General features: G+C 35.4%; 3 protein-coding genes across 7 annotated transcripts; 1 reads left to right on the top strand and 2 right to left on the bottom strand.

The window, feature by feature from the left end:
* The first annotated feature begins 18,560 nt into the window (after nt 1–18,560).
* On the top strand, nt 18,561–47,896 carry LOC133777811 (protein ENHANCED DISEASE RESISTANCE 2-like). 5 transcript variants are annotated; one of them, XR_009868842.1, is made up of 23 exons: nt 18,564–18,978; nt 19,850–19,921; nt 20,154–20,213; nt 20,908–20,973; nt 21,224–21,282; nt 21,921–22,123; nt 22,759–22,793; nt 22,956–23,056; nt 23,122–23,217; nt 23,360–23,424; nt 30,313–30,384; nt 35,436–35,606; nt 36,249–36,466; nt 36,590–36,656; nt 38,016–38,185; nt 38,967–39,068; nt 39,233–39,280; nt 45,195–45,338; nt 45,450–45,545; nt 45,743–45,844; nt 46,400–46,539; nt 46,687–46,768; nt 47,522–47,896. XR_009868842.1 is itself a non-coding variant. In XM_062217557.1 (22 exons), exons 1-21 carry the CDS (start codon nt 18,757–18,759, stop codon nt 46,490–46,492), a joined length of 2,262 nt encoding a protein of 753 aa, XP_062073541.1. In that variant the 5' UTR covers nt 18,564–18,756; the 3' UTR covers nt 46,493–46,539; nt 47,522–47,896. The 5 variants fall into 5 exon arrangements, 4 of the variants coding, with proteins under 4 accessions (XP_062073543.1, XP_062073541.1, XP_062073540.1 ...); XM_062217557.1 differs by lacking the exon at nt 46,687–46,768; XM_062217556.1 differs by lacking the exon at nt 47,522–47,896 and having other exon boundaries at nt 46,687–46,956.
* Nucleotides 47,897–51,811: 3,915 nt separating this feature from the next.
* LOC133777812 (binding partner of ACD11 1-like) lies at nt 51,812–55,228 on the bottom strand. The gene is made up of 5 exons (XM_062217560.1): nt 54,937–55,228; nt 53,715–53,818; nt 53,554–53,629; nt 52,652–52,732; nt 51,812–52,566 (listed from the first exon to the last, which is right to left on the bottom strand). Exons 1-5 carry the CDS (start codon nt 54,940–54,942, stop codon nt 51,991–51,993), a joined length of 843 nt encoding a protein of 280 aa, XP_062073544.1. The 5' UTR covers nt 54,943–55,228; the 3' UTR covers nt 51,812–51,990.
* Nucleotides 55,229–61,382: 6,154 nt separating this feature from the next.
* LOC133779635 (uncharacterized) lies at nt 61,383–61,931 on the bottom strand. Its single transcript, XM_062219573.1, has one exon. It carries the CDS (start codon nt 61,929–61,931, stop codon nt 61,383–61,385), a length of 549 nt encoding a protein of 182 aa, XP_062075557.1.
* Nucleotides 61,932–72,089: the final 10,158 nt, after the last annotated feature.

Below are 72,089 nucleotides of genomic sequence, written 5' to 3'. Positions count from 1 at the left end.
GAAATTATCTTGTCATAAAACATCACATTCCTAGACATGTTCTCGTATAGTCGATATGCCTAGGATCAAAACCTATGCACCAAAAACCATCCAAAAACAACCTACAGTGTGCGACTAAGAAGGAGGTTTACCTAACAGAGAAACAGAAAGATCAAAACATGCAACAGGCAGAGGACTTACAGTGTATTTTCTGTGTGAAAGTCACAAAAAGCGTAGGAATCAGAGTCCTAGTGGAATCCTTAAAGCTGGACTGAGGAAGAAACTCTTGTGGCAAGAATGTAGGGATCTCTGGGATGATAACCGGAAGAAGAAAGCTTCTAAGACTAAAAAGGAGAGAAAATGAGGAAAATTTTCAAATGAAGGGTGGCTAATGCGGAAGATGGCCAACCTTATATATACGTAAGAGATATAAAGGAACGAGGATCGTTTGATTAGATTAATGCGAGATACGAGGGTCATAACTCGAGAGGCGAAACGACGGCCGAAGGCAGGCTAAGCCATTTAATGCAATTCTTGGAAACTGAATAGTCGCCAACCAAGGCGCTCCACGTTTCTGATACCCACGCAGTGGGCAGAACATGAAGAGTTGAAAGGGAAACTTAAAAGCCCCCGCTATGAAGGTCATAGATAACATCATGGGTCACGATCAGGGGCTTGGGGGGAAATGTACGCCCTAAATACCTGCGCACTTTGGCGAGCTAGAGAAGGGCCTAATTCGATCTGCCACATGTCAATCGTCCACCCGGAGATGTTTGTTACAGGTCTCCCTCTATCCAGCCCGAGCTGATTAAAGAGGTAACTGCTACTCGGAAGCATTGTGTCAGCAGTTTGAGTGTCACGAGCTGGCGCCACATTAAGCTCGTGATGCGGCAGAGATTTGACACCCGAATTCTTGTAAAGTCAACCACGCAATATAAATGTGCATATATCAGACATCACATGTCTTTTATTCCTGATTTCTCGGATGCGCAGTATAAACGTGTGTATTCAGACATCCCGTATTTGATTTGGGCCATGCGGCCCATTACCCATCCTTACTTGTTGATTAGACCTCACTTCACTGCAAGGTTTAGGAATTAATCATCAGCGTCACAGAGATGACGTGAAGGGTAAAAAGATCACGGGATGACCCCATTGCCAACCCAGATATCTTCTTCCTATAAATACCGAGACCTTGGGTAGTGCAAGGGGTTGAGATATTTTTGTAAAGAAACACTCTGTATGAAATAGTCAAGAGATATCAATAATATTAACTGGTGGACTAGAAGGATTTTAACCTTCGAACCACCTAAAAAGAAAGGAGTGACCATGTTCACATGCTATTACTTTCTCAAGTCTATAATGTAATTATTCTAATATTACGGTTCACCAATTTGCACTAATCCATCCTACTTATTCGTATAATTACATGTTGGCAAAGAACCGCGTCAACAAGGCTTAAGGATTAAAGCTTGAGATTTTAGGGTTATGTTCAACAACCTAAAGGGTTCAATTCTGGGATTGAGGTAAGGATTTTCAGGTTAATTTCTGATTTTTTACTCTATTTTTGAGATATTTTGTAAGCTTGAGATTATGATCTTAGAGGTGGATATTGGTTGGTGTTTTAAGTGGTATTAAGCCTGGGTTTTGTTGTTTGAATGGTGATAATGTTGTGGTGATGATTGGTTGTGATTTTGAGATAATTTGGTTGAGTTTTGGTTAAGGTTCAGATTGAGAAATATGCAGAGGAGCTGGGTTTGCGAGGTCAAGTCGCGACCGAGTTCATGCAAGTTGCGACTTGAAAGTGTTCTAGAGCCTCCCCTGGGCTCTATCAAGCAGGCACACTGCGACCCACAGGGTCAAGTCGTGGGCCGCCCCTGGCACCCAGGCAGAGGACCCCTCTGACTTAGGGGCGCGCCGCGACCCTTGGGGGCAGGTCGTGGCCCGCCTGTCCTTTTTGTGCCAGGTTGGGTTTTAATGGGTTTTAGGCATGGGTTTCCATTTCTCAAGGCTTGGGATCAAATCTACTAACCGTTTTAGTAGGATTCGAGGTCCCAGGAGCTGGGTTTTGAGCCATGAACCTTTTATTACTCATTTTATTGATGGGATTTCATATTTGGTTATGATTAAGTGACCACTAAGAGACCTAAGGATAGGATCAATCTCAATGGTCGTTCTTCATTTATTTTACGGTCAAGTCAAAGGTAAGAAAACTGCACCCAGTATGTGATGCATGCGATACATGTGATTATGGCATGGCATGAATGTGAAATATGGAATTTGACAGAGCTTGAGTCTCTGTAATTGTGCATGATTATAATTATGCTTGTGACTATTGATTAAGCATGTTGAATGCCTTATGTCTGCATATTTGACATATGATATATGTCTGTTTACATTACCTCATTGAGGAAGCACTGACTTTATTAGTCAGGGAACGACATTGGTGTCAGTATTGATTGTGAAGCTGTGAATTATCAGTCAAGATCGACAATAGTATTGAGCACTGGTCATATAATATTGGCTTATGAGTCAAGAACAGTATTAGCGCGTTTAACGCAAGCCGAAATGATTAGATCTAATCAACATGAGCATTAAATGCTTGACCGACCCCAAGGTCGAAGAAAACTAAAGTGCTTATCTAGTCTAAAGGCTAATTACGTAGAGCCAGGGCCAAAAGGCTCAAGTGACTGAAAAGTCACATGGCTTAGGGAGCGGATCCCCAAAGATAGACTTATTAGTCATCTAATCAGAGAGTGACTTATTAGTCATCTATTCAGAGAATGACTTATTAGTCATCTATTCAGAGAGTGGCTTATTAGTCATCTACCCAGAGAGAGTTATTAGTCATCTATACAGAGATAGGCTTATTAGTCATCTATACAGAGATAGACTTATTAGTCATCTACCTCAGAGAGTAGGACTCCAGAATCATTTATCTGTACCTACCTACATGCATGAATAGGGTTATTACTGCTAGGCATGCTTGTTATGATTTGGTGACACGTTATTAACTGCTTATAAGCATGTTTAGGTTTTCTTGCTGAGCCTCAGCTCACGGGTGCTATGTGGTGCAGGTAAAGGCAAAAAGAAAGTTGCACCATCCTTGAGTTGGAAAGCTTAGGTGACGATGTGTACATATGCGGCTGCTCGACCACCACAGCCGAGGGTCTAAAGAGGAACTAGGGTTAAACCCTATTTTGCCACTTAGGTCGGCTGGTTGTAAATCTTTTGCTGTAATTAACCTTTAAAATATATTTTGGGATCCCAATGTATACAGTAAACATTTTAGTGAAACGTTATATCTTTGACCAAAATTTGTAACCCTAAACCGTTAATCACATTTAGTTACATGATTATGGCCAAATGACTCATTTAGTGAGTTTAGCACTGTTTAAAATGCACAGCGTAACGATCCCTGGGTAGCAGGGCGTTACATTTATCCACATCAGTAATTCGAATCTAGATTACTTGCATTTCGTATGCTTAGCAAACCGTACTAGTAACCATTCATTACAGATTCCATAGTTTAATATGTTACTGACTATTTTATTCATTATATATGATCTTAATTCTCTCGTACCAATACAATATCATATTTTCATGAATGAATAAGGAATTTTATTTATATTATCATATAATTAATTCAAATAATAATTATAACATTCAAATATAATAAAAATTGTACTTTTATTTAAAGCTAATAAAATGTCTTTACATGCTTTTAGGGCATTAATCCTAATAATCTCTCACTTGCCCTCAAAGCAAGTGAGGCATCTCCCTTAATCTTATATTGTGCACGTGACCCATGAAAGACTTTGCAGGAAGTGTCTTGGTAAACGGGTCAGCCAGGTTCTGTTCTGACGCTATCTTCATAACAGTTACAGCACCTCGGTGTACAATCTCTCTTACCATATGGTATTTACTTTCTATATGATTTCCTCTCTTGTGGCTTCTCGGTTCTTTGGAATTAGCTATTGCTCCACTGTTGTCAATGAAAAGATTAGTGGCTTATCCATATCTGGAACTAATTCCAGATTAGTGTAGAACTTCCTCAACCAAACCGCCTCCTTAGTTGCTTCATAAGCCGTTATGTATTCAGCTTCCATGGTTGAATAAGCTATGTTGGATTATTTAATGCTTCTCCAGACAACAGCTCCTCCACCAAGAGTGAACACTGACCCAGATGTCGACTTTCGACTGTCTTTGTCTAATTGGAAATCAGAATCAATGTATCCAGTGGGATTCAGCTCACCCCCCGAATATACAAGCATATAATCTCTCGTTCTCCTAAGATACTTGAGAATGTGCTTTATTGCAATCCAGTGTTCCAAACTAGGATTTGATTGATAACGACTTACAATATCAACTGCATAACATATGTCGGGCCTAGTACACAACATAGCATACATAAGACTCCCAACCGTTGAAGCATAGGGATACTTTCTCGTATTTCATTTGGAACTTTTTGGCTAACCACTTCTTAATGTTTGACAATGTCTCTACATTGTTCCCAATGAGCAAAATGTCATCAACGTAAAGAACTAAGAAAAACACTACTTTTCCTTTGATGTATTTATAAACACATGCTTCGTCGACATTCTGTTCTAAGCCATAAGTTTTAATTATTTAATCAAAAGTGATATTCCAAGATCTAGATGCTTGCTTTAATCCATAAATGGATTTCAACAACTTGCACACCTTTTGATCTTCCCCATTCTTTATGAACCCTTCTGGTTGTACCATATAGATACTTTCATCAAGATAGCCATTCAGAATAGCTGTCTTGACGTCCATTTGCCATATCTCATAATCATTGGTGGCCGCTATGGATAAGAGGATGCGAATGGATTTGAGCATGGCTATAGGAGAAAATGTTTCTTCATAATCAACACCTTCTCTCTAAGTGTAACCTTTGGATACTAGCTTCGCTTTCAAAGTCTCTACCTTCCCATCTACACCTTTTTTCTTTTTGTATATCCACTTACACCCTATGGGCCTGACATCTTCAAGTGGATCCACAAGCTCCCAGACAGAATTGGAATACATCGATTATATTTCTTGGTTCATGACTTCTTGCCATTTCTCCTTTTCAGGATCATCAATTGCTTATTTAAAGGTTAATGGATAGTCCTTTTCTGTATCAGAAACAAGGACATGTGCCTCCTGTTCGTAGCGAACAGGTTGTCTCACAATTCTCCCACTACGACATTGCACCATGGTTTCTCTTTCAAGAATCATGGTTTCCTCGGTTTTTCGTTTATCATTAATGATGAAGATGATTGTCATGGGATCTTATCAGCTGTGAGTTCCTCCAATACTACCTTGCTCTAAGGTTTATAGTTATTCATATAGCCATGTTCAAGGAAGGTCGCATTTGTGGAGACAAATACCTTTTGATCCTTGGGACTATAGAAATAACCGTCTCTTGTCTCTGAAGCGTAGCCAACAAAAATGCACACTTCAGACCTTGAATCAAGTTTCCTTGATTTAGGTCTAAGAACATGAGCAGGACAGCCCCAAATGCGAAAATGGTGCAAACTAGGTTTGTTTCCATTCCACAATTTCAGTGGCGTTTTTCTAATGATCTTAGATGGGACCACATTCAAAATGTAAGTCGTCGTTTGAAGTGCATATCCCCAAAATGAGAGAGGAAGTGAAGAGTAGCTTAACATAGACCTGACCATGTCCAAAAAGGTCTCGTTTCTTCTTTTAGAAATACCATTTTGTTGTGGCGTTCCTAGTGTTGTGAGTTGGGATAGAATACCATGCTCCAGCAAGAAATCTTTGAATTCTAAATCCAAATATTCTCCACCTCGATCAGATTGAAGTGTCTTGAAAGTCTTACCTAATTGATTCTCACCTCAGCTTTGAATTCTTGAAACTTACCAAAGGTTTCAGATTTCCTAAGCATTAAGTATGACCATATCTTGAGTAATCGTCAATAAAAGTGATGAAGTACTCATACCCACCTCTTGCTTGTACATTTATTGGATCACAAACATCGTTGTATACAAGCTCCAAAGGTTCTTTGGTTCTATTGCCTTTCGTTGAGAAATGACGTTTGGTCATTTTCTTTTCTAGATAAGATTCACAAACCAGAGGAGTTCCAACTCTTAATTATCTCAAATGTCCATATTTTGTTAACCGATTTATCCTATCTAGACATATATGACCAAGTCTAAGATGCCAAAGATATGTGTTATCTTCATTCAAAACTTTTTGTCTTTTGTTACCTTGCAGTTTCCTACTTTAAATAATTTTGAATTATTAAGCGTTTGTTCATTTTAATGAAAGCGTTAAAGTCTGAATATTCAATTGCATGTATAAAGATAAATTTAGAATAATCAAATTATAAATAAAATATTCTAAAGTCATTACATGCAATAAAATTCAAAATAACTAAAAGGAAAAATAAACTAAACATTGTTCAAACAACAATAAAGTTTTCTTTTGATAAAATTAAAGAATTTTAAAATAAATGGACTTTCTTCAACGCTTTCTTGAACTAGATGTTTTTCCTCTCTTTCACTTCATGAACTTCATTAGCAACCTTCAATAAACTATTAGATTCATCCATCTACACAAAAGAATAAACAACGTTAGTGGACCCTGAGTTAAAAACTTAGAATGACAAATCCTTTCCACTTAGTTATAAGAACAAATAAATCACATTTACCTTTCTTATTCTTCGTAAATTCAGCGATTATTTCGCACTTGGCCAATAAGATTTCATTCTTATAAAACCACTTATCATATATGTATCCATACATAGCATGGATGGCCTCCCATATATCATATGTAGATTTAAGGCTTTGTAGAGTATTTTTGGTCTCTATATTTACTGATTTGAGCAAATAATACCTAGCCATATGATTTATTCTTAACCACTTGGCATACTCAAACTGATCATTCACTGAAGCATTTATTGGTGGTATTTTAACAGCTTCCATCAAATTCTCTCCTATCAATAATATATCAATATCATGTCTCCAAAATACTATATTTTCATCATTAAGTTCAACTACTACACTGCAGTCATTTTCAGACATCTTAAGTGAAAATAAATAAAATATAATAATATTATTATTTGAAAAATATCAATTATTTGGAAAGTAAACATGATGCATGAATACAACAATTAAAGCACATAAATAAACATTTACTATTCCACGATAAAACTACCTAACAAATAAAGTGTCACCTTAGGGTCGATCAAGTTAAATTCAGATAGCTTATAAGACACTCTTATCTTTATAATTTAAAACTTAAAACTACTCTTTATTTTCTCTTTCAAATATAAAGTATCACTGGTTTGGTCAAGATGCAATTATCCACCACAGAAGCTTAATTGCATCTTCGTAAGTGTAACCCATTATTTCAGAATTCATGACTTAACTTATAGAGTATCGCCTTAACGAGTGGGCAGTGGAGCTTAGCGAGTACGACATGACGTACAGGCCACAAACTTCCCTAAAATATCATGTATTAGTTGATTTTATTGTAGACTTTACACCTAACATGCGAGTGCAGGCAGAAAAAGATTTATTATGCTTAACCGAGGGACAACCAACCGACATCTGGAAATTACACTTATATGGTTCAAGCAACACGAGAGGAAGTGGACTTAGATTTGTGCTAACCTCACCCCAAGGCGACATGGTAGAGTAAGCAGTCAGATGTGGGTTCAAGGCCACCAATAACGAAGCAGAATATGAAGCAATGATATTTGGGCTCAGACTAGCCAAAGAAATGGGAGTCAAGCGGATCAATGTCTTTAGTGATTCACAACTAGTAGTCAATCAAATGCAAGGCAGCTATTAGGCTCGGGATTATAAGATGAAAACCTACCTCAACAAGACCAAAGAGTTACTATCAGACTTTGACGAGTTCATAATCAACCAAGTTCGAAGGGGGGAGAACAGTCATGCAGACGCACTAACCAACTTGGGATCTTCCATCCAGACAACCAACCCCAAGACAATACTAATAGTCTATATAAAGTGGTCAGCCGTCTAGAAGAGTGAAGAAAAGCAAGTCAACGACATCTCCACTGAGTGGACATGGATGACTCCTATACTTGAGTACCTAGAACAAGACAGCCTACCTAAGGACAAGAACGAGTCACGTAGAGTCATAGCTCAATCTACTCACTTTACTATCATTCAAGGTAAACTTTATAAAAGATCCTTCTCTGGTCCATACTTGAGGTGTATTAACCCTGCAGAGGCAAAATACGTATTGATTGAACTACATGAGGGAGAATGCGACAACCACTCAAGAGGACGGAGTTTAGCACACCAAACCTTGCACAAGGGTACTATTGGCCTACCATGAGAGCCAACTTTGCCAACTATGCAAGACGGTGTGACAAATGCCAACGTTATGCTCGAGTGTCTCACCAACCGCTTGAACGCCTCATATCAATCACTTCCACATCGTTTCATGAAATGAGGGATGGACATAGTAGGAAAGCTTCCAACCACCCCTGGTCAGAAGGTGTACATGCTTGCTGTAACGCCCCACGTCACTATGGCTGCTTTCTGGAATGACGACTAGTCCTACAAAATCAACACGAGTCTTTCCAGCGTGCTTTGTCCTCACTCGCACACTTCCTGGGAAAACTTCCTAGGAGGTCACCCATCTTGAGATTACTCCAGGTCAAGCACGCTTAACTTTGGAGTACTCAAGTGATGGGCTACCAAAAAGAAGATGCATCTTGTTGATATAGGTAATACCCATCAATCCATTTAAGCCCTCTTCAACTGTGTAGTCCCATACCTACACAGTCTTAGAATCATCACACTTGACCTTCCCCAGGCGATGTGGGATTGCACAGTTTTTTACCCGATCTTTCCCTCTGCGAATCACGGGATTCTGGTTGTCACACTTGTAGTGATCAACTACTTCAGCAAGTGGACTGAAGCATAGTCATTCCAACAAGTTTGAGATCAAGAAGTGAAGAGTTTCATATGGAAGAATGTAATCTGTAGATTTGGAGTCCCTAAAGAATTCATAACAAACATGACTCCTCCCATGAAATTTGGAGAACAACTACTCCGAACGAGTCAAATGATGTGGAGAGGAATAGTGGCAACAGTACCTAAGAGGATTCTATAAAACAAAATAAAAAGGAGTCTTTAGGAGAGGATATCGAATACTAAAGGTTGATAATGATCACTAGCTATCTAACAGTCGAACCAGTCAATCCTATCCTTGCCCTCGAGCCTCATCATCGTCTCTTATTCTTCCATCCCTCCATCCTTTCATCATCTGCCATTTATTCACTGTTACTTGCATTTTCTGTTCTATTTATTTTGATTATCTTTTGCTATGATCCAACTGACTTGAGTGTCGGAGTCTCTTTGGCTGACACCCCACCGGTGCTCCAAATTGAACTCTTGCCTCTTTCTTTGTTTTTTACAGGGTGGCCATTTAATCAATTGTAGAAAATCACATCTACATTCATGAAATCGAATAATAAATAGTTTTAAGAATACAAGGTGACTAATTAAAGAGTATTTGATATTTTGGTACCTATATTACACTATTTGTTATAATATACTACTTAGAATTTTATTTTTAGTGAAATTTTTATGATATAAATATGGTACCTATATTGTAATTTCTTTTTTAAAAGTGGGGAATTGAACCTGTGCCTTCTCCTTATACACTCACACACCAACCATCTAAGATAGCCCCAAGCGATATTTATAAAAAAAAATAAAAAATCAACTTGTATAAATCCTGCACACAACACTAACTCATGCTAAGCATCTCATTAGGTATGTGTTGTATATTTATCAAATTTAGTAATGTTGGGCAATTTGTAGTTTGAAGTTTCACACATTTATTTATTTATGCTACCATCATAAAGTAGTTTGAAGTTTCAATAATTTGTTAAGTTGTTACAAACTTAAAGTAGATTTTTTTTTATAAAAAACTTTGTTATTGTAAGTTTTAACTTATTTAAGATTTTGTTTATTTATGTTGTAACTTATTTTAATAAAGTAAATTAGGCTCATTGTTATGTAATTTATAAATAACTAATTCTGATTAATTTGGAGTTTTCACTAATTTTTTTTATTTAACATATAAAATAAATAAAAAAATTAATTATTGCTTTTTGAAAAATAATTGAAACGGCATAATAAGTTCACACATTTTGGAATGACAAAATAATAAATAATATCCCTAAAATGTAAACATAATTGATAGATAGAATATTAAAATTTTGAGAATGTAATTACTAAAATAAAAATTTTAGGAACCAAACTTAAAATATTATATAATGAAGGGACCAATAAAGTAAATAATAAATAATATTTTTGTCCCCCGAACTATGATCACTATATGATTGTGTCATCTGAATGATTCACGATGTTAACAATTCTCCTTGAATTATGCACGTTACTGAAATTTGAGACTTCTCTCAGATTTCATCCTAGGTAGCTAACAAATTGATGATATAACATTTTATCTGTTAATGTGGCACTGTCATGTGTAGAATAATTAGTAATTTTGCCCCCCAAACTTTGACCACTACCAAATTATGCAATTTTTATTAAAACTATTTTTTTAAGAAAACCTAATTTTTTTCTTAAAAATAATTATTATATCTTTAAAAATTAAAAATAGATATTTTAAAAGATTAAGAAAATAAATAATACAAAAAAATTCAAATTAATTAAATAAATTTTCAAATAATCAAAAATTAATAACAAATAATTTTTTTTACTTTTTCTTTTCTTCTACAATATAAAAAAATATATATCTTAAAATAAAAATTAAAAATTATTCTTAAAAGAAATTTTGTTCCCCTTTGTCATCATCCTCTTGATTTTTTTTATTTAAGTCATTCGTCATTTGTCATCTTCTTTAATTAAATGTTTTTTCTTCTTCTTTATTTTTGTATTTATTTTAAATTTTTATTCTATTTAGATTTATTTTATGTTGTAAAAAAGTAAAAGTAAAATAGAGTTATTTGTTATTAATTAAATTTTAATATTTTAAGGATTTAATTATTATTTTTTTTAAATTAATTTTTTTTAATAAAATATGTATTATTTGGTAGCGGTCAAAATTGAGAGTAAAATTGGTAATTATTCTACACATAGCATTGCCACATCAACCAATAATATGCCACATCATCAATCCATTAGCGAGACAAAATCTAATAATCCTCTCATATTTCATTTCAATAACATGCATAATTAGGGAAATTTTTTTAACTTAGGAAAGGGAAATTTGACTTTTAATGCATTAAGTCACACTGTATTTAAAAAATACACTATCACTATATGACTCTCATTTTGGTCCTACTAATTACCTTACTACCCAAAATACCCCTGACATTTTTTCCCACGGACTCTCCGTATTCTCTTAGTCTCTCCCAAAATACCTTAGTCCCGAAGGAAAAAAACACTCAAACCCAATTGAATCCGTCAGAACCCAAGCATTGTCTTCCACGACCACGAACAAGGGCTTAGATATTGTCGAAGTTTTTGATCGGAGAAGGCGAAGGAGAAAACGTCGAGCAAATATACCAAACTTTGAGGAAACAACCCCAAAAAAAGCGAAGGTGATGGATTTCGTTTTTAATCTGCAATATGTGTATGTGTCTGGTTTTTTTGTTGATTTTTGTTCATAGGATAGATCGGGGCTGGGGAATGAAGAAATCTGGGTTTTTTTTTCGAGATTTCTTATGCACGTCTATAGAAATCGATAGGACTCGATAGTGTATGTTAGGGTCTAGATTTGACTGTGCCTCGATAGGCCTCGATGGGACTCGATGATATTTTAGGCATATAGGAAATTTTAGCATATACCTCGATAAGACTCGATGCTATTGGCCAAATGGCTGTTTAGTCTTTGCCTCGATAGGACTCGATGATATGAGTACATGACTGATTGGAGCACCTGCCTCGATAGGACTTGATAATAACCGAATGATATCATGCTTTGAGATTATTTAGCACCTACCTCGATAGGCCTCGATGGGACTCGATAGGCCTCGATAGTAACTGCCTCAATGGGACTCGATAGGCCTCAATAGTTACCAGATTGTTTTACATTTTTTAACTTTTTTTTTGTTTTTTTTCTTTTCAGATGCCTGAACTTATTGTGCCGTTGGAGAAGCACTTTCCTGGCCGTGTCACTTATAGGGGTAGTGCCTACTTGGATACCCTTATAGAGCAGTTTCAGAGGCATGGTCTTATTGAAAGGGCACAGGCATGCTCGTTGGGACTGTTTTTTAAGGCAAAGTCGTTTAGTTTTTCTGGGGTTCTGCTGCATCAGCTAATGTTGCGTAAGGTAGAAAGCAAGAAGCCTGAAGAGGGTCAGTTCTACATAGGCAACACTCTGTGTAGATTTGGTATTGCAGAGTTTTCCCTAGATACCGGGCTAAATTTTGGGAAATCACCGTCCCCAGATGAGTTGAAAGAGCATCTTTCAAGTGATCGGATCATGCAGGAATATTTTAATGGTGATTCGAAGGTTAGTTTTGGTTAGTTGGAAGATGCTTTGAAGGCCTCGACAAACCCAGAAGATGCATTTAAGCTGGGTTTGTGCTATTTGATAGAGGGGGTACTGAATGCCCTAGAGAAGACAACGACGATATGGGGTGATTCTTTGAGGATGGTTGAGGATCTTGATTACTTTTTTCAAGTATCCATAGGGGAAGTTGTCATTTAAGAAGGTTAGCAAAGGAGTTCAGAAGGACATGAAGAAGTAATTGAAACACTACGAGGAGAAGAAGAAAGAGGGGTCAAGCAAAAAACAGAAGGAGGCAAAGTATAGTTTCTATGGCTATGCACCCGCGCTTCTTTACTGGGCTTTTGAGGCCATGCCATCTCTCGGGAGTAAGTTCTGTGAGAACAATGGGAACCAGATACCGAGGATGCTTAGCTGGGCTACGAAGACTGATATCACTATTTCGACAACTCAGTTGGTTCCTATATTCACCAACCGTCGAGTAAGTTCCATTGTATCTTGTTAAATGTCACAAATTAATTTATTAGCAATTTTTTTTATTAAAGTTTTCTTGACACATATTATTCAACCATGCAGTTAGTGGTATTTTCCATGTTGAAGCCACATCCTGGTGAGGTAGTCTATTACAATAACCTCCCAGAAGTTGATACCAGGTTATTCCCTGAGTTGGAATCAACTGTGGGGGAGGCTGGGACTACAGCGGAGGAAGTAGTAGTACCTGATAAGGAGGTAGAGAAGCTGGCAAAAGTTGCAAAGGAAGCCTCCATTTTTTACGAGGATGTCCCGAGGGTTGAGGAGGGCACTTCACAGGCCTGTGCAGCTTCCTCTAATCAGGTTGCCCAGCATGATTATGAGCAATTGATGGAGAGGCTCAAGAGGGTTAAGGAGAGCCATGCAACCTTACTTCAGAATCAGACTACGATCATGGCTCAGTTGGCGTAGCTACTTTCAGTAGTCTCAGGTCGATCCACCGACGTAAAATCAGATACAGAGTCTGATATCTTGCCTGTAGACTATGAGCCCGGTGATCAACCCTCCACTCCACAGGCCCAGACATCTGTAGTTGCCAGTGATGCTAACAGTCCCAGTGTACGAGTACTACAGCCTGAAGAGGCAGCTGGCCTTGAAGTTGTCAGGAAGAAACGCAGGCCCAAGCGTTTTGATGACTTTACTGACCCAACGAAGAGGATGAGACAAGATAAACAGGGGCTAGTTGCAGAACCTTTGAGGAAGTGCGACCCACAGCAGGAGAAGAGCTTCCATAAGTGGATCATCGAGAAGATCGACAACAAGAGAGATCGGAACATCCATACTAGGATGCACGGTGTGGCATGGTTCTTGTAGTTGCATATAGTCTAGACTTGGCTTTGAGATTCGGTATGTTAATTACATTTATGTTTTCAATTCAATCTTAAAATATATTGATGGTACTAACGAATTTTCATGTTTTTTCAGCATATTGATGCCGCTTTGCACATGCTACGCCGCCGACGCCACTTTTATCATGCTACATTTCGGCAGGATGCTGCGATCATGAACACCGCATTCCCCCAAGTGTGCCTATGTCGTTGGAATCATTTCAAAGAGACCAGCACTAAGTATACATGGGACGACGATGGGCTGAAAATGTTGAAGGGCGATGATAATCAATTCCTCGCATCATGGCAAAATATGAGTGAAGTATATTTTGCCTTGCACGTCGAGAAAGCCGCACATTGGATCGCCATTGAAGTCTCCACTCCAACATGGTGCATCAACATTTATGATTCCAGCCATAGCGTGCTTAGTCCGACTCTGTTGGAGGAAGTGATCAAGCCTTGGTGCTTATTGTTGCCTTCGTTGTTATGGTGTTCTGGCATGTTTGACGACCATGAAGACCTCCAAGTATCACCTGAGCAGAACACAAAGCCTTTTTCATATTGTCGTATTCCTCTGGAGGAGTGTCCTCAAACTAAGACAAGGTATTTCCTTATTTAATTAGTGTATTTTGAAAACTGAATATCAGAGTTATTTTTATCTTGTATTGACACAAAATCGATTATATGCAGTGAGGATTGTGGTATGTTTGCCATCAAACATATCGAGCATTTGGTTGCCAGGCTACCACTCGATACCGTTATCGATGAGAACATCCAGCATTTCAGGACTAAGTGGTGTGTGGACCTATTCTATCAGAATTTGTCCCCGTGATGCTCCTTACATTTTCTTGATACACATCTTGTATAGTATAGCATATAGTTAGTTTTGTATATTATTTTTTATGAAACAATATTTTTTGAAAAAGTTATTAAATAAAAAACTACTAAATTCACATAATGTGTCTGCCTCGACAAAACGCAATGGGTCAAACCAAGTCTGCCTCAATAGCTAAATAATAATAAATGCATATATTTAGATCAAAACCAACAAAGTATTAGAAGAAGTACCCCATATAATAAATGCAGCAAAATCAATTGAATAATTACATAACAAATTTTTTTAAATCCTAGCATTACATGACTTCCTATTGTGCCCACTACCACCACATCTGCTACACTTACGTGGCTTGACGATCTTTTCCCCGCGTGAAGCATAGCGGTTTGTCTTTCACCTACCCACTTTCTGCTTCCTGGGCCTTCCTACAGGGGTTTTCTCAACGGGGACGCCGACAACCGTATCTCTGATGTGATCAGGGATTACCCATTCATCCTCGTTCCCAACAGGGTAAATAGTATCTTTATAAGTGTCCCTCAATGCCTCGATTCTATAGTAAAGGGAACACAATGAGTAAATGTTTATGCTTCTTTTTCTGGCTGTAGCAAAAGCATGTACACAGGGTATCCCAATGGTTTGGAACATGCCACACGAGCATGATTTTGTGGCCAAGTTCACCTCGCCATCACCATTACCATTGACCACAAGAAATTTGTGATGACCAAGGACTTGGACATCCATGAAAATTTCTTTATCACCTATTTGCTTCAAATCCTTTTCCATCTCAGGTGATAACACAGTTGTTGCTTTTGCAGCTTTTTCACGTCTATCTGCAAACCAAGACTGAAGAGTGAATCTTATGAATTCAAGAAAAGTGGCGACTGGAAAGCTCATTGCCTCCTTGGTTTTATTGTTAAAGCTTTCTATGTAGTTACTTGTCATGATATTGTATCAGTTACCAGGAAAATAAGCGCTATTCCACCTTTCAAAGCCAATTCCCTCTAGATATTGAGCAATGGGCGGATCAATTACCTTAATCTTGTCAAAGAACTTGTGAAATTCCGTTCTTCGAAATGCGTACGCTGCACACCCCATGATGTCTTTCACGTGGTCAATTTTGAATTTTGCCACCACATTCATACAGATGTGATGGTAACATGCACCGTGATAGGCATCTGGGAACACAAGCTCCAAAGCATGATTAATGCTTTTATGCCTGTCCGATACAAAAGCAAGGTTCTCAACGTCTCCTGTGACTTCCTTCAATTTTCTCATGAAATAAGTCCAAGAGTTATGGTTTTCACTGTCCACCAATGCAAACACAATTGGAAACAACTGGTTGTTTGCATCCAACGCAACAGCACAGAGCATGTGGCCTCCATACTTATTCTTTAAGAATGTGCCATCCACACAAATTATAGGACGACAGTACTGGAAGCCACGCCTAGAAACACCGAGGAAAATGAAGCAATACAAGAAATGACCATCTTTTGCTACAAAATCAGTAATTGTACCTGGGTTCTTATGCTCCAACTGACACAGGTATCCAGGTAACTTGGAGTATGATTCCTCAGGTGTCCCTCTGACATACATAAGAGCCTTTTCTCTGCATCTCCACGCCTTTCATAGCTCATTTCGACCCCAAAATGGTGCTTCATGTCCTCCCTTATGTTGTTTGCCATGTACCGAGTACCATCGGTAGCAAATTTCCTCTTGATTAGGTGCCCAACAACCCACGATGATGCTTGACGGTGGTCCTTATCTCAAATTTCTTGTGGGCAAGTGTGTACTTCGTTGTATACAGTAATCTCGAACATTTCAGATCGCATTTTTTTCTTACCCCTCAATCTCCAACCACAATCAGGATCCTTGCAGGTAATGTACCAAACATCAGTCCCATATTTCTTCACCATAAACTCAAAATTATTCTTCATCACAAATATGGATGCTTTGGTTTTCAATTCAAGTTTGTTCTGAAAGAACTTCCCAAGGTGCAATTCTCCTGAAGCTTTGCTGGTTGAGGAATGATGTTGATGTGAGGCCTCTATATTCTCTTTGGTGAACATGGGAGCACTCCATGTTCTACGATCTTCACCTAAGTCCAATGGAAAACTCCATCTAAAACTATCATCGGTTCTACTTGGACTTGGACGACTACTGCTTGTCCCAGGTGTTTGCCGATCTTCTATTCTGCGCTCCTCATCTACCATAACATCTGAACTCTGTGTTGGCAAATTTTCCCTAACATCTGGCCCACCAAGATCTGTTGCATCAGCAACAGGATCGTCGTTGACATAAGGATCGCAACCATAGGGATCGTACTCCGCCATGTCATGCAAATATGGCGGATCTCTAACCAGGATATCATCATGGACTATGACGTCTGGATTTGTCTTGGGAACACATGTTCCAATGTCACCTTGAGTTCCTTTGAAACCATGACATGGAGGAGAAATGTTCTCTTCAAATCGAACTTCTTTATTAACTCTGGCAGAAGCTGATGCATTTCTTATAACTCCCTTCTTAATCAATGTCACACATAGAGGAATCAACTTCTCTACAGATTTCGATGCTAACCCAATGAATGCACGCACATGCCTATCATTTTTTATAACGGTAGGTTTGACGGATTGTGATAGGCATGTGTACGGGACCTCAATTTTCAAGTCATGCACACATTTATCCACTTCAAGCTCATCGTACAGAATTTCAAGCAGTTGCTCATAAGTCACACCCTTCTCCATGGGCAGAACTTGATTTTCAGCATCCCTGAAAATCCAATCCCTATTTTCGAGTTCCCAAACACCATTGAATGCAAAAAATATGGAACTAGTCGAATCTGCAACAAAAAAAAAAGGTCAAAAAGTTAAACTACAACATAAAACAGTAAAATATCAATTCATATCAAGGTCAAACTATCAAACTATCGAGGTCAACCCATCGAGTCCAATTGAGTCCCATCGAGGCATACACTACATAAATTAAGTTTTTTTGCCTCTATCGAGGTCCATCGAGGACCATTGAGTCTCATTGAGGTACCCATTGTTCCTCAAGTCTGAGGTTTTTATCGAGGTCGATCGAGGGCCATCGAGTCTCATCGAGGTAGCCATTTCCCCCCTTATGTGATGGTTTTATCGAGGTCCATCGAGGACCATCGAGGTAGCCATTTCCCCTTTATGTGATGGTTTTATTGAGGTCCATTGAGGATCATCGAGGCATATCAAGGTATACAAATAATATAAATATGTGAGGGTTTATCGAGGACCATCGAGTCCTATCGAGGCATATCGAGGTAGACAAATGATATAAACACATGAGGGGTTTATCGAGGACCATCGAGTCTTATCGAGGCAGACAAAAAACCCAGAAAAAAACCAAGAAAGGAACGAAAATCCATTCCGACAGTGAAAAATTACAATAAAATATGTAGGCATACACATATCTGTTTGAAATAGCAAAAGCAATGTTGATAAACAAGTTTTCTCACTACATATAACAAATATATACTTATCCATACGATTTTTTATCCAAAATCCAAAATGAAGTCCTTGCCTTCAAAAAATTTACAACTTGCCCTGAAATAAGCTCGAAAATTTGTATAGATTAAGCTGCCTTATTTTTTTGTGTGTACAAGAGCTTGAGAGATAGAGAGAGAAAATGTGGCAGATAGAGAAGGAGAAGACAATAAGAGAAAAAGTTAAAATAAAGGCATTTTTTGAAATCCAAATTATACTAGAATACAAAAATAAGATTTTTTTCTATTGGTACAGGCTTAATACATTAAAAGTCAAATTTCGCATAGGAAATCATTGAAAGGCATGATATGGTGTTCTACGTGAGCAAAAAAATCTATTTATTCAATGATGTGTAATTTTTTTTTTTAAAAAACTTGAAATCAACGGAAAAAAAAAAAAAAAAAAAATAGAAAGTAGAATAAAAATAATGGTGAGGAAGCTCTGAACAGTGCTGTCTTGTCTCCTCATCACCTGTCTCAGCTTCTCTATCTCTCCTCCCCTTTTGTTGGCTGACATCCAAAGGAGAGAGAAAGAAAGACAAGAGTGTGATATAGGTGGAAGGAGGTCTAAAACGACCATGGATCCGGCGACGTTGATCAAGGACAAGAGCGTCGGATCCGAGAACGGGTCGGAGCAAAGTTTCGGAAGTGGTGGTAGCGAAGAGAATAGTTATTTTGGGTGTGTTTTTCACCTGGGCGTGAATTCGATTGGACACGAGTATTGCCATGCCCGATACTTGCTCGTCAGAGGCAAGTACGTTGAGATGTACAAGCGGGACCCCCATGAAAACCCCGGCATTGTAAGCTTTGTTTTACGTTTTTTTTTTCTAGTGTCAGTACTTTTTGAACCTTTTGATTGAAAAAGCGACGTGACGATCAAAGTGATTGTTTTTCGTTTCAATCCGTCTTTTTTGGGTTTTCCTTGTTTTCTTGAACATTATTTTGTTTTGCTTTGTTTTTGGGTTTGTGTAATATTATATGGAGGAGCTCTGTATTGGGTTTGTTAGAAAATGATAAGGAAAAAAGATATTGTTGGATTGTTAAAGCTTGATTCTTGAAGTTTTGGCTGTTCATGGATTGCTTTTCTGGTTGGTTTTGTCGAAAAGTAAAGAAGAAACGTATCTGTTGTTAGAAAATAGATGAGGCATGATGAGAGTGGAAAGGTAGCTGCCATTTGAGGGGAAAACGCAGCTGGGTTCTCTAGTTGTAGAAGATGTCTATAGGACTCTGACATATTTTATTACGGATTAATATCTGTTTACGTGAAATCATGAATCAGAAGATAGAAAAGAGGACGGATTAGATACTGAAGACCTTGCGTGGTGAAATCGAGAGGAAAGGGTACTATTTTAAGAATTTGAATGTATGAGGTAATGATATGAATTTGAACAAATGATGAACACAGCTCCTGCTAATTCCTTTTGATTACTTCATGGCACAGAAGATTGAACAGATGCTATGGAATAGGGATTCAACATGATCATAACATTCAGTTTTGTGCTTGTTTTGGATTAAAATTTGGAAGCACTTTGTGTTTGATGCTCTATTATATGGATAGATTAAGTATATATTGTGCATTACTTTTAAAATTCACCATTTAATGATTTTCTGTTTAATTTCTTATCATATATAATATCAGATTAATGCTTGTAATTCATTCTTTTTGGCTAGAAACCTATCAGGAAGGGTGTTGTTGGTCCCACTCTTATGGTGGAGGAGGTAGGGCGTCAAAAAGTCCGAGGGGTAAGGCACCTCACCTCTGAGAAGTCATTACTTATCTGTATTCTTGGTAGTGTCTAAGATTGTTTCTTTCTTTCATTTTTTTCATTCTTATACTTTTTTCAGGTTTATATTTGATATATTATCTATATCCACTGATTGTTGTCTTCTTTAAGTAGCTTCTAAGAGAGAATATAACTAATGCTGCCTATAAGATTTGTGGAAGCTGAAGTATTGTTAACGTTTTATTTTGTAGGATAAGGATGTATATGTCTTGCGTTTTTATAATCGCTTAGATGAGGAGAAGAAAGGCGAGGTATGCTGTAGCTCATATTCTCCAGTCTGTAAACTATTGGTAGCAAAGAATGTTAATATTGTATGACAGTTTATGCTGCATATTCCTTTTATAAGTTGACTCTGACCTGATTTAGGATTTTGAGCTGTTTCAAACAATTCTTGTTCCCAAGCATTACAGAACAAAAAGCTTGGTCACCTTAAATTAACCTATTTGGAGAATCCTTAGTTGGTTTTATTTATTTTACGTCTACAAGGAGCTCTTGTGATTCATGACTTCCTGTTTGTGGCAGTTATTGGTGGTTGAAGTTTCATGTTTTCTGGAAGCAATTTTAGTTATAAAAAGAGAAGAGGAGTGTTGTTCTATAGATTTTAGCTCATTACTCATAAAATTACATGAAGACTATTACCAGGGACAAAATCTCTGAAGTATAGACCTTGTTCAAAAGTATCTTTTCTTATGAGCAGGTGTTTCCTTGGAGATAATTTCAATTTAAATAAATTAGGCTGAAATAGTTACTTAAAAGTCAACTGATCCTATTTGTGTTAGTAAAAGTGTAGTTAATTCATGAGACAGCTTTTGGTACATTTCCTAGTCTATGTGAGTTAGAAGATTTTCTATTCTTAGCTTCCATTTTTTTTAATAACCTATGTTTTAATTCAATCATCATTTTTCTTGTTTGATGAAATGTTTCACGTGTATTTGCTTTTTGAAGATTGCATGTTCTACGGCCGGAGACGCTCGAAAGTGGATGGAAGCATTTGATCAGGCCAAGCAACAGGTGCATATCATTTTAGTAAAATGCTGCCGCTTACATAATTAAGTTCATTAATACAAACTGAGGAATTTTTCCCTTGCAAAGAATTTGTTGTTTTTCTCTATAACTCAGATATTTCAATGGTTTATATAACATTTAGACTAAAATTAGAATTTGTTTCATAACTCGCAAACATGTTAGAGTTGATAAGTTCTATTGCAGTATTGTTCTAGTTTTCATCATCTTTATTGTCCTGGGACTCTACTTTTGGCAGGCTGAGTATGAGCTATCTGAAGGAGGCAGTTCCAGAAACAAACTGAACACCGAAAATGAGTAAGCTTTGGATTATCTATTGCTGATGCATTTGCTACTTCACACACTGATTTAGTTTTAATTGATTGTATGTTGATATGAGATTTTGAATCCAGCTGCATTCTTCGAAGGAAAGCTTTGATGTCATTAGTTGGTTTTTCATTAACTAGCGAAATCACTTTGAAGTTTGAAGTTTAGTGGGACTGTGGGAGGTTCCTAAATCACGCAAGCTAGGATTGAGTGAAATATGCTATTATAGTTGTTGCTGATACTTGTTTTTGTTTTTCCTTGAAGAACTTTTATTTTGTACTTTGGTTAAAGACATGATTAAGTTCTCCTTTAGAAATTGGTTTGTTGTTTCTGCTGGTTCAATCCAATGGAACATAATTTTAGCATTCTAGTTGAGGGAAAAAACTTATATTTGATTTTGATGCTGACCTTTGGTTCAGGTTTAATTGTTGATTTTTGCTTAGATATTGTTCATGCTTTGGACCAGGTTGTCCTTGTTATCTCATGTGTTTCATTTTATCAACCTTCTCTTTTTCTACTAGTGGAGCTGTTTCTTTTTCTTTCATGTTATTGATTCAATCTTTTTCATAAAGAATAATATTTTCTTAATATGTTTAATGTAAATCTTTTGAAAAATTGTGTTGTGGAAGGATCAATCTGGAAGGACATCGACCTAGAGTTAGGCGGTATGCACATGGATTGAAAAAGCTGATAAGAATCGGGCAAGGTCCAGAGGCACTTTTGCGACAGTCCTCACGCTTGGCTGCTAGTGCTGGGCCAGATGGGTACTTTGAGAGGGATGTCAGTGATGTGATTGAGGTGCATCAATGGAAATGTGTTCGAACAGTTAATGGTATCATTTTCTTAACCTTATAAAATATACATGATCAACCCAACCTAGATAAAGGATTTATGGATTTTTGTTCTCTTGATCGGTGGCTGTCTTTTAGACTACCTGCAGTCTGTTGCTGTGCTGACCTTACTGCTCATTGTTAATAATGATAGAATTTAAGTTGTTAAAAGTTTTGCCTATCTTGTAACCTCCGTTTTGTGGTTAAAATTATTTTAATGGAATTGTAAAGATAGCAAGGGAGCTGATTAAATGGTCAAAAATAAAAGTTTACTATTTTTGTGGTGTAATTAATGTCCTGAAATTTACTGAGATTCAACTTTCTCTTGCTGAAAGTAGCACGTGGAAAAGGTACTAGGACATGTGTTACTTGATGTTTTTTTTGTGGTAATTTTATTTGGTGTTATTGGAGTGTCGTTTTGATATACATATTATCTTTTTTATGAGAACCTCAAAAATCTAGAAGGTTCATTACAATGGCATGATCTAGGGTATTTTGAAAGAGATGGGTTAATCTCAGTACTTTTGATCATCAAGTTGCTTTATCTTTTTGAATCTGAAACAATGAAGATGCTTTCGACAATTCAATATTATTTTGAGTTTCTTGGCCTTGATAATATCTTTCTTGTTACTTCCAGGTGTTAGAATATTTGAAGATGTTGCTGTCTCCCAGGTATCATCTCTCATGTTATTGTTTACTTTCAATGCATTATATTCAATGGAGGTGTCCCTAGATAATAATTTTCTTGAACCTAGATCCATGCTCTTCTTATATATAAATTTGTAGATTAAAAGAAGTCAACATTGTGTGTTACTAACGTTGCTCTGTTTGTAGAATGAGAAAAGTGTTCTTGTGAAGTCTGCTGCTGTTTTAGATGCTAGTGCAGACACTGCTTTTGAAGTGATTTTAAGCCTTGACCGACACCAGAGATATGAGTAAGTTGATTTGATTACTGATACTTGAGAAAATAAACTTTCATCTAATAATTTTATATTTACAGGTGGGATATGCTGACAGGTGATTTGGAGTTGATCGATTCTTTTGATGGACATATTGATGTTGTGCATGCAACATATGATCCAAAATATCTGACTCGGTAATGTTGATAATTGTGATCATGGTTTCTGTATGCTTATTAATTGGCCAATCAATGGTTATTTTCCAGTGGATACATTGACCTTTGTTCCTTTTGTTTTGTTTTCACAACATAAAATTAATTTTTATGTGATATTCTGCAGGTGGCATTCCAAAAGAGATTTTGTTTTCTCTAGGCAATGGTTTCGTGGACAAGATGGAACATATAGTAAGGGAATTTGACTACTGTGAATATTTTTGCTAGAAGTGTTTCTTGTTTTTTTTTTGTGATATTTGCGGCAAAAATACCCCATGTTTACCGAATGTCACATTTAAATACCCAAACTTTTTTTTGATGGAAAAAGTACCCAAAGTTGCTAAAATGTAGCATTTAAATACCCAAAGTTGCTAAAACGTTGCACCTTAACTACCCAAATAGTTAAAAAATAAATTATACAAATGTATTCGAAGTTGTAAAAAATCAATAAAATTATATAAAAATATTAAAAATAATTTAAATTAATTTTAAAATTAAAGAATAGTTTTATTTAATGAAAATAATAAATAAATATTTTTTTATTATATTAATGTTTTTTTAATAAATTTGTTTCTCTTTTAATAGTTTTTTATTTATTGGTTTTTCTTTTAACTATTTTCAATCAAAAATATTTTTTTTCATTAAATAAACTATTTTTTTAATTTTAGATTTAATTTAGGTTATTTTTGTACATTTTTAATAATTTGTATAACTTAAAATACATTTGTAGTAATATTTTTTTTAACTTTTTAGTAGTAAAGGTGCAACATTTTAGTAACTTTGGGTATTTTGGCCACCAACAAAAAAGTTTGAGTATTTAAATGCTACATTTTAGCAACTTTGAGTGTTTTTTACGTCAAAAAAAAGTTTAGGTATTTAAATGTTATATTGTGTAAACTTTTGAGTATTTTTGCTGCAAATATATATATATATTTTTTTAATTTAGCATTTAATTTGCCCCTCTATTGATGCCAAGCAATAGCAGGCCACCTTTTAAAAGTTCAAGAAGTTTCTCAATCTGGGTATCATATTCAATTTGGAGAGTATCCCAAAGAATATTGGGTTTGGTGGGTCCTCTAGTTTCAAACTTGAGCCTATGAAATATTAAGATAATACATCCATTTAGAGGTAAAAGGAGATTATTGATGTGTGAAGGAAAATGATAAGCCTCCAATTACCTACGTGTACACTAGGAGAGGGAAGGGTGAGGCCAACACAGAAAGTGGCTAGGAAGTTAGTTATATGGGCTGGGATTGTCTGTAAGAGGGGTGCACGGGTTAGAGTGCGGTCTAGAGTAAGTAAATAAGTTGTAAGAAGTTTACTGAAGGAATTATGACTGGAGACTGTAATCAGATTGTGGGAGAGAACCTGGCTCTTGAACTCCAGGAAAATTAATACAATCAGTTTTGTTCCTCTATTCTTTCCTTTGTTTGGCTACTGTTTTATTGGTTTGATAGGGAAGTTCCTATCAAATTGGTATCAGAGCCAATACGATCCATGGCACCAAAGAAAGATAACCCATTGGACACCATTGATGAGCGTCTGGAGAACCTGCAATTGGGCTTCCGATCTGAGTTGATGGGTGTCCGATCGGGCTTCTAGCACTTACCGCAGGAGATGGATTCTTTGAAATTGGAATTTGCAACAATGCAAAAGAAGATGGACTTTTTGGTGGGTCATATGACCCAATTCGTTCAAGCTTCTGGGCAGCCACGTGCAGAACCAACGGCCGCCAGCAATGATCGGCATCGCACGGCAGTCGATGCAGAGGTGTCGTCGACTTCAGGGCAGCCTCCGACGGAGCTCAGACCAACTCCATAGCAGCAATCGCAAACAGGAGATCCTTGGGCCCCCAACGACCATGCCTATGGTCGGGATTATCGGCCACCAAGAATGGAACTGTCGTTGTTTGTAGGTGACAATCTGGAGGGGTGGATTTTTCGAGTAGAGAGGTACTTTTTGCTAAACAGATTGTTCGAGGCACACATGCTTGAAGCTGCTATTATTGGGCTAGAAGGAGATGCACTGTATTGGTTCCAATGGGAAAACCAGAGAAGACCCATTACCTCGTGGATGGCCCTGAAAACTCTGTTGCTGTTGCGGTTTCGAACAGTCCCGGTAGGGTCGACGACGGAGGAATGGTTGTTCGTGACCCAAGAAACCACCGTGAAGGACTATCGAGTAAAGTGGGAGGCCTTAGCGTCAAGAGTATCCGGTGTACCGGAGCACATACTGGAGGGTAGTTTCGTGAAAGGGTTGAAGGAGGATATCAAAGGGGCTTTGCATATTTTACAGCCAATTGGCTTGGCCCAAATCATGCAGACAACCCAAAGGGTAGAGGAGAGTCATCAGTTGCTCAATGTGGGCCTTAAGCCACAAACCCCAAGCCCGAAAGTGTCACCTAGCCCAATCTCTATTCCTCGACCAACTTTCTCGCCGTACTTTGCGAAAGGTTTGACGCTGCCTTCTTCGATGGCTACAATGGCAACAACACAATCGAGTTCAATTACCACAAAACCATCCTTCCCAACGAAACCACCATTCACAAGACGTCTTACTGAGGCCGAGTATCAAGACAAGAAAGCTAGAGGGGTTTGTTTCAAGTGCGATAAGAAGTTTCACAGAGGGCATGAATGTGAGCAAAAGTTTCTTCAGGTTTTGCTTATGATGGATGACGAGGAGGCACTTTCAAATATCGAGTCCCCACCATTAACCCCGGACTCATCGATGGAGGATACTACGGAGGAGACACTAGCAACGTTATCCTTGAATTCCTTGGTGGGTATTTCCTCAGCCCATACGATGAAACTAGCTGGAAAAATAGGCCAACAACAGGTGACAGTGCTTATAGATAGTGGGGCTACACACAACTTCATTTCTACTGAAGTAGTCAAGGCAGCCCAAGTATCGATTACAGCCACAACTTGCTACGGGATTTTATTGGGAACGGGCAGTTGGATGCGAACAGAGGGCATATGTTCTCAGGTCAATTTGGATTTGGGTACTTTACAAGTATTTACGGATTTCTTACCCTTGGATTTAGGAGCTGATGTGATTTTAGGCATTCAATGGCTGGAAACACTGGGGAACAAACAAGAAAATTGGCGTTCTATGACAATGAGGTTTCAAGTGGCAGGTGCTTGGGTGTCTCTACAAGGTGATCCTAGCCTTTGTAAGTCGCAGATATCCCTTAAGATGATGATTCGGGCAGTGCAGTAGGAAGGACAGGGGTATTGGGTCCAAATGAGTCCACTATCAGTGGGGTTAGACATTCAAAATGAGCAGGTGCCAATGGGAATTTCAAAATTGTTGCACAAGCATGAGTCGGTTTTTGATATGCCTCCGGGGTTGCCTCCACCGCGTATCCGCGAGCATACTATCACCCTTAGGGAAGGGGCAGGGCCTATATCCGTCGACCATACCGCTACGCTCAAGTCCAAAAAGATGAGATTGAGCGACTAGTGGCAGAGATGTTGAAGTCTGGTATTGTTCAACCTAGCACAAGTCCGTGTTCTAGTCCGGTCTTGTTGGTCAAGAAGAAAGATGGGAGTTGGCAATTTTGTGTAGATTATCGAGCATTAAATCGTGAGACGGTGGCTGACAAATTTCCCATACCGGTGATTGACGAGTTACTAGATGAGCTACATGGAGCAACTATTTTTTCAAAGCTAGATCTCAAGTCCAGATACCATCAGATTCGAGTTTCATTGAAGGACATTGAGAAGATGACTTTTAGAACTCATGAATGGCATTACGAATTCATGGTGATGCCTTTCGGTCTTACAAATGCACCAGCCACATTCCAAGCCCTCATCAATGAGGTATTTCAAGAATTTTTGCGCAAATTTGTATTGGTCTTTTTCGATGACATATTGGTTTATAGCTCATCTCTGGAGGCTCACATGGAACATTTGGAGTTAGCATTACAGCGATTACAGCAACACAAATTGTATGCCAATGCTAAGAAGTGTTTATTTGCCAAGCCTCGGATGGAATACCTTGGTCATGTTATTTCAGCGGAGGGAGTGGCAGCGGACCCGGATAAACTCATAGCCATGAAGAACTGGCCTGTATCATAGTCTCTACGGGAGTTGAGAGGTTTCCTTGGCCTCACGGGGTATTATTGCAAGTTTGTCAAGGGTTATGGGTCGATAGCAAGGCCACTAACGAATCAATTATGCAAGGATGCTTTTGGCTGGAACCAAGAAGCGCAAGAGGCATTTGAGCGCCTGAAGTTAGCCATGTGCTCGATACCAGTCCTTGCCTTACCTGATTTCTCAGCCCCATTTATTGTTGAAGCAGACACCTCGGGTTACGGGCTGGGTGCGGTCCTCATGCAGCAACAACGACCCATAGCATATTACAGTCAGGTCCCTTCATCTAGAGCTCGGACCAAATCAGTTTATGAAAGGGAATTGATGGCTATTGTGTTAGCCATTCAAAAGTGGCGGCCCTATCTTTTAGGCAGAAAGTTTATCGTCCGCACTGACCAACGAAGCCTCAATATTTGCTGGAACCGAGATTGGTAGCTTCAGAACATCAGAAATGGCTCACTGAGTTGTTGGGGTATGATTTCGATATTCACTATCGGTCAGGTTGGAAAACAAGGCGGCTAATGCCTTGTCTCAGATGTTTCAGGGGGTTGAGTTAGTGGCCATTTCGGCTTCTGCAGTCATTTCTATTCCGGACCTGCAAGCTCATGTGGAGGCTGATCCATTGCTCTCAAAGATTATTCACGAGGTTCAGTTGGGCCAAGCTAGCGCGGGTTACACATACAGCTAGGGCTGTTTAAAGTTCAAAGGGTGGTTAGTTCTACCTTCTTCTTCCCCTTGCATCCCACTTCTTTTACAAACATACCATTGCAGCAATGTTGGGGGCCATTCAAGAGTCTTCAAAACTTTGCAAAGGTTAGCAGCTGACCTCCATTGGCATGGTATGAGGAAGGACGTCCAGAAATTTGTGGCTGAATGTGCAATCTGTCAGCAAAATAAGTATTTGGCTCAATCTCCGGCGGGTTTATTACAACCTCTACCGATTCCAAACCAAGTGTGGGAAGATGTATCCATGGATTTCATTGAGGGAATTTCCCAATCAAATGGGTTTGATTATGTTTTTGTGGTAGTAGTTCGACTTACAATGTATGGCCCTTTCATTGCTTTGCGTCACCCGTTCTCAGCTACAACGGTGGCAGCGGCATTTGTGCGTGAAATTGTTCGACTCCATGGTGTGCCGAGATCAATTGTGTCGGATAGAGACAAAATCTTCTTGAGTTTATTTTGGAAGGAGTTATTTTGTTTGCAAGAAACAACCCTCACGCAAAGTTCAGCATATCACCCTAATCGGATGTCCAAACCGAAGTGGTGAACCGCTGCCTTGAAACATATTTACGATGCTTTGTGAGTACTAAACCATCACAGTGGGCAAAATGGCTTCCTTGGACTGAGTATTGGTATAATACATCATTTCACTCAGTAGCTGGCATGACCCCGTTCAAGGCTGTCTATGGGCATGAACCTCCTCCATTACTGCAGTTTGAGCCAGCAAGTACTAAGGTATCCACAGTTGAACAAATGCTGCAATCACGAGATGAAATTTTGGAACTTTTGAAGATGAATTTGCATAGAGCTCAGCAGAAAATGAAAGTGCAAGCGGATAAGAAGCGAAGAGAGGTGCAATTTTCAGTAGGGGATTTGGTGTATATCAAGCTTCGACCTTACCATCAAAGGTCCATAGCTAAATGCAAAAACAAAAAAGCTAAGCCCTCGGTTTTTTGGTCCATTTCCGGTGTTAGCTCGCATTGGTACAGCAGCTTACAAGCTCCAATTACCGCCAGATTCGCGCATACACTGTATTTCATGTGTCCATGCTCCTTGCTGCTCTTGGTCTGCAACAAGTGGCGACTGCTCTTCCAAAGGACCTTTCAGCAGAGTTAGAATGGGCCTAGAACCTGACCAAGTCCTAGATGTATGTCCCGGGACACACAAACAGCAGCCACAAGCGCTGATTAAATGGGTAGGACTGCCTCAATTTGAAGCAACATGGGAAGATTTTAATGTAATCAAGCAGCAGTACCCTACTTTTCACCTTGAGGACAAGGTGAGACTTTAGGCAGGGGTATTGATAAGCCTCCAATTACCTACGTGTACACTGGGAGAGGGAAGGGTGAGGCCAACACAGAAAGTGGCTAGGAAGTTAGTTATATGGGCTGGAATTGTCTGTAAGAGGGGTGCACGGGTTAGAGTGTGGTCTAGAGTAAGTAAATAAGTTGTAAGAAGTTTACTGAAGGAATTATGATTGGAGACTGTAATCAGATTGTGGGAGAGAACCTGGTTCTCAAACTCCAGGAAAATTAATACAATCAGTTTTGTTCCTCTATTCTTTCCTCTGTTTGGCTACTGCTTTATTGGTTTGACAGAGAAGTTCCTATCAGAAAAATAAAAAGGGGATAGGGAAAGTCTAGAAAGCCTAATTAATTGGCTTAACATCTTCATCATTTACTCCACTACTGATTTAATCTTTGCTTTTGTGCAAATTTAAAGCAAAATAATACGTTATATATATATATATATTTATATACACACACACATATATATTGTGCAATCTTGCATAAGAGCAAGACTTGATAGGAATTCAGAATAATTTGAGAAATTAAATATAGAAAATCATTGTTATGATATTTGAAATGTAAGGCTTACTTTGGCAACACTTGCTTTCTGCACTATGATATTGCATTCTTCTAGGAAGAAATATGAAATAGAAAAAAGAAGAAACATTAATGTAATTGGAAGTCTGTACTATAGGTTTGTAAAGGAACCAAGGTAACATGAATCAAAATTTAAATTACTTTTATAAGCATAATAGCTTTCAAAAGTCTGTCTTGTTCAGTTCAGTGGCGTATTTGATGACACATTTTATTAATGCCTTGAAAGATAAATATCACTTGAAAAATGCATTAACATATGGTAATTCTTGACATCTGTGAATGGAAAGAATCTCTTTTTTCTGCATTTCATCATCACAAAGAATGCTGTTTGGAAGTCTTCAATTTTGGCTGATATATGTTTCTATACTTTCATGCAGCAATCTTACAAGTACCTGCTGTAAATAAGAAGAAGCCTCCAAAATCTGGATATCGTCGCACAAAAATTAATCGTAAGATATTTTGTTTTGCTCTATCAAAACCTTGGCAGTTGTGGAAAATATATTCTGATATATTATTTCTTTGAGAGCACTGCCATTTAAATAGGCACTTTACAAACTATAGACTAACTTGGTATTAAATACCAAATATTCTAGGGTAATTATAATGGTGCTAAATCAACCTAAAATCCTCCAAAAAATGAAAAAATATAGTGTACAGATTGGTTTCCCATTCTTGAGAGATACCGAATTAATTAAAATAATAACAGAAAATAAAAAACAATATTTTCTACACCCTCCCTCAAGCTGGTGCATAGAGATTCCACATGCCCAGCTTGAAAACAATCTCATTAAAAATGTCTTTCGATAAGCCTTTAGTCAGAATATCATCCTGCTGATGTTTGCTGGGAACATAACACATAACTCCTTCTCTTCAATTTTTTCTTTAATGAAGTGTCTATCCACTTCCACATGCTTCGTCCTATCATGATGAACTGGGTTATGTGCAATGCTGATTGCTGATTTGCTGTCACTATATAACTTTAAAGGCTTCGTTCTTTGAAGTTTCAGCTCTTCAAATATACGTTTAATCCAGATTAGCTCGCATACTCCTTGAGCACGAGCTCTAAGTTCCGCTTCTGCACTACTTCGAGCTACTACTGACTGTTTTTTACTTCTCCAAGTAACTAAGTTTCCCCAAACTTTGGTACAATAGCCAGTGGTTGATCTTCTATCCTCAACTGATCCTACCCAATCAGCATCTGTGAATGCCTCAACACCTCGTTTTTCATTTTTCTTGAACAATTAGCCAGTCCCAGGTGTTTTCTTTAGGTAACGTAAGATTCTGTACACAACTTCTAAATGCTCTTCAAGAGGATTGTGCATGTATTGACTAACCAGGCTCACGGCGAAAGCAATGTCGGGTCGGGTATGAGATAAGTAGATTAGTTTACCCACTAATCGTTGATACATTCCCTTGTCTATCGTCTTCTCTTTCGTATTCTTTTTGTACTTGCCTTTTGGTTCAACTGGAGTTACTACAGGTTTACAACCACTCATTCCGGTTTCTTTGAGAAGATCCAGAATATATTTTCTCTGTGATACTGAAATTCCTTGTTTAGTCCTTGCCACCTCCATACCTAGAAAGTATTTCATAGGTCCAAGGTCTTTCACTTCAAACTCCTGGGCTAGTACACCTTTAAGCTTGTCTTGCTCTTCATAATTATCACCTGTTATTATCATATCATCGACATAAACAATGAGGATAGTCACCTTACCCTCTTGTGAGTGTTTGAAAAACAGTGTGTGATCAGATTGAGCTTGTTTGTAACCATGCCTTTTTATCACCTGATTAAATCTTTCGAACCACGCCCTTGGAGACTGTTTTAGACCATAGAGAGATTTTTTCAGATGACATTCTCTTTTCCATATCTGTCTTCGAAGCCTGGAGGAATTCTCATATAAACTTCTTCCTCCAAATATCCATTGAGAAAGACATTTTTGATGTCTAGCTGTTGTAAGGGCCAATCTAGATTGGCAGCAATAGATAACAGGACCCTCACAATATTTAGCTTTGCAACAGGAGCAAATGTCTCGTTGTAATCTACACCATGTGTTTGAGTGAACCCCTTTGCAACTAGTCTTGCCTTGTACCTGTCAATTGTTCCATCAGCCTTGTGCTTAACTGCAAACACCCATTTACACCCTACCGCATGTTTATCTCTAGGTCGATTGACAATTGTCCATGTGGTGTTGGCTTCTAATGCCCCAATTTCGTCATGCATTGCTTGCTTCCATTCTTTTTGTGCAAGTGCCTCGGCAATATCCTTGGGAACTACCACTTGCTCAACTTTTGACAGGAAGGCTCTATAGTGAGGAGTGAGTTTACTATAGCAAACATATCTGGACATTGGGTGTTGAGTACAACTCCGAACTCTCTTTCTTTTGGCAATAGGTAACTCAGACTCAGGTTCAATCACACTGGAAGACTCAACATTAGGAATATTATCAAGTAAAATAGGTTCAAGAGAAGGATTACTTACATCAGGAGTAGTCTGTGGATCAGATTCATGAGATGTTGGAGCATTAGTGGACTGTATTACTTGATGATGTTTTGGTTGCCGAGAGTAGACTAAGAGCTCCTTAGTCTTAGGTGGTTGAGATTGTTGTTGCTCAGATGAGTTTGGAAACTCTGAAATTTCAGGAAAAGCCTTGGGAAGACAGGTATCCCAATTAGAAACATCACTCACTGTCCCTCCCTGAAGTGAAAGGTTGGGATAAAAAGGTTTTTCTTCATGAAATGTAACATCTATGGAGACATAGAGACGACAAGTAGGGGGATTATAGCACTTGTATCCTTTTTTTGTAGAAGAATAACCCAAAAAGACGCATATAAGGGCTCTAGGATCAAACTTAGATCGGTTTGGACCGAGAACATGAACATAAGTAACACGCCCAAATGTTTTCAAGGGAAGATTAGAAACCAGTGGTGTATTTGGATATACCTTGAGAAGCATAGATAGAGGAGTGTGAAAGTTCAACACTCGAGAGGGCATTCTATTGATAAGATAGGCAGAAGTGAGGATCGCCTCACCCCAAAAATGTTTTGGAACTGAGGTTGTGAACATAATTGCTCTAGCAATTTCCAATAAGTGTATTTTTTCGTTCAGCAATCCCATTTTGTTGGGGTGTGCCTGCACATGAACTTTTATGCACAATGCCATGAGCAAGAAGATAATCACCTAAGATTGAGTTAAAATATTCAGTTTCATTGTCAGTGTGTAAGACTTGGAGATTTGTATTGAATTGATTTTTGACCATAGAGTGGAAATTTTTAAAAATCATGGCAGCATCAGATTTGGATTTAAGCAAAAACATCCAACTAACACGTGTGTGATCATCAATAAAAGTGATAAACCATTTTGTATTTGTAGTATTGGTTATTCTAGATGGTCCCCATATATCACTATGAATAAGATTAAAATGCTGAGTTGATTTGTAGGGGATAGAATGAAAAACAGCATGTGTATGTTTGGCGAATTGACAAATTTCACATTTAAGTAAGCTCAAGTTTTTATTTTGAAACATCTTAGGAAATAAATATTTTAAATATGAAAAACTAGGGTGACCTAGCCTATAATGCCACCGAATTATATCATTATTATTGGCAGAAATACAACCAGAAATAAAAGCGTTATTAACTTGAGTAGGAGGAAACGGATCAAAGTAATACAGCCCGCTACATGCCTTCGCATTTCCAATCATCTTCCCCGAGGACATATCCTGAAAATTACAACCAAGTGGTGAGAACGAAGCAAAACATTGCTGATCATGGGTTATTTTACTGACAGAAAGAAGATTACAGGAAAGATTGGGAACATGAAGAACATCATGGAGTATAATGGAAGATGATAATGTAATAGATCCTTTACCAGCCACAGAAGAAAGAGAACCATCAGTTATTTTAATTTTTTGAGTACCTGGGCAAGGAGTATAAGTGGTAAAGTGACTGGACTGACCAGTCATGTGGTCCGAAGCCCCAGAGTCTACTATCCAGGCAGATTTTTGAGCATTGAAGGCAGCAGAGGTACCTTGAGTGGAAGTAGACGAAGGATCAGATGCGGAAGCATTGGTTGTCGTGCTCAATAGGCTCGGGTGGTGCTGCTGTTAAGACCTAGCTGTCAGAATTGTTACGATTAGAGGATCGAGGTTTCCAATCAGGAGGTTTCCCATGAATCTTCCAACATGTCTCCTTGGTATGGCCAACCTTACTGCAGTGAGTACACCAGGGACGATCACGGCGAGTCCCTCGAGAATCATCACCACTATTAGGACGTCGGGCAGCAAGAGCAGATTGCTCAGTTTCAGCAGCAAGAGGGGAACCCATCATGACTCTTTTGCGACTCTCCTCCCTACGAACCTTTGCAAAAGCTTCACGAATGGTGGGAAGAGGATTTTTTCCCAAGAGACGATCACGTACCTCATCAAGGTCTCGGTTAAGTCCATGGAGAAAATCAAAAAGTCTCTCTCGATCAAGCATTTTTTGATAAAATGAGGCATCAGCAGAACATTTCCATTCAGGAACATAAAATAGATCAATCTCATGCCAAAGATTATAAAGAACACCCTAATATTGAGTTACCGTAAGAGAGTTTTGTCGCTGGTCCCGAAGCCGAGATTTGAGTTAAAAAACTTGAGCAGAATTCTCCAAATCTGAGAAAGCTTCCTGGACAGTTTCCCATATTTCTTGAGCAGTGGAAAGAAACAAATAAGTCTTACCAATATCCACCTCCATTGAGTTGATCAGCCACGCCATGATAAGAGAATTCTCGGACTCCCATTTGTCATAAGATGGATCGGCAGGTTCAGGAGCAACAGTAGAACCAGTCAAATACCCCAAGCGTCTGCGACCACACAGGTACATCTTCACGGATTGGGACCATTGCAAGAAATTCTGATCATTCAATTTGTGGATGGTAATTTGGAGAGAGTTTTGGTGATCAAATGAAGAAGGAGAGGCATTAGAAGAGCCCTTGTTGATGGTGGAGTTGGCTGTGGTATCATCAGAGATGGTGGGATCAGGTAAGGTGGCCATGAGAAAGAAGAGAAGGTAGCGATATTGAAGAGAAAAAAAAAAAAAAAAAGGCTGCAATTTCTGAGGGAGAAAAAAATTGTGATTCCTAGGGTGAGGGTATCGTCTCTGATACCATGTGGAAAATATATTCTGATATATTATTTCTTTGAGAGCACTGCCATTTAAATAGGCACTTTACAAATTATAGACTAACTTGGTATTAAATACCAGATATTCTAGGGTAATTACAATGGTACTAAATCAACCTAAAATCCTCCAAAAAATGAAAAAATATATTGTGTACAGATTGGTTTCCCATTCTTGAGGGATACCGAATTAATTAAAATAATAACAGAAAATAAAAAACAATATTTTCTACAGCAGTATACAATTTCTCAACAAAAGTTTGACTGTTATTATTGTTTTCCATTGGTATACTAACATGCCTGCCTTTTTATCCTTTTATTACTATAATATACTTTGGCTGTAGCATCAACTTGGGAGATTAGAGACTTGAACACATCAATGGATTCAAATGTTCCTAAATGTCTCGTGACTCAAATGTTAGAGATACCTTCAGCTGGCTGGTTTAAATGGAAGAAAAGTCACTTCTCAAAGTTCGAAAAAAGTGTGCCTTATGCATTACTAGGCCAATTGGCAGGTTAGAGAATATATACATGTTTATTGAACTGAACCAAATTTTCCTTTTATTTTTCTGCACAGTACAACTACATATCAAGTGACTAGCATAGCATGACCTTAATCAGCACTTCGAAATCTAGTACAGAACTCATTTACTTGCTCACCGTTGATCTGATTATCACTTTCTAATTTTCCTTGCACTGAAATGAAGTGACGTGTGGGTCATGCTAAAACCTAATTAACCATTGAAACCCACATCTCCTTGCAATCTATTACAAGTCTATCGACAAACTAGCCCTACTCTTTCTATTTGTTTTATTTACCTGACCTTTTCCTTTCCTTAAATTCCCCTACTACACTTTTCTATTCTTTTAAATTTAAAAAATCCATTATCTCCCGAAGCCCTTATATTTCCTCTTGCTCTTGGCATACTAGTCAACTTTGCTGGATACAATCTGAATCGAATACCTTGACATTTTTGCACTCTTTCAATTTCAAAATCCATCGTCTCTCCTCCCGCTTTTACTGATTATGTGGTTGACTATTAGCTGTGCTTGGTTTTGATAGTGTGCACCTTCAGTTTTGGTATTATTTGATGTTTTAGTTTTTGCTAAACTTGTATGGAGGAAGCATATTGACTCTTTAAATGAATAATGTTCAGGTCTTAAGGAATATATTAGTGCAAATCCTGTTGTCAAATATGAATCAACCACTACAGTTGTCAACTCAAAATTTGCGCATGTGTCCATTTCACATGGAGAAAACGGACATGAAGAGGAGACACAAGCACATGAAGAATTCTATGATGCAATTGCTGGAGACTCATCATCATCGGAAGAAGAAGAAAGTGATGATGATGATGAAGAAGTTGACCACAAGGTCTTCCGGTCTTTTCTCACTTGAACTAGAATGCATTGCTTCACAGATCATATTTAATGAAGAAAGGAACTGTGGTACAGTGAAAAAATTTCTGACATTTATTTCCTGCCCCTAAAATTTCAGGATGGAACGGTGAAGCTGAGGAATGTTTCATGGGCCATTACAAGCTTAACTAAAAAGCGAGCTCCAGGTCTGCCGTTGCTTAGTGGTTTTAATTAGGCATTTCAATGTTCTGTTTTGTGTTGCACTATTTGTGTTTCATTGTAATAGAAATGTGGCTGTTTAGAACAGGACTCTAGTTTGAAGTCATAATTTCAATGAAACTTTTAGATTCTTCAATATATAAATATATATATATTATATTGCTAAAAACAGAAAAAAGATTCTAGTCTAGAGCTGATCCACTTTATGTGGAGTGGTAACAAAATAGGATTATATTTTATTTTAAGTTTCAAATTTTGTTCCTAGTTTTCAGGTTCATTTGATTCTCTGCTTTTGCCTATTTATTTTGAAACACCTCACTTTTATTTTTCAATGAAGTTTGAATAATATAATCATTGAGTAGCATGGAAAAAGAGAAAGAAAATCTTTAGTGCTAAAAGTTCATATAGCCACTCAATACTTAGAATGTAGAGACCTCTTCATAGAAGGTGTCATACTGTACTAGGCCAATGTGGGACTTTCTCCCTACATCAGGAACTTAAGATCCCATAGGAAGCCACCTAATTTTCTCACACTCTTATTTTCTTAAAGCTGCTATAATAATTTGCCACTCTATACCATAATGAAAATCTATCAGCCAAAGTCAAATCACCTTGCTGAGGTTCCTGACCTAGCTTTTTCAACCAACTAAGAAAAATAAAAATAAAATAGACATTGTAAATAAATAGGAAAACAATAACAATAAATATTTGATAACACTAGTATAATCTAGTCTATAAAAAAATATATAATTGCATAACAAAGTAATAGTATCCATGAAACTTTACTGAAACTATATCTTACTCTGAGTTACATGACACATAAAGAACTAACAACAAGCTAAAGTTATTGAAAGATAAAGCAAGGTCGATAAAGTCCTCCTAAGACAACAGCTTGAGTTCTTTTAAGTGATAAAATGTTTCTCTTTTCTAGGGTTTAATTATTGTGTTAAAATTTGGATTTATTAATTGAAAATTCTAGTTGTTTTTGTTGTAACTTGGAAATCCCAAGACATTGAGAATTTTAAAAGAAAACAAGCACCATTTCTTAAAAAGCCAACACTTGAGTGAATCAGTGAGGCGTAGCTGCTTAAGCCCCACACGCTTCTGAAGCTTTACACTTCAAAAGTTTACATCTCATTGGCAAGCCCTGACCTATTAACTTGACGCTTAAGCTCACACATATTTTCCCTATTTTTTTATAGGTCTTGTGTCGTGGCTTAAGCCTGACTGCTTTTACAACCATTATACCCTTTTTCTGTTTGTATGGTATAATATTTAAATATTATGATTTGTAATTAGCAGACCAGTTCTGCATATTTACCTTCTATTTACTTCTTTCTTTTCAGCAACAAATAAGGAATTAGATCCAAATGCGACTTGTACTGTAATTGAACCAAGCCAATTTAATGGCTCCTTGCATGAGGAAAAGGACGAGAAAGACACAAATTGTTGGACTTCACCGAGTGGGATGGGATTTATGATTAGAGGAAAGAGTTACCTAAAAGACAATACCAAGGTGGGTAGTAATATTCTTTTTAATAACTTGAACATCACTTGCACGTATGACATTGCTAGGACTTTGGCTGTATTGTGTTATGTTCTGTATTTTTGGTGGAAAAAAAATTCTCTCCAAAGTATCATAAAACTTCCTGATTGTTGCCTGCTTGTGGTGTGGTTTCTGTTGCCCTTTTGGTCAGATAATATAGTCTTCATTTCCTATTTAAATAGAGTACTACACAAAAAGTCCCTTCCTCTTAACAAAAAGGATATCAAGTACTTAAACAAGCAATATTTTAAGTTGAACAGAATATATAGACAAATTAAAAATTAAAAGTTGGAATTTTTTTGAATAGAAGTGAGGTGGAAGTACCCTGACCATCCACACTTACAGCATTTTTTAAAACATGCTGATTTAGTTCTAAAGATCGTGGGGGAAACTATGTACCTTCAATAGTTTATAAATGCAGTTTTATGTAGTCTTCTGATTATCTTTGTTGAATATTCTATTTTTAGTTTTGCTGTTTTCGTCATCTTTCAATTATAATTTCGTACTTTCAGGGAATTGGAGACTAGTTTGATACTTTAATTTGCTGAGAAGTTTGATGTTTCTATATGCATATGAACTACAATTATCAAATCTTTATTTTTTTGTGTGTGTTATTCTATATTCTATGAATTAAACTAATGCTTTGTAGCCTTTGTTGGTGTTCTTGTGAGTATTTTATGTGTATTATTCTGTGGATGTTCCTATCAAAAATTAGTTATGAGGGTGTTAGTTAACACATGAACATTTTCAGATAATGGGAGGAGAACCCCTTCTTAAGCTCCTTGCAGTTGATTGGTTCAAAGTTGACAAAAGTGTAGATCGAATTGCATTGCATCCCAAGTGTCTTGCTCAGGTAGATATTCTATTTTGAAAGTGAATGCAATAATCTTTTATTCACTTCTATGTTGATCTTTGTGTGGTTGGCCACTCCCTGGATTCACTGATGTTGTCTATTATGCTTAGAATAAGTAAGCCTATCTTGTGCCTAACATATCCTTCTCAATTTTTATTTTGTAGTCAGAGGCTGGGAAGAAGCTTCCATTTATACTTGTCATCAATCTCCAGGTATGTATGGAAATGATTTAATTGTGTTGCTTGCATTTATTATGGATTATATATTATCAGAGTATTTGCTTTTCTGCTTTATTAGGTGATAAAGATTTCTACTTATTCGTTTACAAGTTTTATGGTTGCCTACGTTACTTTTTTCCTCATAAATAATAAATTTTTTAAATTTAAACTGTTGTATGATGAAGTGATATAGAGGAGTCTTGATTAATAAATGAAGACTTTTCTGACATGAAATTTGTATTGGGTCTAATATTTGCTTTAGGAAGATTTTATATGTAATGTGAGTTTGTCGAATTGTTGGGTCATTATTTAAGGATTCTGAATTATTATAATAAGAAAGGTTACTTTTTCCACTTTTGGTGCTTCAAATAAAATAAATTCGAATGGTGCTTATAGCTCAAGAATTCTAAATTATTAAATGCTACATGATCAATTTTCCAACTTTAAATTATTGGGTTTATAATAATCATGTTTTCAACTTTTGTTACTTAAATTCCAGAATGTCTGAATTATTATGTACTTAAAGTTAAAGAAATAATAAGATAATTTGATAGAGTCAAATAATGCTTGACGAGTGGTAGTTTTCTAATTAAATTACAGAAAATGATAATTTTTAATTATTCATTGTTCAGAATAATATTTGAAGTGTTATTTTAAAAAAATTGTATTATAATCCTAGACTAAAAATATGAAAAATTTATATTTAAATTTGTTCAAGTTTTAAATAAAGTGTTGTATTTTTCTAAAGTGATCATTAGTAATGTTATTGTAGGAAATATTATTCGGCATCCCTTTTTGAATGGGAAACCTAGCTGTATATTTTGTATTGTTTCCATATTTAGATTATTGTAGGCTTATTTTGTTACTCTATTCTTTGTTGTATTTATGCTAAGATATTCGGTATTAACTACCAAATATCTTCTCATTCTATGTACAGTGCCTATTTAAAGGCATAACTCTAATTCAATCAAATAAAGAAGCATTATTTCCACATGGTACCAGAGCCTAAAAGCCTAACCCTAAAGTTGTCGCTGCTCTCTGTTTGTCTTGTTTTTTCTGCTTCTTTCTTCCCTCATGGCCACTGTAACCCATCCAAACACTCAAAATCCCACTGCCTCTGTCACCAATGACACCTCAGCCGATTCCATTATCAACAAAACCCCCTCTGATGTCTCTTCCACATCCTTTGATCACCAAAACTCTCTCCAAATTACCATACGCAAGCTGAATGGTCAGAACTTTCTGCAATGGTCTCAATCCGTGAAGATGTACCTTTGAGGACATGGACGCTTAGGATATCTCACTGCATCTGTTCCTACTCCTCAGGCTGATGATCCCTCTTATGCTAAGTGGGAGTTCGAAAACTCTCTCATCATGGCCTGGCTTATCAACTCAATGGAAGTGAACATTGGTAAGACTTATTTATTCCTTTCTACTGCTAAAGAAGTGTGAGACACTGTTCAGGAGGCTTTCTCGGACTTGGAAAATTCTGCCCAGGTTTTTGAACTCAAATCTCGACTTCGGGATCAGTGACAAAATTCCCTTATAGTAACACAATACTATGGCATCCTTTATAATCTTTGGAAAGAAATAGATCTTTTTTATGTTCCTGAATGGAAATGTTCTGCTGATGCTTATTTCTATAAAAAAATGCTTGATCGAGAGATACTTTTTGACTTTCTCCATAGCCTTAACCGAGACCTTGATGACGTGCGTGGACGTCTCTTAGGCAAGAATCCTCTTCCCACCACCCGTGAGGCTTTTGCTGAGGTTTGAAGGGAGGAGAGCAGAAAGAGAGTCATGATGGGACCCCAAGTCGTTGCTGAAACTGGTCAATCTACTCTTGCTGCCCGACGCATTAAGGATGGTGATGACCCTCGTGGAAATCGACATGAACGTCCATGGTGCTCCCACTGCAACAAGGTTGGTCATACCAAGGAAAAATGTTGGCAAATCTATGGTAAACTAGGTGATTGGAAGCCTCGTCCCAACTCTGACAGTCAAGCCTTGGTTGCTGCTCCACCAGAGCATTTTCCATTCACTCCAGCTCAGATTACTCAGCTCCATCAGCTTCTAAGCACTGCTCCTGCTGTCCCTGCAGTTGATCTTTCGTTCTCCTCCAATCCGGGTACTTCCGTTGCCTTCAATGTTCAAAATACTGCCTGGATTGTGGACTCGGGGGCCTCGGATCACATGACTGGTCAGCCCAATTAGTTCACTACTTATACTCCTTGTCCAGGTAACCAAAAAATTAAAATTACTGCTGGTCCCTTTCTTCTGTGGCTGGTAAAGGAACTATACAATTATCTCCTTCTCTTGTTCTACGAGATGTTCTCCATGTTCCTAATTTCTCTTGTATTCTTCTTTCTGTCAGTAAAATCACTCATGACCAGCAGTGTTTTGCTTCTTTCTCACCACTTTGTTGTACTTTTTAGGATATGTCCTCGAGGAAGATGATTGGGAATGCGAAGGCATATAGTGGGCTGTATTACCTTGATCCATTTCCTCCTACTCAAGTCAATAAAGCTCTTGTTTCTGGTTGTATTTCTTCTAGTGACAATGATATTATGAGGTGGCATTATAGGTTCGGCCACCCTAGTTTTTCATATTTAAAGTACTTATTTCCTAAGTTGTTTCGAAATAAAAACTTGAGCTTATTTCAATGTGAAATTTGTCAATTGGCCAAACACACACGTGTTGTTTTTTATTCTATACCCTACAAATCCACCCAACTATAAACTCTTATTCATAGTGATATATGGGGATCATCTCGAATAACAAATACTACAAATACTAAATGGTTTATTACTTTCATTGATGATCACATACGTGTTAGTTGAGTGTTTCTCCTTAAAACTAAATCTAATGCTGGCATGACATTAAAATTTTTTCACTCTATGATAAAAACTCAATTCAATGCAATTCTACAAGTCTTACACACAGATAATGGAACTGAATATTTTAATTCAATCTTGGGTGATTATCTTTTATCTCATGGTATTGTGCATAAAAGCTCGTGTGCAGGCACACCTCAACAAAATGGGGTTGCTGAATGCAAAAATAGGCATCTTTTGGAAATTGCTAGAGCCCTAATGTTTACAAATTCTGTCCCAAAACATTTCTGGGGTGAGGCTATTCTTACAGCCGTATATCTCATCAATAGAATGCCCTCTCGAGTGTTAAAATATAACACTCCTCTCTCAGTGCTTCTTAAAAAATGTCCATTTATACCACTTGTTTCCAATCTTCCCTTAAAAACGTTTGGATGCATCTCTTATGTTCATGTTCTTGGTCCTAATCATTCTTAGTTTGATCCCTGAGCTCTAAAATGTGCTTTTTTTGGATACTCTTCTACCAAAAAAGAGTACAATTGCTACCACCCTTCTACTCGACGTATGTACGTCTCCTTAAATGTTACATTCAATGAAGAGCAACATTTTTATCCCAACTATTCACTTCAGGGAGGGACTGTAAGTGATGTTTCTAGTTGGGATACTTGTCTTCCTAAGACTATCGAATTCTCTTCTAAGCAACAACCTCAGCCGTCACAACCTCAGTCGCCCAAAACTAAGGAACTCCAAGTTTACTCTCGACGACCAAGAAATCATCAAGTAATATAGTCAACTACTGCTCCAACATCTCATGACTCTGACTCACAGACCAATCCTGATGTAAGTAATTCTTCTCTTAACCCTATTGTACCTACTGATATTTCTAATATTGAGTCTTCCAGAATGGTAGAACATGAGTTTGAGTTACCAATTGCCAAAAGGAAAGGAGTTAGAAGTTGTACTCAACATCCAATGTCAAGATATGTCTGCTATAGTAGACTGAGTACTCACTATAAAGTTTTTTTAGCAGAAGTCGAGCAAGTAGTGATTCCCAAGACTATTACTGAGGCTCTCACACAAGAAGCCTGGAAGAAAGCAGTGTATGAGGAAATTGGGGCACTAGAAGCCAACACCACATGGAAAATAATCAAACGGCCTCGAGACAAACATGTGGTGGGGTGTAAGTGGGTCTTTACAGTCAAATACAAGGCAGATGGAACTATAGACCGATACAAAGCAAGACTTGTTGCAAAAAGGTTCACTCAGACATATGGGGTGGACTATAATGAGACATTTGCTCCGGTTGCCAAGTTAAATACAGAAGGGGTTTTATTATCTATTGTTGCCAATCTTGATTGGCCCTTACAACAACTTGACATTAAAAACGCTTTTCTCAATGGACATTTGGAAGAAGAGGTTTTCATGAAGATTCCTCTAGGGTTCGAGGGAAGATATGGAACAGAGAATGTCTGTCACCTGAAAAAGTCACTCTATGGCCTAAAGCATTCTCCAAAGGCGTGGTTTGAAAGATTTAATCAGGTGATACCAAAACATGAATATAAACAAGCTCTATCAAATCATACCCTCTTTTTCAAACACACACAAGAGAGGAAGGTAACTATCCTCATTGGCTGCGTTGATGACATGATAATAACAGGTGATGATTATGAAGAGCAAGGAATTCTCAAGGGAGTGCTAGCCCAGGAATTTGAAGTTAAAGATCTTGGGCCAATGAAGTACTTTCTCGGAATGGAGGTTGCAAGAACAAAACAAGGTATTTCGGTATCTCAGAGAAAATATATTCTGGATCTTCTCAAAGAAACTAGAATGAGTGGCTGTAAACCAGTTGCAACACCGATTGAACCAAGAGGCAAGTACAAAAAGGAAAAAGGGAAGACAGTTGACAAAGGTATGTATCAGCAGCTAGTGGGCAAATTGATCTATCTATCTCACACAAAACCTGATATTGCATTTGCTGTAAGCTTGGTTAGTCAATACATGCACAATCCTTTAGAAGAACACTTGGAAGCTGTGTATAGAGTCTTGCGCTATCTAAAGAAAACACCAGGGATTGGGTTATTGTTTAAGAAAAATGAAGAGCGAGGTGTTGAAGCCTTCACAGATGCTGATTGGGCAGGATCAGTTGAGGATAGAAGATCAACAACTGGTTATTGCACTAAAATTTGGGGGAACTTGGTTACTTGGAGGAGTAAGAAGCAACCAGTGGTAGCTCGAAGTAGTGCTGAAGCAGAACTTAGAGCTCTTGCTCAAGGAGTATGTGAATTAATCTGGATTAAACGCATACTCGAAGAACTAAAACTTCAAAGGACTGCTCCGTTGAAGTTGCATAGTGACAGTAAATCAGCCATTAGCATCGCACATAATCCAATTCATCACTACAGAACTAAACATGTTGAAGTGGATACACCTTATCAAAGAAAAAATTGATGAAAAGGAATTATGTGTTGTCTACATTCCCAGCAAGCACTAATAGGCAGATATACTGACTAAGGGTTTGTCTAAAGAAAGTTTCAATGAGTTAGTGTGCAAGCTAGGCATGTGGAATCTCTATGCACCTGTTTGTTTGAGGGAGGGTGTAGGAAATATTATTCGGTATCCCTTTTAGAATGGGAAACCTAGCTGTATATTTTGTATAGTTTCCATATATAGATTATTGTAGGCTTATTTTGTTACCCTATTTTTTGTTGTAATTATGCTAGGATATTTGGAATTAACTACCAAATATCTTCTCATTCTCTGTACATTGCCTATTTAAAGGCCTAACTCTAACTCAATAAAATAAAGAAGCATTATTTCCACAGTTATTTACATGGTTTTTTATAAAATAATATATTAATAAATTAGTATTTTTGTATTAAGAAAATATTTTTCTAAATTAATTAGAAAATATGAAAAAACTGATCTTTGCTTCTGGTTTCTGTGAACGTTTAAACTTATTTATTGGAACTCTGAAAAAATTTAACCTATGTATTTGTTCAATTAAAAGGATATTTTGTGCTAACAAGATTTCTTCTGAGCAAAGCATGATTTAAAATATTTATCTGGTTGTATTGCAGGTCCCAGCAAAACCGAACTACAGTCTGGTGCTTTACTATGCTGCTGACAGGCCTCTGAATAAGCATTCCTTGTTGGCTAAATTTGTGGATGGTAGTGACATGTTTCGGGATGCAAGATTTAAACTCATTCCCAGTATTGTAGAGGTATGAATGAGTTGGATAAACTTTAACCATCTCTAAGGTATTTGTGCCTTAGATTCAGTTTTTCTTTTTCCACACGTAATTGACTTGGTTATTATCTTCATCAATGGTAAGGGATATTGGATGGTCAAGCGTGCTGTTGGAACAAAAGCTTGCTTGCTGGGGAAAGCTGTCACTTGCAAATATTTTAAACAAGACAATTTTATGGAGGTATGTCACGTGAAGTGTTATTTATTTCTTTAATTGTTTTTATTTTTACACTAAATAAAGAGAAGTTAAGTTTTGAGTTTTAATATGATGATGATGCCTCTCTCCTGTGGGGTTAATGTCTCACCAGTAACCTCCCCTTTTTCGTTCTGTGGGATACTAAATTGCAGAAAATGACAGCTTAACCATCTATTTTGCAGATTGATGTCGATATTGGATCATCATCAGTTGCAAGAGGTGTCATTGGCCTTGTCTTGGGATATGTCACAAGCTTGGTTGTTGACCTGGCTATTTTGATAGAGGTTTGTGTCTTGATACCAAGGGATATGTCTTCTGTTTCTCAACTTGCACTTCTTCATTTCATGTGGTCTTTCTAGTTATAATTTCATTTCAGACCTTTAGAGATATATGCCCTAGAGGGATTTCTATGTACATGATCCATTATTTTAACTGTCAAGATACTCTGTAGTGGACAAGTAGAAAGATGTTATAGCGACAATGCTTGGTGACAAGGCAGTAGAGTTCTGAAATATGTTTTTCTCTTTTTTATTCTTTCAAGAGTAGTAATTCAAATGGTGAGACATGTAGTTTGCTTCTACTAGGTCTGAGGTTCAAGTCCCTCTTGAGCACTTACATCTGCTATAATTTTTGGGTCTCTAAATATTGTAAGCTTAGGTGGGGATCCTAGTTTTTTTTTTTCAAAAAAAAAAAATAGAAGATTACTTGTATGCATCTTTTGTAACTATGTATAATATATTTGCTTAGGAAAGAGCATCTCTAGACATTTGGTTGGTTGTTCACAAGCATCAGTTTTTGTCTATAATACATTTAAGTTGATAATTTCTGATGTGGTGCAGGCAAAGAAAGAGGAAGAGTTACCTGAGTACATTCTTGGAACTGTTCGGCTAAACCGGATTAAGCCCGAGTCTGCTGTACATTTGGACGTTTGAGGTTTCATCATTGTAATCATCATCATTATTATGATGACATTCGATTGGTACGGTTCTCCATTGTTTTCAACTATAGGTTGTAAAGTATTAATAATTAGTGAACCAAGACTTGTGCAATAATAGCTTAAAAATTATTGGTTTATCTTTAGTTGAAATGTCATAAATTATTGCTGCTATGGTTGCTTGTCAAAAAGGTGGATTGGCTCAGAAAGAAGTTGGATTTTCAGTCTCCAAGATTGTTGGCATGAATCACACGACCAACTAACTCGGACACGAGTATGACGTTTGATCTAATTCTCCTGTATTTGGTGGTTGAAATTATGCCCCCCCTCCCATTCCCCAATTTGGTTCCTTAAGGGGGAGACCTATTTTTCTATAATTTTTTTATTTTTTATGAGGCCAAATATTTCTATATTACTCCCAATTTTATTATTAAATCAAACAATAGTCACATGTTTATTTTAGTACGGTAGGATTTATTTTTTGTCATTTGCAACAAGCATTGAAGAGGATTTTGGTAGAAGAACATCATAATTTCTTATGAAAATTATTGAAGCTGCTAATTGCAAATTTTGAGGAAATTAAGTGAAATACTCCAATTTTTAATTTTATTTATCTCAATTATATAAATTAATTTTTCTAATAAAAAAATCTTTGTAAAGCTCCATTCTTATTAAAAAAAAATTAAGAATAGCAACATGTTTGTTATCAATAGAATACGAATAATGATTACAGTACGTTCAAATTGCATACTTTTTTATATACTATGATGTATAATTAATTGCAACTACATAATTAAAAGTGATGTGATCTCCATTTAAAATTATCTACGCTTAAAATTAAAACACATCATAGTGCATAAAAAGTTTGTAATTTAAGTGTGTCTATCATTACTCATAGAATAATATTTTCTAGATTCTACATGACAATAAAAATAGCATACAAAATTTAAGGTTTTGTTGTCTTCTAATGGACTCTAAGAAAGAGTGGTCAATACATGATAATAATCATATTCTTTTTACGTTTCAGAGTTTGTTTCAAGCTTTGGAAACCACCATTGGACTCGTAGAGATCCCTTGACACATAAGGTAAGTAAATTTCACCTTATAAGCTTGAGTTTGAGTCTGAAAAGTAATGAATTGTGTTTTTCATCATTTATGATTGAACATGAATTATGTGTGATTATGTATGAAATATTTGCTAGATGTTCAGGGAAAATTCTTATTGAAACATAATCGGTATTTCTCTATTGAGAGCTCACAATCGGATGTAGACTAGCTCTACTTAGCTCGCAGATCGTATTGATTGTGTTAGGTTTATATTTAAACTTATGCTCAAGTATATATGTTGGCGTGTTTATGGATCTTTGGATTGTATAATTGAAGATATGAAGTTTATGATTTATGGAATGTTATCAAGTTCTCATTATCAAAGCATACCTGAAGTCAAGTAAGAAATGCATACAAAACCATGTTCACACACATTATTCATAGCTTGAAAGTACGTATTTATGAGAGGTTTATGTACATGCTATGTACACAAGTTTAAGATCATGAACCAAAATGATCGAATATGTTTTATAAAAAATAAGGACAAAGTGCTTTTCCTATGAACTATAGCACTAGTAGATTTTTGCTCCTCGAATTGTTTGCTTGGCAAAAATTCTCCCGAATTATAACATTTGTAGACGTCTAAAATAGTAACATTTTGCTGGCATGACAATTAGAAAAATATTTTAAAATAATTTTTAATTAATTGATTTTAAATTAGAAAAAATAATAAAAATCATGTTAAAAATAAAAAACTAATAAAAACTTATATTTAAATTTATTAAATTATATAAAATCCAATAAATAAAAAATCACTAAACATTAATAATTTTTAATCTAAATATAATTTTAAAAAATTAGACTCAATATTTGCAAACTAAATTATACTTTAAACTAAACTAAATTATAATCTTTAATTATTTACTTGATTGTTTTCTAAACGTGTTTAATCATCTACATTTAAAATATAGATTTGGTTGAGTTTTAATTTAATTTAGTTTAGAGATTTTAATTTAGTTTAAAATATTGATTTTAGTTTTTTTTAAATTATATTTGGATAAAAAAAAAGTTATGTTTATTGATTTTTTATTTATTAGATTTTATATAATTTAATAAATTTAAAAATAATTTTTTATTTTTTAAAAATGATTTTTATTTATTTTTTCTAATTTAAAATTAATTAATTAATAAGAAATCATTTTTAAATATATTTTTTTAACTGCCACGTCTGAAAACTGTTACTATTTTGAATGGAAGAGACAAACGTCTATAAATGCTATAGTTCTGGAGGGAGTACTATGTCCAAAAAATAAATAAGTTACAAGTTATGCATTTATGTTTTTAAAAATCATAACCTAGGGGCACAACTTTGCGATGCCAATACTTTAGGAGTGTGCAAAAATTATGTGTCAATATCTTAGCACGCGACATCAACTTTTTAAGACAAGGGAACATAATTTGGTAGCAGTCATAATTCGAGAAAAATTTGAGCACAATATAATAGTAGTAATAAAAAAATCGTATTTATTCTTTACTAATGTCAAATAATTTTTTTTTAAAAAAATCATGTTTATTTGGTGCTTCCAAATTTTATTGAGAAATTTGAGTTTTTATGCATAAAGTCACATTTTAAATCCAAAATATGTTATCCTATATACACATTATATATTTATGCTATTATTTAATTTGATTTAAAAAATGCCCCTCATATTTTTCTTTCCACCTTCTCTCTAACATGGTCTTCACTTTCTCTCTCTCCCTCCCAATTTCACGACTTCTCTCCTCTCTCTCAATCTCACTCCCAAAACCATCTTCTCCATAGCACCAAACCTAGAACCAACCACACCCACAAAGCACCACCATTTAAAGTTAATATTTTTGACATTTTCTTTTATTTTTCAAGTTTTTATTTTCTTATATTTTTAATGATTCAAACCTTAAACAAAGGAAAAATATAGTTAAAGTACTAACATATATATTTCGAACAGATCTCAGCATGATTTTTGAGTTTTTTTTTTTTTTTTAGATATGAAACTTTGAAATATGTTGAAATCGACTTTGCTCGATACCAGCTCGACGGAGCCTTCAAAATCAAGATTTTCATGAAAAAAATGGCTTTTCTTGATGGTTGCTTCATACTGCTCGATGGTTGCTCAATATGATTCTTGCAAAAAGCATAATTTTTCACTTGAGTGTCCGATTGAAGTGATTTTTTTTTTTAATTTGGGTATTTTTTTCAAGATCTATACGTTTGAAATGTGTATATACACATTTGAGAAGTGTAAATCTTGCAAAAATACAAAAATGAAAACATACCTCACATTTAAGACATGTTTTGGTATGTTTTCACGTTTTAAACTTCTCAACTGTGTATATATACATTTCAAAAGTGTAGATTTAAAAAAAAGACCCAAATTAAAAAAAATATCACTCAAATGGACACCAGAGTGAAAAATTATGCCTCTTGCAAGCATTGCATTGAGCACTATCGAGAAAAAACTTTTTTTTTTTTCATAAAAAAACTTGATTTTTAAGGCCCCATCAAGCAACCATCAAGTAGTATCGAGCAAACATCGAGCACTATCAAGCAAAATCGATTTTTTCATGAAAATTTTGATTGTTAAGGCCCCATCGAGCACCATCGAGTTAAGCATCTCACTCCCAAAACCCTCTTCTCCATAGCATCAACCACACCCTACACGTTTGAAATTTGGACATGATTTTTTGGCTTTTTTGCGATTTTTTTTAGATCTGAAACTCTGAAATTTGTAGAAATTCGATGATGCTCGATGGGGCCTTTAAAATAAATTTTTTTTTATGAAAAAAAGTTTTTTCTCGATGGTGCTCGATGTAATTCTTGCAAGATGCATAATTTTTCACTCAGGTGTCCGTTTAGAGTGATTTTTTTTTAATTTAGCTATTTTTTTCGATATCTACACATTTGAAATGTATATATACACATTTGAGAAGTTTAAAACTTGAAAACATACCAAAACATGTCTTAAACGTGAGGTACGTTTTGCATTTTTGTATTTTTTTTCAAGCTTTACACTTTTCAAATGTATATATACACATATCAAACGTGTAGATCTTAAAAAAAAATTCTCAAATTAAAAAAAAAAATCACCCCAAACGAACACCCAAGTGAAAAATTATGCATTTAGTAAGAATCGCATCGAGCTGCCATCAAGCAAAGTCAATTTTTTTTCTTCATGAAAATCTTGATTTTGAAGGCGCCATCGAGCTGCCATCAAGCAAAGTCAATTTTCTATATATTTCAGAGTTTCAAATCTGAAAAATAATCGCAAAAAAAAAACAAAAAAATTCAAAATTCATGCTCAAATCTATTTGAAATATATGCATTAGTGTTTTAACTATAACTTTTCCTTTCTTTGTCTTTGAATCATTAAAAACATTAAAGGAAAACTTGAAAATATCCAATAAAGTCAAAAACAATATCTTTAAATGGTGGTTCGTGAAGAAGAGGGGTTTGGGAGTGAGATTGAGAGAGAAGAGAGAAGTCGTGAAATTGGGAGGGAGAGAGAAAGATAAGACCATGTTAGAGAGAATGTGAAAAGAAAAATTCCAGGAACATTTTTGGAAATTTTTTGAAACAAATGAAATAAAAGCATAAATATGTGGCGTGTATTAGGATAGCTAGCATATTTTGAATTTAAGAGGTGACTTTAAGCATAAAATCTCAAATTTCCCATTTTAAAAGCAAAAATGCCATTGACCAAATACCCAAAACAAAAAGTGATATTTTTGTATGAAAATTGACACAATTTTAGGTGATTCAAATTTAGACTATTGGAGATCTAAACTCAAAATTTATGTGTGATAAGTAATCAAAAATAGAGATAATAGTTGAAAGTAACCAATTTGCCAATGAAAAGCAACTTTCAGTCAATTGCCAAATTATAACACTACCACTTTGAGGAACTTTTGTACTCATACTACATTATATAACTTTTGTAATACTTGTGGAGATACCGTCACAATGGTATAATGCACCATCGTGGATTCAATATCCCTTAAACTGACCAAGGTTTTCTCAAAACGGGCTTTCAGCATCAAGAAGTATAGTTTCTTTTAAAGGCTTTGGGCAAATCCATAACCAAAACTCAAGTGAAAAAGCACTTTGGGCATTTGAAGAAAAACATTCAAAATGGATACCCTTTTAACCAACAATTCTTTTCCCTATATGGAATATACTCGAAACACATTGGAAACTTGCACAATAGAATAGCGAAAATCAACTCCAGCAACCTCACAAAAGTAAGTTTTGTTTATTTTACCTTTTTCTTATGAAAGGTAAAAAAACATAGATTGCAGCTTTTGTCCAAGTAATTTGGTAAATGTCCTACACTCGCCACTTCATGCTAGAAGAAAAATGCTATCAAAGACAACTGAATCCAAATGTTTTCAAGGAATTTACACAAGTTCAAATCAAAGGATCAAACCTTGAGCAGGTTCTGGCTTTGATTGCTTCGGCTCACTCGGTGCAGATGCTTTAGGAGACTCGGAGAGATGAACTTGGGCATAGTCATCCACTATTTTTCTTTTCTGCTCCTCTTCAACTATTCCCACTTTCTCTTTTGTCTTCTGACCGACTTCTCCTGCTGCTTTGGCAACCTTGCTGAAAGCACCTGTAACCCAGGATGCCCCAGTGAAAACATAACGATTCTTCATTATGGCAGATCCAGCCTCACTAACTTTCTGCTCAGCAGCTGCAAAAGCTGTTTTGGTTTTTTCTGAAACCTGAAACTTCTGATCCACTTCACGAACTTTGTCACTCACCAAAGAAGTACCAGCAGTTATTTTGTCAGTTAACCCAATTTTTTTGTCCAAAGAAACAACTTTGGCTGAGGCTGTTGATGTCAGCTGGTGTTTCTCATCAAAAGTCTTTGCCTTGTTAACAGCATCTTTGCCCAATACAAATCCCTTAGCAAGCATGCCACTAACCACATCCTCTGCCTTACGAATTGCCGATTCACCTCCTGCAGGAGCCTTATTTTCTGTTACCTGTAAATATTGAAGCAAATAAACGGATGAGTGACTTAGATTGTTAAAAGTATATGCTTTTGAAATTTAATTAGGAGACACATACAGGGGGTGCTGAAGCAGCTGGTGGCAGCTCATAATCTGGAGCCAGAGTAATTGTCACCGACATATCAACAATAGTAGCTCCCTGACATGACAGAAAGCTTAAGGTAAAGAAGCTATTTCAATAAGAGGTCAAAGGTGAAGCTTGGAAATATCAAAATGTTAAATCACCAATTTAGAAGTCCTAAAAGATTCAGATGTACTATCTTATTGTCAGCACCACTAGCTCTACGAAAGATAATATCCTCTCCCTCCAATTACCACGTTGAGGGGTACCATCTCAGACCTCTAAAATAATTCCCTTCTCCATATCATTGAATTGAATTTAGGGGTGTACACACCAATAGATAGATAAATAAATAAAACACCGAGGAACAATCCTCCAAAGGAAATGGCGCTGGGGCCCTGGGAAAGAGGAAAGAGACGGGCAGAAGAAACTAAATACAGAGGTAATTCCTATTTGAAAAAGATTTGCAAACACATGAATAAGAAATATATGATTCACTTCCTAACACTAGATTATTAAACTGCACCGGTGGAGGATGGCGACACTTATAATTATAAGTATGCCTCAACTGAAACTGCAACTAAAATCCCTCCTAACATAAAATGATAGACTCAAAAATCAAGTATTAGCTTTAGGATACATAATTTTATACAACTCATAAAAGTTGTTTAGCCACATATTAGGGCGAAGTTTGTTAAGGAACTCGATTGACATGTTTACATTAGATGACTATGAATGCTTTTGCTTTTGTCTCTTTTTCTTTTCTTTTTTCCCTAATCACATCCCCTCCTAGAAGAACCCAGTAAATGAGCATTGGTCAAAGAAAGGGATTGTAAAACAATCAGATACAATAATCTCTTTTTTTTTTCCTTCCTATGATCAACCCTATGTTGCATTACCGAGAGGAGGACAGCAGTCTCGGCTCCTTGCGCATCCTTGAAGGTAACATATGCAATTTGAGATCGTTCATTATCACTACAAGAGCATATAATAAACTCAATTCATATGAAAAAATACATAATCGGGGATGCCATCAAACCAAATAAATGAAAAGGCGAACCTCATCATCTCGACATATTCAATATCACCAGAGAAAGAAAAGAACTCCTTGATGTCTCTCTCATTTGCTCCCAAAGAAACGTTGTTAACCTTGACAGTTTTTATCTGCAGTATGCTAGATATCTGAGTACTATAATAAGGAAAAATGATAGTACAAAGTACGGTATTTAGAAGACATATCCAATCAAGAATTATTAAATACAAAGGAAGAGTTCAGAAAGAAAATGAAACCAGAACAGCCTTTGCAAATGTCAAATAATTAGAAGTAGAAGATTCTACAGTTTGTAACAGCAGGTTTAAGAAGGAAAGAAGGGGGGAAAAACAGATATCCCCTAACAAAGATATATACCAGAAAAGAGTCATTTTAATAAAATTCCTACATATCTTTTGATATAAAATAGTCACCAAAACACAAACCTTTACATCCTCACTCACTTATACAATAACACGAGTTTCCCAAAATTGCATATAGACAAGAGACAATCTATTCAAGCTTCTCTCTCTCTCTCTCTCTCTCTCTCTCTCTCTCTCTCCCTCTCTCTGTTTCTGAAGTATCCATGACATATTGTCATGCAGCCACTCCCACTACCTCTCCCTCCCTCCGCATCTGGGCCATACAATAAGGATCAAAATTTTGAACTTTAAGCCCTGAGTAAATAATGAATACCTTATTTTAATTAAGCATTCAACACAAACCAAATACCAATAAGGAAAACCATCTCAATAGGAAAGTCACACAGAACTAATTTGTCGTTTCTTTAATTTTTACGCTGATCAAGAAAGCCGTGAAATTCTTAAGCTGCAAGCAAAGCAAGAACACTACCGCTTCACAAATTATCAAGCCCCCTTCCAGAAACTAAGTTGGGAAAACAACAACGGCACCAATTAATCCAAAAGATTTGCTTGCTGTAATCGATTCTCATAACCAAGTTCAAATTTTAGGCCAAAATAGTCGAACCCAAACAAGAAGTTGAATTCTAGAACCAAAAAAAAAGATCTCACACAGCACATACTATAGTTTACATACTTTCATTCACAGCTTCACTAACAAACAATATTAATCTGCTTATTAACACAAATTCCATAATTATTATGCGAAAAAGACTCAAAACGGATCTATTCATATCAACAAATCCATAATAAATAAATAGGAAACAACTGCAAAATCCCCAAAATTATTACGCACCAACACATCCAATTATTTTTTTTTAAAGAAAACTAACCGACATCGTGAGCTTCTACAAGAGATTTGAGAAATATTAAACGGAAGACCGGTCGATCTCCTTTAGCAAATATTGAACGAAAAGTCTCTGGAAAATCAATCCAAGACTTTCAAGTCTACCTAGAAAATGGTGGAAATTTTGGCTGAAAACCAAAGCAAAATGGTCAAGAAAATGTATGATTTTATGTTTGCAGTAGGAGAGAGAGTGGGGGGTTTGGGTCGTAAATGGCACGTGCGAGGGTTGGGGTCGTGGCACGTGCGAATTCCACAAGGATTTCTTTCCTCGTCGTTGAAACGCGGAATGGGATTGGACTCCGACAGAGTATTAAACTCTCTAGGTTGGCCCCAATTTTTTTTTTTGCAAATCTGACGAGGGATAATCTCCACCGTCAGATTAAGCGAAGATGAATTTATAAGACGGTTGATATGATCACAGTGAGAGTCTCGCCATTGTGATTTTTAAATAGTTTTGTGAAAATATTGGCTCGAAATTTAATATTTAATGCAAGAAAATTAATTAGATGAGGCCAGCCGTTTGTGTATAATAATAATACCTGGAGACTTCTGACAAAGCCCAAGTCGATAGCCAGATTTATTAATTTTAGTGTCGAGTTTATCAGAGGGTACGATACTTAACAATCAAAGCATTGATTTCAAATAAATAATAAATAAGTCGGAGACTTTGTTATTTGGAATAATAATAATTATTAATAAATTAAGCCTCGTTAAGTTAGTTTATTTGTCCCACCAAAGAAAGAAAAAAAAAAGAATCCTCTCTTCTATTTATTTATTTGGCAAAATATATAGTTTGTATTTGGTAAAAAAAAAAAAAATTTGTAAATACAAAAATTAAAATATTATTTTTATTTTTGTTTCTTTAATTTAAAAAAATAAAAATATGTTTGGTAATTATTTTTGTTTTTTTTTATTTTTAAAAACAAAAAATAATAAATTTGTTTGATAACTTTTATTTTTACTTTTTGTTTAATAATGTAAAATGATGTGTTGATTTGAAGAAGAGAAGAAAAAAAATGTCAAAAACGATTTAAAAGAATTTTGAAAGTGAAAAAATTTCATTTTCAAAATTTAATGAATTTTAATTAAAATTTTTTAAAATAATAAATAAAAATAGAGTTACCAAACATAGTTTTATGTTTAATTGTCAAATTTTTAATTGATTAAATAAAAATTATTTTTTTAAGTGTTAACAAACAGCATTATATAATTTCTTAAGTTTATTATTTAAATAATCTTCCACACAAACCCCATACATGTCTATTCAATCCACACTAGGAGTGTTAAAAAAATATACAACCTGAAAAACACGACTAACCCGATCATTAGAAACCTATAAAGAAAAACTCGAATTTAATCTAAAGCCACCCAATTTAATTTATGTGCATGTTGACTTTTGGTATCAAACCGACCAAATAAGCATAAACTTATATTAGGTGCAAACAACGTATAATGTACGTGTACTTAGTTTTATTTAGATTATTTATTATTTATTTTTATTACATTTTATTATTACCATATAAATTTTAAAAAAATAAACAAAATTACTTATAAAAGCAGGGTGGCCCAAATATTTCGGGGGCTTCGAGCAAAAAATTAAAATAAGACCTTTTTTTAAAAGTAATTTTTGTGGTTTTTTTTTTAAAAAAAGAAAAATTTATGGCAAAAAATTAAAAAGGGGCCTTTTTATAAGAAAATTTGGATATTTTTTAAAATAAATTTTAGGGCTTTGGGCCTAGGCCTCATTCTTCCCACCCTCCAGGCGACCATGTATAAAAGAATGACATAAATATATTAAAATAAAAATTAAACCAAAATATTGTTTATGATTTTTTTTTTTAAAAATTAAAATAATATGATAATATTTTAAATCATAAACTACCCTACCCAAACTATAAAACATTCATGATATTGTTCAAAGCATACCTTAATGGTTGAAGAAGAAGCTTGTTTATTCTTGATAGAAGATAAATGTTATTATAATTTCTTATGTAGTTACACATTTATTCTATTTGTACACACACGACACTTATATATAATGTATTTATAATGTTTGTTGCTATTTAATATGAATATATATTTATATAAGTTTGATTAAGTAATAAAAAAAAGTATTTTTTAAATATAAATGATAAAAATTTTAATAAAAATTAAAATGATGTATTATATATTATTATAATAATGATATTTTATAACAATTGAATTTATATTAATGTAATTATTAAATATGTAATTTTGTATTAAATACTATTATAATAATGATACTTTATAATATTTAAATTTATATTAGTATAATTATTAAATATTTATTCTACTAAAATATAAAATTTACGATTTGTTACACCCAGATTTCGAGCCCTAAGAATTGTGATCTCGAAAGCTGGATTCGTTAGGAATGGGCTCGTAATGTTTGGAACACGTGTCCGCAATCTAGGCACCGGACCTACAAGCAGCGGGCAGCCTCGAAGATGGTAGCCTCGAAACCATTACAAGCTCGAAAGACAGACATCAAAACACGTCTGTTCTCAGATGGCCTCGGATCAGGGGCTCCGAGCCTGACATAAGTATGAGCTCGAAGTCGCATGATCTCCGGGAAATGTCATAGCTCGAAAGTCAGTAAGAGACCTGGGTGGGAATAACACTGACAATGTAGATTGATAACTCTGAATATCCTAGTGAGTCATTTTGGAGAGACGGGGTCTACATTGATTGTTGTAAATCCCCTATAATAAAGGGATATTTATTATTCAGTTATTAGCCCCCTGATCTTCAGGGCACGTTTCCTTGTATATAGGATTACATGCTTTTAATGCCATTAAATTTATTTGCATATTCATAATAACTTCCCGAAATATGTGGGATAGTATTCTGAAATTTCCTCTATAAATAGAGAGGTCATGCACCATGAAAAGGGACCGAATTTTTGTGATCTTAGGAGAAAACTCTGGAAAATTCATTCTTGAAGAATTTCCAGAGATCATCTTAAGTTTTAATAACAAAGACTTGTGGACTAGGCAGAGTTAACTGCTGAACCACGTAAAAAATCTCATTTGTGTTATCATATTTTTCTTGGCCATAACCAATTATTGTTTTCGTGCTCTTATTTCACTGTTGACGAAAAACGGCGTCAACACGATTATATATTATATATTTGTTGACTGCTTTTTTTGTAACGCCACGATTTCCCGAGACGTTACTTAGGGAATCCTTTTAAAATAGTAAATAAATAAATACTTTAAGACACTAAAATAAATTATTTATTTAAAATTTAAATAGACAATGAGATCTCATTATTTAAAAATAAAAATGTTGGGCGCTAGGCTTAATAACAACAACGTAAAGAAAATAATCGTTCAAGTCTGAAAATTAAAAACACGACATTTATTTCAAAAAAACATAAAACAACTAGAGCCCATCCTATGTTCCGTCCATGCCTCGATCCTGCACCACTCACTGCTTTACTTTGCCTTTACCTACACACAGAGTACCCGTGAGCTAACACCCAGTAAGAAGAGTTATGTAGGACATAACTCCCCAAACCAGAAAACATAAACTTTCAACTAAACATAGATAAATTATAAACATAATAATCATCATGCGATTTATAAATACAATATCACCCTAACATAATATGTGTTATACTCACACACACAAATACTAACAAGTAATGTTGATTGGACATTGCCTGCGCTGTACTCACGCTCAACATTCCCACGATTGCACCAAGTCTAGCCTGCGTTGTACTCACACTCGGGCGTTCCTTCGAGACATTGTTGCCCTGCCTACGCTATACTCACACTCGGAAATTTCGTGGTGGCATCCTAATATCCTGAGTTATACACACCCGAGATAATTGCTGCAAGTGCTATACCCACACAAGTAGCTAGGATCAAGTAACACGCCTACTTTATCATCTAAGCATGTCTTCTAACTAAAATCCCTAGCACCATCCTCATGCTAGTCAATCTAATGCAACAATTCAGGTCACAAATATGATTACATAATTAAACAAATAAGAAAACAAGTTTGTACGCATAATATACACCCTGTGTGCAGATGTCAAATTTTCTTACCTTAAGTAGCACGTTGTTCGCTGACATGTCTCGATCCATTTGGTGTGTCACATCGACGACTGTTTACTCCTAGACGTCCAATTACACAGCGACAATTCCGAATAAAGTAAAAAATAGGTGTTAGAGTTTTATTTCAAAACCTTAATTATCGAAATAATTTAACTATGCAATTTTAACGTGCATGACATGTAAATTAAAATCATTTTTCACAAAGGTTCAAACTATAATGTTACATGCACAGACAATGATGTTTCTAACGTAAAGCATGAATTTATATAAATACTTTTTACATGAAAAATTACCAAAATGTCATTTAATATCATAATTACACAAAAGACTCAATCATTTTCTAAAGATTATCATATGACAACAAACTTTCCAAAATCCTAAATAATCAGCAAAGACTCACATAAGACCAGGAAAATAATTTTTAACATTTATAAGTTATTTTTCCTCAATTTCCCAAATAAAACCCAAATAATTCAAATAAATATACAATTAGCCCAAAATTCAAACTAAATATACAGAACTGTTCAAAAATCTAAAATAAACTTATAAAATTATTTTAGAATTTTCTGGACAAAATAACTAATTTTCTTAATTAATTTAATAGAAAAACTAATTAATTCAAGAAAAATTCATAACACAATTAAAAATAAAAATATAAATATATAGACCGGTTTCTACATCCTACAGTAACACAAAAAAATTACCTAGGGTTCAGAATAGTGGCATTAATATTTTTCATAATTAAAATATGGAATAAGCAAAATAAATCATATAAATTACATAAATGATACAAATTAAAAATATAGAGAGCCTTAGAATCTCATTTTAAACATACACAAACATTCTTAGAATTTTTAGAATACTTTAAATAATTTTCCCACATTTATTTCTGTAAATCACATATTTAAAAGTAAATAATTGAAGAAAATTATCAAACATAATCAAAGCTTAAATCTAAACATACAAAGTCATTCTAAATCATACAGAGATCATTAAAAAATAAACTCATATTTTTCTGAACAATAAAAATATTTTTCATAATTAATCTCTATTTAAACTTCAATAAATCATAGTAATTCAAAGAAAAATCATAAAAATACCAAACCAGTTGGAAAATGCTTTAAAATTAATGTACTATTTTTTAGGATTGAAAAACCAAAGAAAAAAAAACACGTGTTTTGAGACCTGGCTAGAGCTCCGCTGTGGCCCTCATTCTCCGACGCTGGCAGCCTCTTCCCAGCCTTCTCGACGATGTTTGAAGCCCCCTTTTGATTGGGAAATGATCCCACGACGTCCAGCACTCCTTCCCGACCAAGAGCAGTCCAAGAAAATGGTTGGAAGCCCTCCGTTCGAATTTGTCTCCCTCAAGTTTGGTACACTGGTTTTAATAGTGCTTGGACTATGATTTTTCGTTTCTGAATGGTTTCTCTTCGTTTCTCTACATCCAAGATGATCCTTAGGACCCTAAGAATCGATCCCAAACACCCAAAATTGCCCAGAACTCGTATACACTCCAACCTGATGCTCTTCTCCTTTTTTTTTTTGAAAAAATACGATAATGGCTATATTACAAGTGTTGTGCTCAGCTTAAAGGGTCCTCCACTCTTTAAGGGATTCCAAAATCGTGTTTTGAATGAGAGAAATACAAAAATAATAATCAATATGGCTGGAAATCATCACTTGCCCGATCCCTCCCCTCAAAAATAGGAAATCTATTTCAAATTTTAAAAAAAACAATAATGATCAAATATTACCATTTTAATGATGCTTAATAATTCGAAAAAGATCAGAAAAATAACATTTTAAATCTTAAAAATATCCCAATGTGCCATTTTACCAAACCCAAAACAGGGGTAAAATGGTCATTTCACGTAAAGTGTAGGATTATTATTATTTAATCATTTAATTAATAATAATATTCCAACTCTGTAATAAAATAAATAAATATAAAACTATATGATAAAATAAATCCCAAAAATATTATTTCCCATTAATATGCTAATGTTAATAATAATATTCTTTTAAATAAATAATTAATTTAGCTCAAATAATTAACTATTTATTAGGCATAAACTCATTCCGGGATTTAATTACCATAAAAAAAATGTTTCACTGAAGAACTTGGAAATTTTATTGACATAAGAAGTTCATACTTCTCAAATTTCAAAAATATGCAAAAAGACAAAAATCCCCTCAATGGAGAAATTGCAAAATTACCCTTTCGGGAAAACGGATATTACAATTACCCCCCCCCCCCCCCCCCCTTAAAAGAAATTTCGTCCCAAAATTTTACTCAAACAACTCGAGATATTGCTGCTGCATATCAGACTCTAATTTCCAAGTTGCCTCCTCAACAACACCGTTCCTCCACTACCAAGGAAATAGTCTTATTCCTTAGGATCTTGTCCTTTTGATGGAGTATTTTCATTGGACGCTCATTGAACGACAAATCCTCCTGCAAACCCAAGGTCTCATAGCTCAGCACATGCGATGGATCAGACACGTATTTTCGAAGTTGTGACACATGAAATACGTTATGCACCCCGGACAATGATGGCGGTAAAACTACCCTATACGCCACATTGTCCACTCTATCTAAAATCAAAATCTCAAAAGGTCCGACATATCTGGGACTTAGCTTTCCTTTCTTGCCAAACCTCTTAATCGAGATTCCTTTCCTTGGAGTCACATGCAGAAATACACGATCACCAACTTCAAACTCAACATGCCTGTGCTTTAGGTCTGCATAAGACTTCTCTCTACTCTTAGCTGTGACCATTCTAGCCCTGATTTTCTGAATAGCCTCATTGGTGTGTTGCACTACATTTGGCCCAAGTAGTTTTCTCTCTCCCAGTTCATCCCAGTGAAGTGGGGACCTACACTTTCTTCCATACATCATTTTCATATGGTGCTACCCCGATGTTTGATTTGGTAGTTGTTGTTGTACGAAAACTCAATCAGTGGCAAATATCTACTCCAGGATCCCTGAAAGTCAATGACACACACTTTGAGCATATCTTCTAAGATCTGATTTGTCTTCTTCGTCTGACCATCCGTTTCTAGGTGATAAGCTGTACTGAACTTCAACCGAGTTCCCAATGCTCTCTGCAAACTCTCCCATAATGTTTATGTAAACTTAGCATCCCGATCACACACAATAGAGTACGGTGTCCCATGTAGACGTACTATCTTATTCATGTACAACTCAGCGAGCTGATCCATAGAATAAGTCATGCATATCGGTAGGAACTGAGACGACTTGGTATACCTATCCACAATTACCCAGATTGCATCATGTTGTTTTGTGGTCCTAGGTAACCCCGTCACAAAATCCATAGATATCTCCTCCAACTTCCACTCATGAATATTCAACGGTTGTAGTAACCCTGCTGGTCTTTGATGTTCTGCCTTAACCTGCTAACAGGTTAAGCATTTTGCCACATATTCCACTACATCCTTTGTAACGTCTCAAATTTACTCTTAAGGCTCAGTGCCTGGACTTCAGTGTCTGGAGGGCATAATAGGGTATATGTTAGGAAAACTTATACATGATCTTTATTTATTTTCATGTATATCTAATATTAAATAAATTAATATGGGATAGCCTAAAACATGTTTCTAAAATTGAATTCAAAGAGAAACAATGAATAAAATACTTACAGTATACGCAGTGAAATTAAAAAGTCATTCCTTCAGTTTCTCTAACTCTTGTATCCTCTCTGTCGCAGAGTATTATCAAGAAACTGAACCGATCTTCTATTTTCTTCACAGTCTTCCATTGTATCCTTAGAATCACCTAGACTAGTGTGAGCAATTCTCAACACATGAGATAGATATAGAGAGAAGAAGAGAAAATAATAAAGAGGCTTAGAAAAAGACTTGTGTTTAGAGAGAATCTAAAATTATCAGAAAATCTGACTTGTGACTTATCAAACTTATGTTTTGACTTCTCTCTAAGCACTCCTTTTATAGACTCAATTAGGCCATTTAATTTAATTAAAAAATCAATAAAATAATAGCCATTTTAAAGCCCTAGGTCAAAATTATCATGGGCTTTAGGCCCGTGAAATTTCCCATTTGATTATAAGTCAATTGGACTTAAAATCAAGGCATGTATTATTTTCTATTGATTTAATTAATTAAATAATTATTTAAATCATTTATAAAATTAATTATTTATAATTTGAACCTTGATTTAAACTTATTTATTAATTTAGATACCAATTTATCTTAATTAATAAATCTGCCATAATTTCTCTTTTCTTCTCAAAATTACACAACTCTGTGAAACTATCCAAAATTGACCTAGTCAACTTTGATAATTCTAATTGATAATTAAATCAATTAATTGAGACTATCTAGACGATTTTATCTAAGGTACAATGGGGACCATGGGCCTAAGAAATCAAGCTCCAATAAGTTATCATAAATCTAACAAATAAATTTACTAACTTATTAATTCCTCGTGACTCCACTAAAGACTCGGAATTGCACTCTTGAATTCATAGAACACTCTATAACAATTATAGATACGCTATTAATTATCCATTGTTACAACCATAATTGTCACTCAATCCTCTATAGAGGGTCTACAATGAGATTGGACTAAAATACCGTTTTACCCCTCATTGTATTTTATCCTTAAAACACTTAGTTCCTTGTAAATGATATTTCAGTAAACTAATTTAATTACTGAAATGAGATCTCTATCATTTAACACCTTAAACCAAACTAAAAGGAAACCATCGTTTCACTTCTTCATCAGAAGCTATAGATATTCATATCTATGATTAACACTCCCACACAATTATACTACCGAGTTCCCAATATGTAAGTATGGGCTAGTCCGTAGGGTAAGCTGGTAACGAACAAGTCAAAGAACTCAAATAATACAATCAGTTAGAATACTAACCACTCAGAATTGAGATTGAATTGACCTATGTTCTACTATATGATATGACTAGAATAGATAATAACGGTATGTTTACGTATCTTATCAACTGTCAATATCGGTCCAGTCTGATGTAACAAATACATCCGATCTTATCTACTTTGCTAATGTTCTGGAAAGAACATAACACTGTAATGTGTAAGTAGATCATATCGTAGATTGGCAAGTCAGTGTAAATCCTGTGCATTGACTAATCTTAGGACTAACTTATTTTGAACATATAATCATATTTATATTCCACTGTGATTACGTCACTATAAATAAGATTAGCTATATGCTCGGGATTTAATAGAAGTTTATATTAAACAAATAATCATGAAAATAGAACATGTGAGCAAAGTGATTGACCAAGTCAAAAAATGATTTCTATTCATTTATTGATAATAACATGAGATTACAAAGAATATGGGTTTTAATTATAATTAAATCTCAAATAATACAATTAGTTTGAATACCAACCACTCAGTTAGAATAATTATAAAACCCAAATTCTGTATAATCTCATTTTATTATCAATAAAAGAATAGAAATCATTTTTTGACTTGGTCAATCACTTTGCTCACATGTTTTATTTTCATGATTATTTGTTTAATATAAACTTCTATTAAATCCCGAGCATATAGCTAATCTTATTTATAGTGATGTAATCACAGTGGAATATAAATATGATTATATGTTCAAAATAAGTTAGTCCTAAGATTAGTCAATGCATAGGATTTACAATGACTTGCCAATCTACGATATAATCTACTTACACATTGTAGTGTATTGTTCTTTCTAGAACATTAGCAAAGTAGATAAGATCGGATGTATTTGTTACATTGGACTGGACTGATATTGACAATTGATAAGATAAGTAAACATACCATTATTATCTATTCTAGTCATATCATATAGTTGACCATAGGTCAATTCAATCTCAATTCTGAGTGGTTAGTATTCTAACTAATTGTATTATTTGAGTTCTTTGACTTGTTCGTTACCAGCTTACCCTACGGACTAGTCCATACTTACATCTTGGGAACTCGGTAGTATAATTGAGTGGGAGTGTTAATCATAGATATGAACATCTATAGCTTCTGATCAAGAAGTGAAACGATGATTTCCTTTTAGTTTGGTTCAAGGTGTTAAATGATAGAGATCTCATTTCAGTAATTAAATTAGTTTACTGAAATATCATTTACAAGAAACTAAGTGTTTTAAGGATAAAATACAATAAGGGGTAAAACCGTATTTTAGTCCTATCTCATTGTAGACCATTTATAGAGGATTGAGTGACAATTGTGGTTGTAACAATGGATAATTAACAACGTATCTATATTTGCTATAGAGCGTTCTATGAATTCAAGAGTGCAATTCCGAGTCTATAGTGGAGTCACGAGGAATTAATAAGTTAGTAAATTTATTTGTTAGATTTATGATAACTTATTGGAGCTTGATTTCATAGGCCCATGGTCCCCATTGTACATTGGATAAAATCATCTAGATAGTTTCAATTAATTGATTTAATTATCAATTAGAATTATCAAAGTTGACCAGGTCAATTTTGGATAGTTTCACAGAGTTATGTATTTTTTAGAAGAAAAGATAAATTAGGGGAGATTTATTAATTAAGATAAATTGATATCTAAATTAATAAATGTACGCCCTGATTTTCCACGGGCTATTAGCGAGCTGAGATATGGCATAATTACCATGTGGTCGGAGCTGCTGTCGTCAGGTCCTACCTCTTTAGCTCGAGGTAACCAAAGGTTTATCAAGATTATTTAAGGGCCGAGTCAGGAAAATAAAGACCGCAAGTCAAGAAGGCGTCCAGCTCGAGGATCGAGCTGGAGTTGGAAGCTGTTACCCTTTATAAAGTCAACCACGCAATGTAAACGTGCATATATCAGACATCATGTGTCTGATATATCCCTGAATTCTCGAACACGCCGCATGAACGTGCGTGTTCAGGCACCCACGACTGGGTTGGGCCGTGCGGCCCAATATCCCCCTTACCTATTGATTAGGCCACACTTCATTTGTTAGGTTTTAGGAATTAATCATGAATGTCATAGAAGTGACATGATGGGTAAGAAGGTCACGGGATGACCCCCCTTACCAACTCCCAGGTGCCCTTTCCTATAAATATGGAAACCGTAGGAGTTACAAAGGGTTGGATTCTATTGTGTAACGAGATACCCTGTAAAGAATACCAGAAATATAGCAATAATATTGGCTGGTGGAGTAGAAGGATTTTAACCTTTGAACCACCTAAAAACGTATTTGTGTCATCAGTCCATTTTAAGATCATTCATTTGTTTTGGTTCATTATTCAGCACTAATCCCTTTCTCTTATTTTCTTAATTACCTGTTGGCGAAGAACTGCGTCAACAATAAATAAGTTTAAATCAAGGTTCAAATTATAAATAATTAATTTGATAAATGATTTAAATAATTATTTAATTAATTAAATCAATAGAAAATAATATAGGCCTTGATTTTAAGTCCAATGGGCTTACAATCAAATGAGAAATTTCACGGGCCTAAAGCCCATGATAATTTCAACCTAGGGCTGTTAATTGACTATTGTTTTATTAATTTTTTAATTAAATTAAATGGCCTAATTGAGTCTATAAAAGAAGTGCTTAGAGAGAAGTCACAATACAAGTTTTGACAAGTTTGACAAGTCACAAGTCAGATTTTCTGATAGGTTTTAGATTTTCTCTAAACACAAGTAATTTTCTAAGCCTCTTTGTTATTTTCTCTTCTTCTCTCTGTATCTATCTCATGTGTTGAGAATTGCCCACACTAATCTAGGTGATTCTAAGGATACATTGGAAGACTGTGAAGAAATTAGAAGAACAGTTCAGTTTCTTGATAATACTCTGCAACAGAAAGGATACAAAAGTTAGAGAAACTAAAGGAAGGACTCTTTCATTCCGCTGCGTATATTGTAGGTATTCTTATCTTTGTTTCTCTTTGAATTCAATTTTAGAAACATGTTCTAGGTTATCTCATATTAATTTGTTTAATATTAGAGAAACTGAAAGGATACAAAAGTTAGAGAAACTGAAGGAAGGACTCTTTCATTCCGCTGCGTATACCGTAAGTATTCTTATCTTTGTTTCTCTTTGAATTCAATTTTAGAAACATGTTCTAGGTTATCTCATATTAATTTGTTTAATATTATATCTATATGAAAATAAATAAAGATCCTGTATAAAGTTTTCCCAACAACTGGCCTCAGAACCTTTGGTAATCTTTATTTTCATGCATGAACATATTAAAAATTGGATTATTTGATGTGTAAGAATAATTGGATGGGTTTTCATGTTTTTATGAACCATATTGATTTTATGTGAATTTTAGCAATTTTTAGGTTATTTTGTTGTGTTTTCTATGCTATTAATTTTTATATATGCTTTATTTTATGTAAAACATGTTAAAAATTAATTAGAAAATGGTTTTGATTTGAAAAATTGCTTAAAAAAATTTTGAAATTTTTTTTGCACTGGCTGCCATGCGCGCGCACCTCGCGCACAGCCAAATTTGTTTTTTGAAAATTAAAGAAAAATAAAATTTGTGGAAATAAGGTATTTATAATCATAGCCAAAAATATCAATTTTTTTTTTTTATATAAAATTGTTTTTTTTTTAAAGAAATAAGATATTTTTGTTAGTTGAGATTTAAATAATTAGATATTTTCTACAAAGATTCAAATTCAAATTTAAAAATAGACTAACAACTTAATTTTAAATATTTTAATATATTAAGATATTAGAGTTATGATATCAGATATTTAAGATATTTTCATTTAAATTCTTGATTTTTTTATTAAATATTAATTTGAAAATATAAATATATTTTTATTCTATAGTTTTTAATATTTAAATTATTTGAAATTTGAATATTATTAGTTAGATATTTTTATGGATATTTGAATTTGCTTAACTGTTTTAAGATATTTTAGGATTGTTATAACTATTTATATATATATTTTAAATAGTTAAAATATTAGCTAACAGTGGTAACAAAACATTATATTTTTTTTGAAAAACATTTAAGATATTGATTTTAAAATTTTAAAATGGTTAAATTTTGAAAAATATCATTTTTTTCAACCAATTAATAAAATATTTTTTTAATAAATGAGATTTAAATTAACTTTGGTTAATTGTTGATAAATCTTATTTCAATTAAATTAATATTTTTTTCTTTTCGAATTAACCTAAACAAAGTTGATTGTTGATAAATAAAATTTAAATTAACTATTGTTAATTGTTGATAAATTTAATTTAAATTGACTTATTTTTGTAAAAATTTAATTAATTCAAATTTTTGATAAATTCTAGATAATTAATTACGGTATTTTTGCAAATGAAATAAATTGTAGTATTTTTGCATAAATTCATAGAATTGCTCATATAGTAACAAGATTAGGCCCATCCAATTATAACATGTCAATTTGCACTATATGTGGTATTTTTGCAATTGGGCTTAGATGCATATAGTGGCTTATATATTTGTTAGATATATGGATTTTGCCAAATAAAATATTCATAAAATGATAGGTTTTATTTGGGCTCATTAGAAAATGTAAAGTTTAAATTCCTCTCTTATGGGTGATTCCACTTGTGAAAGCCTATTTTCTTTGCATGACTATAGTTGGCCTAATCAATTAATAATAATTTATAAAATGAAGGTTTAAATTTCTATCTTTTGGACCTTGTATGGAAGACTGGGGGCCTTTGTAGTGGGAACGACATACTGGACCCAGCCCTCCTCCATACAAGTCCAATTGTTATGGACTTAATTGTATAGGTTCATTATATTAGTTAAACCTAAATATTGATTAGCAACAAATTAATTCTAAATTAATTGAATTTGTTTCAATGTGACATTTTAGAATTAATAGGAAATTATAAGACTTTGGTTTTAAAAAATTAATTTTTTTCAATCTTTTGGAGAACCAAAGTCATTAATTTTCTAAAAATAAATAATAAAAATACTATTTTTTAATTTTAATAATGAGCTTATTTTAAGATTTTTATTTGATCTCCGCCGTTGGTTTAACATAGTCAATAGCTTAATGGGGCCTCGAGGCGCTTTGTTTCGTCCCCTATGGAAGGTGTTCATTAGCTATTTTGACAAGGTTAGATTTTGAAAGATAGATAATTATAGGTCAAATTCTACTAGACTCACCCCTACGGTGACTACTAGGACTAAATCTATAATTATCGAAATCGTGGGTCTAGCTCATAAAATAAAATGTTTTGTTTTCTTATTTTGATCGAATAGTAGGTTGTTAATAGTGGTGCCCATTATTAAATGATTTTACAACTCTATTTAACTAGTGGTATTTTTTTACTCTCGCCAATCGGGACAAGGATATCATAGATTAGTTAAAAACCTAAAGAAATAGAGATATGATTGTTTCTGGTATTTTTTTCTCATATCTTACATATTTTGGTATATGTTCTATTTCTTGAAATTTGTGTGAATAGAAGTTTTATTGAGCAAATGTGATTGATTTCTATTTTATTGGTAATTTGTAGTTTTAAGTTAAGTAGTGTTTGTGTCAACTCCCATCATTTCTCAACTTTCGATGGAGAAACTCACTGGAAAAAACTTCCTTAATTGGAAGCAGAATATCAACATAGAGTTGATTGGTGACAACTTCGAGTTCGTCATGATTGAGGAATCCCCAGAATGAGCACCGTGTCCGCACATTAGTGATGGCACCGTCAATGCTCGTGATGGTACTGTAAATGCTTCGGAAGCACCGTCTCCGCACATACGTGAAGACACCGTAAATGCTCGAATGGCATCGTGTCTGCACGTTCGTGATCAACTCAACTATGGTCTGACGCATCTCATGAACGAGCTTCAGATTATTGAGCCTATCATGGGTGGACCTACTAGAGGAGGTGAAAATAAGACTACTGATGTTGTTGCTGATCTAGCTAAGGCTGAAGCTAACCCAGCTTCATCTTCGAAAGCTGGAAACAAGAGGAAAGGGGGACAAAACAACACCTCAAGCTTGCAAAAGCTGCAAAAATGAGTGCACAATCTAGTGCACAGACGCCTAAGGGGAAGAACAAGAAAAACAAGAAAGGTAAAGATAAGTGCTTTCACTGCAAAGAGAAGGGGCATTGGAAACGAGATTGCCTCAAGCTTTTAACAGCGAAAAACAAAGGTAGTGATTATAGTTCATTTATCTTAGAAAAATGTGTTTTAGAGAACGATAAATCCGTTTGGATTATTGATTCTGGATCTACCAACCATGTTTGCAACTCTTTATAGCTTCTTGAATTGTGGGAGGAAGTGAACGAAGGCAGCTTAAAGCTTAGAGTTGGGAACGGAGTGTTCGTTGCGGTCCAAGCTAGAGGAAGAGCTCGTCTGAAGTTTGGAAATAAATACTTAATTTTAAAAGATGTATTTTTTATTCTGGATTTTAGTAGAAATTTAATTTCAGTTTCCATGTTGCACTTAGAATGATTTGTTATGACTTTCACAAGTTCTAATATATCTATTTCTTTCAATGGATCACAATTGTGTATTGCATGTTTGGAAAACGGGCTTTATATTCTGCGACCTAACGAACCCCTCGCTCTTAACAATGATTTATTCAAAGTAGCTAAACCTAGGACCAATAAACGTCAAAAGACCAATAACAATAATATGACGTATTTATGGCACTTGAGACTAGGTCACATTGGCTATGATAGGATTCAAGGACTTACAAAGGACAGACCTTTGAGGGAACTCACCTTAGGTGAATTACCTATCTGTGAATCTTGTCTAGAAGGCAAACTGACCAAGCGTCCATTCTCTGCAAAGGTGATAGAGCCAAAGAACCACTTGGTCTTGTGCATTCAGATGTTTGTGGACCTTTGAATGTACAAGCCAGAGGTGGTTTTGAGTATTTCGTCACTTTCATTGACGATTACTCTAGATACTCATGTCTTTACCTAATGCATAGGAAATCAGAAACATTTTCAAAGTTTCAGGAATTCCTAGCAATGGCTCAGAAGCAATTAGGTAAAACGTTAAAGATCTTGCGAACTGATAGGGCTGGAGAATATTTGGATATGCAGTTCCAAGATCATTTAACTGAACTTGGGATTTTATCACAACTTACTGTCCCAGGCAATCCGCAACAAAATGGTGTAGTGGACGCCGGAACAGAACTTTATTGGAAATGGTTAGATGCATGCTTAGTTACTCAACTCTACCAACTTTGTTCTGGGGACATGCAATTGAAATCGCAAATGACATTCTCAATGTCATGCCATCTAAATCAATCCCCAAAACACCTTTAGAATGCTGGGATGGTCGTGAACCTTGTTTACGCCATTATAGAATCTGGGGGTGTCCCGCTCACGTCCTAAGGAAAAATGAGGGAAAGCTAGAACTGTGAACTGAAGTTTGCATGTTTGTTGGCTATCCTAAAGGTACTCGAGGGTGGAATTTTCTATAGTCATTTAGAAAAGAAAGTGTTTACTTCTACAAATGCTACTTTTCTAGAAAATGACTATGTCCAGAACTTTAAACCTCGCAGCAAAGTAGTTTTGGAGGAGATGGTTAAAGAATTGACTCCAACCAATGTTCCATCATCATCAATGCAAGTTGATGATGAAATTCCCACTCGTCATGTCCAACCGACGCAAGTCGATTTAAATGAAGAAAGTACCATTATTCCTGAGCAAACAGTCACAGAGCCTCGTTGTAGTGGGATGGTTTCTAGGAACCCAATTCGCTAAGGTTTGGATGGTGAAACCAATATGGTTGTTGGTGACACTAGTGATGATGATCCGTTGTCTTTCAAACAGGCAATGGCTACCCTTGAAAAGGAACTATGGCTCGAAGCCATGAAACAGGAAATGGAGTCCATGTACTCAAATTCCATTTGGGATCTTGTGGAAGCACCTAGTGACTTTAGGGCCATTGGGTGCAAGTGGATCTACAAGAAGAAATAAGGTGTTGATGGAAATATCGAGACTTATAAAGCTCGATTAGTGGCAAATGGTTATACCCAAAGAGAAGGCATGGACTATGAGGAAACTTTTAGTCCGATAGCCATGCTTAAGTCCATTTGCATCCTCCTATCCATAGCAGCCGCTC

The sequence above is a fragment of the Humulus lupulus genome, chromosome 5, assembly GCF_963169125.1.
Source record: "Humulus lupulus chromosome 5, drHumLupu1.1, whole genome shotgun sequence".
In the NCBI taxonomy this organism is placed as follows: Eukaryota; Viridiplantae; Streptophyta; class Magnoliopsida; order Rosales; family Cannabaceae; genus Humulus; species Humulus lupulus.
This window is presented reverse-complemented; position numbering and strand designations above follow the sequence as displayed.

What these genes read in the sequence shown, in the direction of transcription:
- LOC133777811 (XM_062217557.1), top strand. Translation starts at nt 18,757, where the DNA reads ATGGATCCGGCGACGTTGATCAAGGACAAGAGCGTCGGATCCGAGAAC. An exon ending in GATCCAAAATATCTGACTCG is followed by an intron (nt 23,218 to 23,359) that starts GTAATGTTGATA and finishes GATATTCTGCAG; the next exon opens with GTGGCATTCCAAAAGAGATT. An exon ending in ATTACTAGGCCAATTGGCAG is followed by an intron (nt 35,607 to 36,248) that starts GTTAGAGAATAT and finishes AATAATGTTCAG; the next exon opens with GTCTTAAGGAATATATTAGT.
- LOC133777812 (XM_062217560.1), bottom strand. An exon ending in GAATATGTCGAGATGATGAG is followed by an intron (nt 53,630 to 53,714) that starts GTTCGCCTTTTC and finishes ATGCTCTTGTAG; the next exon opens with TGATAATGAACGATCTCAAA. An exon ending in AGACTGCTGTCCTCCTCTCG is followed by an intron (nt 52,733 to 53,553) that starts GTAATGCAACAT and finishes CTGTCATGTCAG; the next exon opens with GGAGCTACTATTGTTGATAT.
- LOC133779635 (XM_062219573.1), bottom strand. Translation starts at nt 61,931, where the DNA reads ATGATGTATGGAAGAAAGTGTAGGTCCCCACTTCACTGGGATGAACTG.